Genomic DNA, 71,761 nt, shown 5'->3' on the forward strand with positions numbered 1-71,761 from the left:
ATCCACAAGGCAAGTCAAAAAGAAATCCAAATTCAAAAACTGAAAGCAAATAAGAACTGGAAATTAAAACTGAAAAACCGATTAAAATGGACTCTTTGCAGCTCCAGCAGTGTAGGAGACTAGCTTCACTTTCATCTGCAACATCTTCCTCCAACAGTAGCTTATACTCCGCAACTGCTCCACCTCCGTCCTCCAGCTCCTGGACGAGCGTCCGCTCGTGCTTCCACTCTGGACGAGCGTCCGCTCTTCTGCCTTCTGGCGAGCGTCCGCTCTCCTGGGACGAGCGTTCTTGCACTGCTGATGGCATTTCTTCGTGCTAATTTCTAGGTCCAGTTCTATCGTTTGTTGGAGAGTCTTCCAAGCTCATTTTTAGCTACAAAATAAGGGATTATTGATGAAAGTACATCAAAGTAGCCAAAAACACAAATATATAGAAAACAAGACAAAACAAGAGGATTAAGCAAGTTATAAGTTAGAAAGGAGTTGATTTTGCTACTAAAATGATGCTTAAAATATGGTAAAATTTAGCATTATCAAATACCCCCAAACTTACAACTTTGCTTGTCCTCAAGCAAAAGTACTTCTCCTAGCAAACAATTCAATCACAATGGTCTAGCAACTCAAGCATAGTTTCAATCAAATAAACAAAATCAATCATGCTTGCTCAACTTAGAAAGTACATTCGAGAGACCATATAGTCTTAGCAAGCTAAACTTCAATCATGGTGCTAACAGTTCAAAATCAAAAGATAGATGCAAATGATAGATCAACAAACATGGCAAGTTGTTTTCAATGAGTGCATGGAACCAATCCTCACCAAAGAAAGTGTTTACTCAAGCACAATGGTGTATAAGGATGTGTGTCTAACTCTCAAATATCACAATGTTACACAAATCAACTTTGCCTTTTGTTTCAACAATATCAAACACATTAACAAGCAAGTTACATCACAAGGACTTTGATTGGCTTGTATTGTGGCTGGGCTAAGAAGAAAAATTGGTTTTTCTGGACAACAAAGCACCCTGAGATAAGAGACCAAACAGTTTAATTCATGATATAGCATAGTATCTCTTTTTCTCCAAAATTGAATAAACCACTCTCAACTTATTTCCCAACTCTTTTTCATTGAATTCATGTTTTTGTTTTTCTTCTTCTTCTTTCTTCTTTTTCTTTCTTTTTAACTCAACTTATTGTTTTTCTCAATGCTCCCCTTTTTGACAAGAAGAACTCCCCCAAACTTAGACCATTCTCCTCACTCTAATATATATGATCATCTCAACTCAAGGTAAGGAGGTTAAGGATTTTTCAATAAGCTTAAGGTTTCGGGAATGAGAAAGTTTTCTTTTTAAGGTTCAAAGGTTATACATTGGCTTTTAGGTTCAAAATGTAGAAGAAGTGGAAGAATAAGATGGCCTTGATCATTTGTAACAAGCAAGCAAATAGTTCAAATAGAGAAACTTAGGCAAAATCAACTGTGATTCCAAAGTAATAACATTCATCAATAAACTCTGAGGCACAACATCTCACAGGTTTACTCAAGGTTCCAAAATTTGAAAAACATCATGCCAAGAATATTGATCACAATTAAAACCAAGCATCTATCTAAACAGATACAAGCAACCACAATCTCTGTTCAACAAGCTCAACCACATAATCTCAATCAGATTTTCAAAACAATTTTCATGGATAAAGAGCAAGCACAAGAGATTTGCATTCAATTCAAGCATAACAAATGATTCACTTAAATCACCAGACCAGTTGCACAAGAACTATCCACAAGGCAAGTCAAAAAGAAATCCAAATTCAAAAACTGAAAGCAAATAAGAACTGGAAATTAAAACTGAAAAACCGATTAAAATGGACTCTTTGCAGCTCCAGCAGTGTAGGAGACTAGCTTCACTTTCATCTGCAACATCTTCCTCCAACAGTAGCTTATACTCCGCAACTGCTCCACCTCCGTCCTCCAGCTCCTGGACGAGCGTCCGCTCGTGCTTCCACTCTGGACGAGCGTCCGCTCTTCTGCCTTCTGGCGAGCGTCCGCTCTCCTGGGACGAGCGTTCTTGCACTGCTGATGGCATTTCTTCGTGCTAATTTCTAGGTCCAGTTCTATCGTTTGTTGGAGAGTCTTCCAAGCTCATTTTTAGCTACAAAATAAGGGATTATTGATGAAAGTACATCAAAGTAGCCAAAAACACAAATATATAGAAAACAAGACAAAACAAGAGGATTAAGCAAGTTATAAGTTAGAAAGGAGTTGATTTTGCTACTAAAATGATGCTTAAAATATGGTAAAATTTAGCATTATCAAATACCCCCAAACTTACAACTTTGCTTGTCCTCAAGCAAAAGTACTTCTCCTAGCAAACAATTCAATCACAATGGTCTAGCAACTCAAGCATAGTTTCAATCAAATAAACAAAATCAATCATGCTTGCTCAACTTAGAAAGTACATTCGAGAGACCATATAGTCTTAGCAAGCTAAACTTCAATCATGGTGCTAACAGTTCAAAATCAAAAGATAGATGCAAATGATAGATCAACAAACATGGCAAGTTGTTTTCAATGAGTGCATGGAACCAATCCTCACCAAAGAAAGTGTTTACTCAAGCACAATGGTGTATAAGGATGTGTGTCTAACTCTCAAATATCACAATGTTACACAAATCAACTTTGCCTTTTGTTTCAACAATATCAAACACATTAACAAGCAAGTTACATCACAAGGACTTTGATTGGCTTGTATTGTGGCTGGGCTAAGAAGAAAAATTGGTTTTTCTGGACAACAAAGCACCCTGAGATAAGAGACCAAACAGTTTAATTCATGATATAGCATAGTATCTCTTTTTCTCCAAAATTGAATAAACCACTCTCAACTTATTTCCCAACTCTTTTTCATTGAATTCATGTTTTTGTTTTTCTTCTTCTTCTTTCTTCTTTTTCTTTCTTTTTAACTCAACTTATTGTTTTTCTCAATGCTCCCCTTTTTGACAAGAAGAACTCCCCCAAACTTAGACCATTCTCCTCACTCTAATATATATGATCATCTCAACTCAAGGTAAGGAGGTTAAGGATTTTTCAATAAGCTTAAGGTTTCGGGAATGAGAAAGTTTTCTTTTTAAGGTTCAAAGGTTATACATTGGCTTTTAGGTTCAAAATGTAGAAGAAGTGGAAGAATAAGATGGCCTTGATCATTTGTAACAAGCAAGCAAATAGTTCAAATAGAGAAACTTAGGCAAAATCAACTGTGATTCCAAAGTAATAACATTCATCAATAAACTCTGAGGCACAACATCTCACAGGTTTACTCAAGGTTCCAAAATTTGAAAAACATCATGCCAAGAATATTGATCACAATTAAAACCAAGCATCTATCTAAACAGATACAAGCAACCACAATCTCTGTTCAACAAGCTCAACCACATAATCTCAATCAGATTTTCAAAACAATTTTCATGGATAAAGAGCAAGCACAAGAGATTTGCATTCAATTCAAGCATAACAAATGATTCACTTAAATCACCAGACCAGTTGCACAAGAACTATCCACAAGGCAAGTCAAAAAGAAATCCAAATTCAAAAACTGAAAGCAAATAAGAACTGGAAATTAAAACTGAAAAACCGATTAAAATGGACTCTTTGCAGCTCCAGCAGTGTAGGAGACTAGCTTCACTTTCATCTGCAACATCTTCCTCCAACAGTAGCTTATACTCCGCAACTGCTCCACCTCCGTCCTCCAGCTCCTGGACGAGCGTCCGCTCGTGCTTCCACTCTGGACGAGCGTCCGCTCTTCTGCCTTCTGGCGAGCGTCCGCTCTCCTGGGACGAGCGTTCTTGCACTGCTGATGGCATTTCTTCGTGCTAATTTCTAGGTCCAGTTCTATCGTTTGTTGGAGAGTCTTCCAAGCTCATTTTTAGCTACAAAATAAGGGATTATTGATGAAAGTACATCAAAGTAGCCAAAAACACAAATATATAGAAAACAAGACAAAACAAGAGGATTAAGCAAGTTATAAGTTAGAAAGGAGTTGATTTTGCTACTAAAATGATGCTTAAAATATGGTAAAATTTAGCATTATCAAATACCCCCAAACTTACAACTTTGCTTGTCCTCAAGCAAAAGTACTTCTCCTAGCAAACAATTCAATCACAATGGTCTAGCAACTCAAGCATAGTTTCAATCAAATAAACAAAATCAATCATGCTTGCTCAACTTAGAAAGTACATTCGAGAGACCATATAGTCTTAGCAAGCTAAACTTCAATCATGGTGCTAACAGTTCAAAATCAAAAGATAGATGCAAATGATAGATCAACAAACATGGCAAGTTGTTTTCAATGAGTGCATGGAACCAATCCTCACCAAAGAAAGTGTTTACTCAAGCACAATGGTGTATAAGGATGTGTGTCTAACTCTCAAATATCACAATGTTACACAAATCAACTTTGCCTTTTGTTTCAACAATATCAAACACATTAACAAGCAAGTTACATCACAAGGACTTTGATTGGCTTGTATTGTGGCTGGGCTAAGAAGAAAAATTGGTTTTTCTGGACAACAAAGCACCCTGAGATAAGAGACCAAACAGTTTAATTCATGATATAGCATAGTATCTCTTTTTCTCCAAAATTGAATAAACCACTCTCAACTTATTTCCCAACTCTTTTTCATTGAATTCATGTTTTTGTTTTTCTTCTTCTTCTTTCTTCTTTTTCTTTCTTTTTAACTCAACTTATTGTTTTTCTCAATGCTCCCCTTTTTGACAAGAAGAACTCCCCCAAACTTAGACCATTCTCCTCACTCTAATATATATGATCATCTCAACTCAAGGTAAGGAGGTTAAGGATTTTTCAATAAGCTTAAGGTTTCGGGAATGAGAAAGTTTTCTTTTTAAGGTTCAAAGGTTATACATTGGCTTTTAGGTTCAAAATGTAGAAGAAGTGGAAGAATAAGATGGCCTTGATCATTTGTAACAAGCAAGCAAATAGTTCAAATAGAGAAACTTAGGCAAAATCAACTGTGATTCCAAAGTAATAACATTCATCAATAAACTCTGAGGCACAACATCTCACAGGTTTACTCAAGGTTCCAAAATTTGAAAAACATCATGCCAAGAATATTGATCACAATTAAAACCAAGCATCTATCTAAACAGATACAAGCAACCACAATCTCTGTTCAACAAGCTCAACCACATAATCTCAATCAGATTTTCAAAACAATTTTCATGGATAAAGAGCAAGCACAAGAGATTTGCATTCAATTCAAGCATAACAAATGATTCACTTAAATCACCAGACCAGTTGCACAAGAACTATCCACAAGGCAAGTCAAAAAGAAATCCAAATTCAAAAACTGAAAGCAAATAAGAACTGGAAATTAAAACTGAAAAACCGATTAAAATGGACTCTTTGCAGCTCCAGCAGTGTAGGAGACTAGCTTCACTTTCATCTGCAACATCTTCCTCCAACAGTAGCTTATACTCCGCAACTGCTCCACCTCCGTCCTCCAGCTCCTGGACGAGCGTCCGCTCGTGCTTCCACTCTGGACGAGCGTCCGCTCTTCTGCCTTCTGGCGAGCGTCCGCTCTCCTGGGACGAGCGTTCTTGCACTGCTGATGGCATTTCTTCGTGCTAATTTCTAGGTCCAGTTCTATCGTTTGTTGGAGAGTCTTCCAAGCTCATTTTTAGCTACAAAATAAGGGATTATTGATGAAAGTACATCAAAGTAGCCAAAAACACAAATATATAGAAAACAAGACAAAACAAGAGGATTAAGCAAGTTATAAGTTAGAAAGGAGTTGATTTTGCTACTAAAATGATGCTTAAAATATGGTAAAATTTAGCATTATCAATGCTCAGGCTACCTCTTCACCTTTATTGGGTTTATTCTTTCATACTTTCATTGTAATTCATCTAGGTTCACCATGAATATGGTGAACTAAACTCTGTATGTTTGTTGGGGAATCAATATAATCTCTTGAAGCTCTCATATATGGAATTTATGCTTGCATCTTAATCTAAGACTTATGCTTTCTTTCATCATTAGTTAGGGTTTTTCCTCTTTGCTCAATGCTTGCATTGTTTAACTCATTCTATTGCATGATTATTGGTTTTGTCGATACGGACACGTACGGGGAAGTCTAGATCCGGGGAATTTCTCCCAATGTTATATTGGTTGTCGTTAAGCTCCTGCACTTATGAACTAATCATTAGGAATGCTAGGAATTGTATGAACTCGTGATTAGGGAGAAGCCATCTAGAATGGTACTTTAGAGAGTGGCATTAACAATGATGATTTGAATGTTGAATTCCTAAAATGTATGAGAGTGGATGAGATGAAATTGACCCCCAACAACATATTCATTCATATATTCCATTGAAAGTGTTTATCTTTTGTCTTTGCCATTGATCAAATTTCATGCATACATGTTTATTTTCGTCTTTTGCATAATATAATCCAAATATTTCGTTTGTAAGTCTTAGTTAATCAAGAAACCACACAACTAAACTAGGCCGTGAGTCCTTTGGGAAGAACGATACTTGGTCTTACTAAGTTTATTACTTGAACGATTCGGTCATACTTGCCGATTGTGAAACAAGTTTGTGACATCATATTTTGGTGCTTACAAATTTGTCCATCACTCATTCGGATAGGAATTAGATGTACCAAACCAATTCAACAACTCAAAAGTGCTTAAACTCAATTATATCTCTTGCACACTAAATATCAGCAATCTAGCAACATAGACAAGTCTTTATGCATTAGATAACATACCCAAATACCTAAGTTCCATCCAACTATCCTACTTTCAATTTCCAACACCTAAAACCTCTAAAATGAACTAGAAACTAAACTTATGAAGCCAATATCACTTCCATGACAAATTTTACTGATTTTAATACCTAAACAAGTTCTAATAGGTATAATGATAGACTTTTAACCTTCCAAAACAGTTTATACTCACTACTCAAAACCTTCCTTTTACACCAAAAGCACTTAAAAACTTTAAATATAAACTCTCACTTTGCTACATAACAGTTTTCAACCATCTAGCCCTCCTAACAAGTTCCAATTTACCTCTTAACAACACCCAGACAATAGCTTCCTCACATCAACCCCATATTCTCAAATTCACATTTTAGGCCTAAAACCAAATAATTTCACCATTTCTCATCACAATAATTTTGAATTCAATTTCAAACAACAACACAACTTCATCGCACATATTCATAACAACATGGAACATCAATTTCACAATATTACAATAACAAACTCTTCAAAATACCAATTTTCGTTATTTACACCAAGAAAATATTATACTATTATCACAATTTCATTCAATACATCATATTATTCCTATAGATTCTATTTTAATATAAACAAACATAATCAAAGACAGATCTAGCTTCCCTTACCTCACAATAAACTGCCCAACTCAAAGAAACGTTCCACCGATTGCTTGAATAGCAAGGAATCCCTAGATGAACCTACGAGACAGCAAATTAAAAACGAACAGAGTTTTTTAGAACTCTAAATCAACCAAAAACAAGAAAGGAAGGTCAAATGATACATCCAAAACAGTTTCCATGCATGATCATGAACCGAAGCTAAAAGGTACAAATGAGTACAAACTTACTTATTCTAAGACAGAAATTGATCGCTAAGATTTGTAGTCCTTGACGTCGTGATTGTTTAGACACCTTTTAATCGTCAAACAGATGACTTAGGAGCAATAACACTAAGAGAGATGTGAGGGGCAGCAAAGAGAAAGAGTTCTAGAGAGATAGAGTGTGTTTTAAGTAATGAGACGAGTTTAGAAAATTCTATTTATATTATGGAATCATTTTAAAATAAAATACTCAGTCTCATTATTTTAATACATCTACCAACTCTAATACTTTATTTTCTAGATTCTTAAATTCTCCCCAACAACACTTTTCGACCTCGAAAATTCACTCATAGATAGCAAGAAAATATGCTCTCCTCATTCTCTATCATCACAACAACCTAACTTAACCAAGATATTATTCCCCAACAACCTTACTGACATGAAAACCTTGCCTTTGTATTAAAATGCTCTAGTGTTTAATAGTGTAGATTGGTCTAGCCACTACTCTCAACATAAATTCTCACCCTCTAAACTTCCCTCTTACGAATCTTTATTTCACATAACCAACCATATTGAGTCTACCATACTTCCAACCCCTCATTTGCCTTCCACTACCTCTGGTAAAACTCTTTTAAAAATTTCGCTAGCCTTGACTTTTGATCAACCCTTGATTGATCCCCCTTGATTTTCTATTGATCCCTTTAAGAAGCATCATACAATTGACTTGATCACTACAACTTCTGATTTACTACCAATTGTTAATCACTCTTGATTACCTTTAAACACATTCATTTTAAGGATTTCACATTGCTTTACTGATCTCCACTTTTGAGTGACATAATTTCCAACTATGATATTCCATTTCCAAGGTAGAACTCTTTCATTTGTTGTAGCAACAAAACCAAATTTGAGCACTCCATCTTCACTTTTTCCACTTGAACCATTTGCCTTTCTTGACCCACTAGCCTGGACTCACGCTTAGCTTTATCCTCTTCTCGACTTGAAATCATTAGCTTGATCTGTATTTAGTCATCTTATGATACATCTCAAACTACAATTGCCTAAACTGTCCATTTCTCAACCATTTTGAGAAACCCATTAGATATAGTACTTTAATTATACTAATGAATTCTCCTTCCCACATTCACTTCAGACCTCAGTCTTCATAACCTTCGACTAACTCTTACTCAATTCTTACAAAACCAAGAACTTGAATTTCCCATTTGTCTCATCATTCGTTAACCCTTTGTTACTTCAAGATTGACATTACCACTCAAAACCAAAATCACAGTTCCTCTTCTTCGTCTCATTGACCCACTTTCTCTGTTTAACTTCTATTAATATTCTCTCACTTCAAGGTTGACGTTATAGCTTGAAATCATAAACTCATTTTGCCTTCTTTGACTCTTACTACTTCCTTCATACATAATCTCACTTCTAACTTTTGAAGATCACCACACACTTTCAACTCAACTCAGATAACAACAAAACTACCATTTCTAAAGAAGCCCATTGCTCACAAAACAACAATTCATGGTTAAGAAAATTGTTCACACACGTTACTTACAGATAAGAACTTGCCCACTATCATCTGTTGTGCTACTCTGATTTTCATACTTCCTTATTCATCAGTTTACTGAAAAGAATGCTTTCTTCGTATAACTGTAACCCGAAACTATTACCCTTGAGAAACTTTCTTCAAAACTTCTACAATCTTGCAAAACCCTAAGAAATATTCTCTTCCGTGTTAACTTTGACATTATGTTTCCTCAATACTGTTTTTATTCTTAGAAAACATACATGTCCGAAGTCACACTTGATTGCTAATACTTATACTAGATTGTTCTAACCTGCCCTCAACTTCCTTTCTGAGATTCTTCAACCTTGTAGTTCTCCCTATGGTTACATTGAGTCCAAAACACTATTGTTCCAATCAATCCACCACTTATCTCTTGTACTCCCTAAATTAAAATTGTTATAACAACCTACACTCTTTGAAGTGTAATCTTATTTATTTCTAAAAAATGTATAAACGAACATGTACTCCAATTTCTTTCATAACATGAAGAATAACATAGTGTCCAAATAACTTAAGTATTATTTTTTGAAGTGTTGGTGCACAAGCTCCATGAACAATTCACCACTACAAATGGTGAATATGTAAGGAGACAAGAAAATATAAAATGTTCCCTTTTGTTTGAAAAGTTTTTTTCTCAAATGTTATATTTACTTGTCTTCTTATGAATACATCATTAAAGTATCTTTTAAAACATTTCTTCTTTTCACACGTGAGAAGTATTCGTTAATCTTCATTTATTCATTCATGACTATAGTATCTATAACATTGTTATGAGTTGTTTAAGTTCAAGTGTCCCTACTTATAAAGAAATAATCATTTTAGTTAATTATAGTTTATAATGAAATTTATGTGCATGTTTATTCATGCTACACTATGTACATAAAATAGGAAGATCGGATTCAAGCTTGACTAGAGTTGACTTGGGTTAAAGATCGAGTCGATATGCCCAAGCCAAAGGCTAAGCTAAGTCAATCAGGTCAAAGAATTGAGTCGAGCCAAATTGGGTAAAAGGTCGAGTCAAGTCGACCCTATTTGAAGGTCGAGCAGTGTCGCCCCGATCAAAGGTCAAGTCAAATTGGCCTAGCTAAAGGTTGAATTGAGTTTTCTTAGGTGGAAGGTTAGCCTAAGTCGATTTGGCCTAAAAATCGAGTCGAGTCAACCCAAACTGAAGGTTAAACTAAGTCGATTAAGGTAAGAGGTTGACTTAAGTCAATTTTGGTCAAAGGTCGAGTCAATTTGGCCAAGTCAAAGCATTAAGTTCAGTCTACTTAGGTCAAAAGCCAACTCAAGCCACTCAGTTCAAAGAATCAAATCAAGTCGGGTCAACCCAAAGGTCGAGGCAAGTCGATCATGTCGAAGGTCAATCTGAGTCAACCTGGGTAGAAGTTAACTTGAGTCATCTTAGGTGAAAGTTGACATGAGTCGACCCTAACTGAAGATTAACTTGAGTCAGATGAACTAAAGAATCAAGTTGAGCTAGTCTGGATTGAAGGTTGAACTAAGTTGACTCGGTTGAGCGACCCGAAATTTGAATTGAGATGGTTAATATCGAAGTTCAACTTAAATTAGTTTGATCAAAGGTGTTATGTTTGATCGAGATATTAACATTACCTTCTTCTTTTTTTATTGTTGTTATTTTAAAAATATATATTAAAAGAGTTAAATCAATTTCACTTTGTGATTACTTGATTTGAATTTAAAGTGAGAACTAAATTAGGTGATGAGGTGAGTTTTACCAATGACTTCTTTATTTGAGATAGATGTTGTGATAGACAAATTATCTTCTAATAAAAACGGCTAACAATCAGGGAAGAACTTAAGACAAAAATATTTTTATGATGAATTCAACACATTGCAATTAATGTTATTGTTCACATTAAAACTTTTGTAATAAGTCATTTATTGTTGTGTACTAGACTTAATTTATAAAGAAGTTTGCATTGAAAAAGTTTTATTTCAGAAACGCTATGGAATAATCGATTATTACAAGTGATAGTTAGTTATCCCAGTTAATTTTAGATTTGTCAAAAAGTCTATGGAATAATTGATTAATACTCTTGATAATTGATTGTCACTGAAAAAAAATATTTTTTGAAATAACTTTTGAAATAATCAATTACCACTTATAAATCGATTATTAGTGATAGTTGTGAAATGACTCTTCGATTTTCTGATCTATTTTTCAAATATTGGACCTATATATATTTTGTCTCTACAAATTTCGAACAATTTATTTTAATTCTGAGAAGTTTTGTGTTGTTGCAAACAAACTCTCTATGTGCTTTAGAAAAGTAGCTTGTAAAACCTAGTATTGGTAAAAGTGAGTGCTTTTACTCAGTGTGTCTAAGTGATTGTGTCATCTCTTGTGACTAGAAAAAGTTCTTCATCTTTTGTATGTCAAAAGAAGTGTTATTAATCTCTTTTGTCCTCAAGAGATGTATTTTCTAACTTTTACTCTTTGTTGTTGTAAGTTCTGGTTATTTTTAGTAATTAGTTAATCTCTCTTAGAAATATTAACAACTAGAAGTAGGGTCTTTTGATCCAAATCAATACAAAATTATCAATGTAACTTTTTCTTTCCCTACACTCTTTATCTTTATTGTTCTTTGTTTAAAATAATTTATTTTTGTCTTAAAATCAGTTTATAAAAAGAAAACATTTTTAAAAAATGTCATTTTTATTAACTAAATTAATTCACTCCCTCCTAACTTTGACTTCATGTGACTGCACAACTATAAGTAAAACTAGAAATAATGAGAGGAAATTTGAAAGTTGAACAAGGAAACACTTTTTACTAAAATTTATCTTTTGCTTTGAAAATTCAATACATTGTATTATATTTCTTTGTCTTTCTATCTTCAACTTTATTAATTACTTCACACAAGAGGATATCAATAGTTATTCCGGATTTATTATCTACATAAACAAAGTTTTTAGTTATTTTAATTTTATAATTGAAGTTCTGAAAATGAAAGTAAATCTTATAAGCATGAATAAGAACATCAATCTTATAAGCATATTTCAAGTACACTTATTAACATCATACATAGTGATCAATCTCAACTTTTTTGTATCTTTTATTTATTTTAAGTAGTCCTTTGTTTTTATTTGGAATTTAATGAGTTTTTATTTTAGTTTTTCCTTTTAGAATTTAGTTATTAATAGTTCACAATAATTTATCTTAAAATGCAAAACAAATCTTATTAGATATCAACACCATGAGTACCAATAACAATCTTCAAAGAAGGAATATCATTTTGTTTTTGTTGTTATTCTTAATTAATTACAATTTAAAGTGTAACTGGTATACTTATTTATAATAACACTTATAATTTCATTTAAGATGAATATGTTTTTGTTGTTCTACAAAATAATTTCATTTTTATTTTTGTTAATATGATACTATGATGCTTTGCTAGTGTGTATGGTTTTGGGTCATCAAAATTTATTATTTACATAAAAGTGATAAGGATCACACTAAATAAAAAAAAATATCATAAATTTCCTGTTATATTATTGAGAATCCCAGTGGCGAATAATTGTTGATTATAATAAAATATAATTATATTTATTATTAATTTAAAAATAAATACAACAAAAATCAGTATACTAAAACTAAGTTTATCCATGCTTAACTAGAAATAATGTGATATCATTATATTTGTTTCAATTATGATTTCTCAAAACAAAAGGACAATCTTAATAATTTCAGTATTTAAATTAAGAAAACAAATTGAACTGAATATTTGTAATAAAAGTAAGAAAAATATTTATATTTAATTCATTCAAATGTTTTATTAAAAAGATGGATTTTTTGCTAAAGACTAAAATAGTCATTCTATGTTTTATATTTTAATTATATATTTAACGAAAATGGTCTAAAAGAGAATTTTTATGAAAAAATAATTATAAAAAATTGTCTTTAATTTGTTTATAATATTTGTTATCAATTTTTAAAATTAATTTTTATATATAATCAACAAATTTATTATCTCATTTGTAATATTTATTAATTAATTAATATGAAAAAAAATAATGTTTTCAAATCATATAAAAATATTACTTTTTATAGTTTAGAAAATATTGTCATTTAATCAGTAGAGATACAGATTTTTATGTTTAAAATATTTTATTGCTATAATAGTTTTAGTTGAAATAATTTTTTATAAGCATTTTTACAGTATACACGTATATATGACAGACATTTTTTCATAAAAAATTAGTGTCAAAATTTCGCCTAACTTTATTTTATTGAAGTTTATTATATAATTAAAATTATAAATTTTTACTAATTATATAGGATGAATTATATATATATATATATATATATGAACAAATATATTTATTTAACACATAAACAATTGATTTAAAATATCTTGATATCCCATTATATATTTTTTATCACAATACTTTTAATTCTAATTTTGTTACTTATATAAATGGTTAAGTGTTATTTTAGGAATATATATGAGTAAATTTTATGAAATTATAAAGTGAAATTTAAAATATAAATTATAAAAAATGATATTACCTATGCACCTTATTTTAATAAAATCTAGTAAAATGATTATATTTAACTCACTTAAAAGAATAATCTACTAATTAAAATATATTTTAACCCATTAATATATTTTAAATTTCGTTTCAAATTAAATTGAAGTTAATATTAACACCATTATCTTCTAAAATTAGTTTGTAAAATTATTATTTTTAAAATGAATTATATATTTTTTTATTGATTATTATAAATAATTTAAGGTTTTATTTGAGAGAGACGAGTTATATATATATATATATATATATATATATATATATATATATATATATATATTAAAAATAAAATTATCTATTAAATACATTACAGCCTTAAAAAAAATACATAGAAAAATCTCTAATAATTATATAGATTTAATTTATTAAATAAAACATGTTAAATATACGAGTTTTACAAGAGGACTTACGAAATTACACTAAGACGACTTTCTATTAAAAGATTCTGTTAGAAAAAAAAAAACTTTGAATGCATACTTTATAAATTAATTATACATTAGAAATTATCTATATAAAAAATGATAATAGAAAATAATAAGAGAATTTTTTTTATATATTATAAATATATTATTTACAATATTTATTAACATTTATTAAAATTAGTTTGTAACTATGATCATATATATTAATATTTAATTTATAATATTTCTTAACTTTGAGTGTTTAGAAAAAATAATTTTTCATATAATAATTTGTGGATGAACATTTTTACTAAAACCTTTGCGTTAAATCTTCAGTAATTTGTTTTTGTATATTTCATGTTTTTAATTATATATTTGAAAAAACAGTCAAGGTAAGAAAATGCTTAGAAAAGATGTGAAAAATTATTTAAGATTAGACATAAATATAATATTTATAATATGTTTATTATATATGTAGACTGGTTTTAAAATAACAAAAAAATCATTATATCCTAAAAGAATGAAACAAATTTATAATGATAAAGTTATTTTTCTCAGTTAATGATAGAATAATTAATTTATAATTCTATAGTTAAATTTTAGAATAGATAAAAGTCACTTCATTTATTATAATATATTATTTGTTTGAACAGTACTGTTATATAAATACAAACATTTGATAAATACCTGTATTTTACCATTTAATTTTTTTATTACAATATTTATTTTAAGTTATTTATTAATAATGAATAACTGTAATTTTTAATAGGTTTAATTTTATTATTTCTTGAATTATATTTATATTTTGGTTCTGAAACTACATTATGTGAATTTTGTGCAAAATTAATTTGCTTGAAAAGAACTAAATAAGGCATAGAGGAAGATATTATTATTTAACATCTCACATTCCAAAAACGTAATATCTTCCAAAATTTATTCTATGCATCATTAATATAACTTTTTTAAAAATATTAACTGCTGGACTTAAATGTATATTTTTTAATATATTCTATAGTTTGTAATAAATGTATAAATTCAATTTTGTTATTATTTTAATAACTATATATTTTACTTTATTTCATCAATTATGAGAAAGAAAAGTGCAGTGAAACGCACGGAAACAGATACTAACTACTCTCTATAAAAGAACAGTAGTTTCTTCTCTAATTCCATCATTTCTTTCACAAACACTCTATCTTTTACAAATTCTTTCATTCTTGCTTTGGAATTTCAGTTTTCATTGAAAGTTCTCTGAGCTGACAAAGAGAGGTTAGTCCAATTAGGTGATCTTGGCATTCTTTATTCTTTCTTTCTTTCGTCTTTAATTCTTGTTTCCCATGCTTCACCCATTCTTGCTTCACTTATAGATTTAAGAAAAAATGCCGGTGCCTCCGTGGCTTTCATGTATGGTTACTTCTTGCATAAAGCCTTTTAGGCCTCATGCCATCGTGAGCAGTGATGATGATGATGATGAGCTTCTATGGTGTAAAGATATTCGGAGACATTCTCGTGGTGAATTTTCCTTTGCTGCATGTCAGGCCAATCAGGAAATTGAAGATCATAGCCAAGTTGAGATTGGCTCTAATGAGTTATTTGTTGGGGTTTATGATGGTCACGGTGGTGATGATTGTTCTCGTTTTATTAAAGCTCGTCTCTTCAACAATTTAATAAGTGAGTCTTGTTGCTTTTGTTCTTGGAATTTTTTTTGATGCTGTGTGTTGTTATTTACTATTTTACACGTTGTTATTTGAAGTGTTTCTTGGCTTATATTGGGAGGGTTTTGGTTTTATTGTTCTTGATTTTCATGGAGTGTTTTTGCTGTTGCATGAAGTTCAATTTACCTTCTGATGCTTTCTTTTTTTTACTTCTTGAAATCTAAAGAACCACTGGTGATAGTATATGCACTGATTATGCTATACTTGTGTATATTTATAATTGTGTATGGGATATGGAAACAGGGTGTACTTAAGATAATAAAAATAATTGGTAAACTGGTGTTTATACAGAGACATGTAAATTATAAATTTTGTGTGGTGTTGATACTTCATTGGTTTAAGCAATTATGGAAGTTTTATGTGGAACCTGATTACAGACGTTGCTAGGAATCAGGGAACTATAGACGAAGAAACTTTGAGGGAAGCTTTTGCTATGACAGAGGATGGTTTTATGTTACTTGTTCAGAGGGGTTATGAGTTACAGAACAATTTGGCAACTGTAGGTTCCTGTTGTCTGGTTGGTGTTATCTGGGAAGGAGTCCTATATATCTCCAATCTTGGAGACTCTCGTGCCATTGTTGGAACTTTAAGTACATGTAGAAGCATCACTACTCAACAGTTGACAACAGAACATAATTGCATCAGGGAGGAAATTAGACAAGAACTTAGGGCTAAGCATCCTAATGATCCAGATATTGTAGTCTTAGAACGTGGAGCATGGCGTGTTAAAGGCATCATCCAGGTTTTCTTTTGCTTTTACCTTCACAACGGGTTTTCAGTACATATTGATTTGTGAATTGCAAAACTAAATGTTGTATTGTATCAAATGCAGCAGATTCTGTTACAATCACTATATTTTGTTTCATATGTTTTTGTTCATGTGACGTTTGATACGGTTTTAAAACTGCTATCAGGTGTCCAGAACCATAGGAGATGCGTATCTGAAGAGTCCAACTTATATGAAGCCACCTCTCACTGTACCTGTGCTGTCTGCAGAACCAACTCTAAATACACGAGTTTTGACATCCGATGACAAATTTCTTATATTTGCATCGGATGGACTTTGGGAACACTTGACAAATCAGCAAGCAGCTGAGATTGTTCACTTGAATCCTCGAAGAGTATGTTTTATTTTTACTTGTCCTTCATTTGAATCAACATGTATAAATGAAAATGGTCTAACTTGATTCTTATGCTCCAGGGGATTGCAAGAAGACTTATTAAGGCTGCTGTACAGTCGGCAGCTAAAAGAGCGAATATGGAATATAGAGCGCTTCGGGACTTGCAGGGAGGGAGCAGACGGGTTTATCATGATGACATTACTGTGGTTGTTGTCTTCCTCGACGGTCCCTCACGTTTCAATGTGCAACAGTTGTCCCTAAAAGCGTTCGAAGACGAAGCTGGAGTATCAGAATTTCAAAGTCTACACGATTTGATGTGATACAAGGATTATTCTTTCTACAACTGTAACAAATAAAGTTGATTCTGGTTCAAAACAAAAACAAGAATCAATAACAATACACTTAGACACAGTTTTGCAGCATACTGTTGTTGTCATATCAAGGTTCTTCTACTCTTAGCCTCACTTTAAAAGTGTACTTTCTGTTTCTGAAACTCATTTGCTGGTCATAACTAAAGCTGAAATTGAATTTAGAAGGCTTTTTCTGTTTGGAGCTGCATAACTCTAATTACTAAAAGTTGTGTGGATAAGAGATTTTAGAGTCCCTTTTCTTTTATCGAAATAAACATTAGGAACACTGTTATTTGCAGTTTGGGAATCAAGCATGCTCCACTCCCTAGGTTTCATTACATTTAAACGGGATAAAAAAAAAGAAGCAAGTGATGGTTAATTATAAAAGTAATAATGCACTGTTTCATTTATTGAATTTTTTTTCTTTTTAATTCTTTTTGCTAAAAGAATTTCTTGCAATATCAACCTAAAGAAAAAGAGATCTTTTGGCTTAAATCAATTCTGTACTTTTTAATTTGGTCTCCTTTTAGTTTTTAAAACAATCCCTTTGGCGAATGATCTCTATTCATTTTTCATTTCTCACTTGATTTATTAAAAAGCACTACGGACTTTTCTAATAAGAGTTCTACTTTTATTCTATATAATTTGAGTTTTTTCTTCATTTTGAACTATTCAGAAGGCTTGAATTGAAAAAATACAAACAAAACGAATAATTTAATGAAGAAATATATTTTATGAATAGCTTCTTTGAAAACATGAAAAAAGAAGAATCAAATGAGAAAATTACATTTTATAGATTAAAATCTTGATTAAATCCTGTTATAATGGAATTATGGCCATGTAAAGTAGAAGTGTAGAAAATATTTTTTCTTGTAATAATCGTGGATAGAAAGAAAGGGATTATTCTTTGGTTCCGATAGAAAGAAATTTTTAAAGAATCACAGGAATGCATGCAATAACCACTCAGTTTTCAAATTTCAAGCACACTAAAGCTGGCTAAAGTAATAAAGTTAAAAAATTTACAAACTTTTAAGTTAAAGCAGATAATTTGAATTAGGGTTTCCAAATTTTTCTCAAATGAAGTTCAACTGGGACACACTATTGTGATAAAGCAGAAACGACTGCACTTCATTTTGATTGAAAAAAATGAAGTCCAGTCGTTTCTTACGCTAAATAGTACACCAGCATAATTCTAACAAACTGATATGGATCCATAGGGAACAAGTAAAACCAAGCTGGCAAATTGACAGACGAACCGTGAGATAAACATAAAATGTCTTGATAAAAGATGGCAGACTGAGATCAACAATGACATTTTGGTTGCAGAGAATTATAAATCAAGCAAGTACCATACCACTGCTTTAATCAGAATACTTCATAAAAAGAATTTGTCGATTCAACCAAACCAAATCGGTAACAATGCACATCTCTTCTACTACAACAAAACGGGGAAAAATTTGAATCTTACATATCTTGCCAGCCTTCATGCTCTTATCTCAACATATCAAAGAAAGGAAAACACAAAAACATGATAAAAGGAATGGTAAAGAGTAGGAAATGCAAGTCCTCAACCACTTGATGGTATTTTTGTAGTATTCGTATAAATAGTAATTTCCCTGGTCCAGCTTTCATACTCCATGATTATAACTTAGAAGCATTTCCTGTGTACGATTGATGGTCCAGATTCATCATACTCAGCCTTCGCAATCCACATCTGCACATGGGAGAGAAAACATAAAAAAGGAGTAGACTAAATTTGCTTGTTTCAATGGTTTGAGTTGGCTTCAGAAGGTACTTACTCTGTTTCCAAACAACACAAGCACAACGAAAAAGAATGTACTTTAAACTAATCTTATCCCCTTGATCTAGCTAAGTATCATGTTTGATATTTCCTCCCATTTTCTGATAATACTTATTTTATTAAACTTCCTACTTATTATTTAAATACAATTTCCCAAGTTATTTGCTGTATTGACATTCCAAATTCAACAGCTTCACCCGTGCAATTATGGTCATGCATGCAGTTTACCTGTTGGAAGGTGCTGAGGGAAGCCAAGATGGAGCCTCCAATCCAGACACTGTATTTCCTCTCTGGTGGTGCGACAACCTTAATTTTCATGCTACTTGGTGCCAATGCTGTAATCTCCTTGCTCATCCTATCAGCAATGCCTGGGAACATTGTGGAACCACCACTCAAGACAATGTTACCATATAGATCCTTCCTAATGTCGACATCACACTTCATGATAGAGTTATATGTTGTCTCGTGGATGCCAGGAGATTCCATCCCAATCATGGATGGCTGGAATAGAACTTCAGGGCACCGGAATCGCTCAGCACCAATAGTGATCACCTGCCCATCAGGAAGCTCATAGCTCTTTTCAACGGCTGAGCTAGTCTTGGCAGTTTCCAATTCCTGCTCGTAATCAAGAGCAATATAGGCCAGTTTCTCCTTCATGTCCCTCACAATTTCCCGCTCTGCAGATGTGGTGAAAGAGTAACCACGCTCAGTCAGGATTTTCATAAGGGCATCAGTGAGATCACGCCCTGCAAGGTCCAAACGCAAGATTGCATGCGGAAGGGCATAGCCTTCGTAAATAGGAACCGTGTGACTGACACCATCTCCGGAGTCCAGAACAATACCTACACAAACATCATAGAAAAACCGCATAAACTGACTTCATTCAATACCAAGTCTTGTCATTAAGTGGCTGCTAGACTTCCAAATCTCATTAAACATTCATGATACAACAATCGAAACTCTTTTAGGCTTCAAGGGTTAACTCGTATTGATTTTTATTTTAGTAGAACAACAAGGAATCCTTGTAACTTCGGTTTAGTTTAATGATAGTGTGATTCATGTAACTGATCTCTTTTCTTAGCGGCGTAATAAAAAAGTAGGGATCAATTTGGTACCATGTCATGATCCGAAAAATCCAAAGCTTAAACTAACATGCAAAGACCCACGGACCCAGTTGAGATAGGTTTGGAGCACATGCAAGCCATTTCAATTGAGAGAAACACATGATCGGTGACTTACAAGACACCAAGTTAGATGACAAAGACAGATCAACAGTTTCACATCATATCTACAAAGCTTACAACCAGGACATGCATGTTATACCAAATAAACAAGAATCAAGAAAGGTGGATGAAGATCGGTTACCAGTTGTACGGCCACTAGCATAAAGGGAAAGCACAGCTTGGATGGCGACATACATAGCAGGAGTGTTGAAGGTCTCAAACATGATCTGAGTCATTTTCTCACGATTAGCCTTAGGATTAAGCGGTGCCTCGGTAAGAAGCACAGGGTGTTCTTCAGGAGCCACACGAAGCTCATTGTAGAAAGTGTGATGCCAGATCTTCTCCATGTCGTCCCAATTACTCACAATCCCATGCTCAATAGGGTATTTCAGAGTCAAAATACCCCTCTTCGATTGAGCCTCGTCCCCAACATACGCATCCTTCTGTCCCATCCCAACCATCACCCCAGTGTGACGTGGACGCCCCACAATGCTAGGGAACACCGCCCTCGGAGCATCATCTCCGGCAAAACCAGCCTATCAGACAAATTTCAACAACATTCACGTGATTAATAAAGAAAATTGAATTTTCTAACAGATCCTCAACAACATTCCGTTGATCTAAGCGAAACTGAGTTCCGATCTCGATTTCAAGTTTTGTTATGAAGAAAATGATCGAATAAGACCACACCAAAGATGATCGGTTAGGTTTCCATTTCAATAAACCATCTATAAAAACCGGTAGAAGTTAAAGTAGCAAAAAAAAACTATGATCTCATTTACCATACCTTGACCATTCCGGTTCCATTATCGCAAACGAGAGGTTGAATATCCTCGGCATCGGCCATTGTCGTTTAAGGTGAGGATGCTTGTTGCTGCAAAAACACACAAAAATTGCGTTAATCGGCGGATGGTTGTTCTTATCGGGTGAACGCAAGAGCAAGAGAGAACGTGGCGGTACCTGCGAAAAGAAGGAATGTGTGTGCGACAACGTGTGTGTATGAGAGTGTGTCGTGTTTTTTCGAAGTTTGTGAAATTTGTGTATGTGTGTGGCTGAGGTACCCGCCCTGTGGTTTAAAAAAGGAAGGTGTGGTCAAATGAAATTCGCCTCAAATGAAGAGCAAATTGCACGTCCTCGGATCCTGACCGTCCGTTTCGAATATCGCATCCACGGGCCACATTTGCTGTTGGAAATAGCTGGCACTCTTACGCTTTTTCTTACTTTCCAGTTACACCCCTTTCGCTTCTCCAATAACCTCATCTCTCTATTATTCATTTTCATTATTTCACTTTTGTTGTTTTCATTATTCATTCCCATTTTTCTTTTCTCCTCTGTCTCTTCTTATTTCAAATTCAGTGATATCCTTTTTAGTTTATTCAACTTTTGTGGTATTAAACCATGTAAATAAAATAAATACATATAAATAATCTGTAAATGGATTCAGTATTATTTAAGAAAAATTATTAGCTTAAATTCCCAATTATAGAGAAAAAATAACATAAAAAATACTCTTGTTTACATAATAACTCTACTAAATGAACATTTAATAAGAGAATAAATCAATATTACTTTTGAGAAACACTCATCTATCCCATCACTGAGTAATTTAATTAGTCTAATACTCTGTTGTAATAATTATATGAAAATTCAGATATACCTCAGTAAATTTTAATTGAATAATGACACTTTAAACCTGCTTTAAAATCTGAATTCATTAACATTAAACACGTAAAAATATTAAACTCGTTACATTTTACGAATTCAATGAATGTAAATTAGTTTTAATTATTAATTAATAACGAATTTTAATACATGATAAAATTATTAAATTTTATAGTAACTGTTAATATGGGTGACCCATACACATACTTTAATAATGATTAAAAATAAGTTACATTTAAAGAACATTAATTTTTGTTTGTATTATTTATTTTTTTCATTTTTAGTCCTCTTTTTCCTTATTTCTAATTTAAATTAATTTTCTCTTTAAAAATTAAAAATATTTAAAATTTAAATTTTACAAAAATAGATTAAATTTTTATGTAGATATTTTGTATTAAAAAATTGTTCTAATTTGTAAATTGTAAGAAACGTTATATATGGTTACCTTATTATCGATTAAAAATGATATACTAAATTTCATTTTTTTATTAAAGACAAAATTAATATCTTTTTTATAAGTTGAATATTATATATTAAGTGATAAAAATTATAATGTACATACCAAAAATTACATATATAAACTTTTTAACTTCATCAACATCTTAAAAGTAGTCTTTGACCATGATTCCTTTTGTATTATCAACCTTGTGACGAATTTCTTATATTATCAACTCTTTTCTAATATGCTAGTGTAATTATAATTTCATCAATTATATGTTTTGTAATATTTATTTATAACATTAAAAATTTTGTTTACAATTTTTATTTCTAATATTAAATATTTGTGAAAATATATGAATTTTGACCACTTATATAACTTTGAAATAAAAAGTATAATTATGCATTACATTTTATTACATGTATAATTATTTAAAGCATTATATTGATATATATATATATATATATATATATATATATATATATATATATATATATATATATAATCAAATCCTAGTTTATTTTTAAATAATGTCAATTTAATTTTAACATATAACAAATTAAAACAAATGTTTACATTATTATTTAATTATTAAAAAATAATAAATATTTTTTTTTTGGAAATATTACATAAGAGCCTATGTTATTTTAAAAAGTATTAGTTTAAGAAATAAAAGTTTATCAAATTAAATTTTACATTTTTTTTTATTTTTAAATAGTCAATTAAACAGAAATCATAATAAAAAAATGTTAGTTAATAGATTATAGATTTAATACTTCTTTGATTTATATTTTCATCAACTTTATTCAATGTAGAACTTAGTTTTTGGATATTCATGTCAAATTTCGTAATTTATATTCAATTTAGTCAATTTTTCATGATATTACATAAATTGTTAATGACATATTGTATACATGAATAGTGTTTGAATGAGCAGATTGATTATTACTTACAGTGGTCATGTGACCCTTCTACCATCGTGAATGTAAACATTATTAGAGTCATTACCGAAACAACTTCGTTCCTAAACCATATATGCAACCATCATTATTTATGTACACATATAAAATTATATATTTTATTAGATAGTCTAATATATTATAATTTTATTATATTTAAATCAATATTTTTATATCATACTTATTATTATGTTATTAAATAAAATATATAATATATAATTTCATATAGTTATTGACTCTAATTTATTTATTAATTTTATCAATTTCTCGAAAAACAAAACTTAACATTTGATAAAGCAGTATACGTAATATAGTGTAATAAAGTTCTAAACCTGATTGAAGAAACATGAAGTATAACCTTAATATTGCATTAATTATTTTATAATATTCACATTAACGTTTTTCTATAATTAATATATATATATATATATATATATATATATATATATATATATATTAAAGGGAAATAAATAATTGATAGAATTTAAGTATAAATTTAAGTTATACATTAAAAAAAACAACATATATATTATAAAAAAAATTATAAGCTTGTTATTCATAAATTCATTATTTTAAACTTTTAAATTGAGATGTTTTATTTAATTTTGATTCAGATCTAGATAAATTTTTTACATTACAAAATTAAAAGACTATCTTATATACTTTAACAATGTGTTTAGCCAAAAAAAATTAAATATGTTTTGCCAGTCAATAATTTCAACCTCTTATATTGTTGTGTAAGTTTTCTATACAAGCAAGCAACATACTTAATTGAAACCACTTACAAAGTTTATGTTAGTCTGATTAAAATGTTTGTATATAATTGTTTAACAAATTAAAAACACTTTTAAATTTGCAAAAAATTAAGAATTAATTGTATTTTTTCTTGTATTCAAAATAAATATTTTTTCCTAAAAAGAATGTCATGTACTAGTCAAGATTTTTGTAGATATTTTGACATCATAGGTTTGTATATAATGTTTTATTCAATGTCTGACTTAAATTCATATTTTAATTTTTTGAATGTATGATTAATTTTTTTTATAGAAAGTTATATGAAATGTGTTTTGTGATTGTATTATCTTTGATAATACACATTATATAACTTTTTACAAAAGTCAGTTTTATTTATTATTATGGGTCAAACAAATGTGATTTTATACAACTAAAACTACGAAACAAAGGTCCATTGTTTTTGAAGTATTAAATTTGTTTGTTGAGCCGACATGTATGTTCCTTGTTGTACATTTTGAAAGCAGTTAAAACCGATGGTATATTCTTGAAATCCCATGGAAGTAGCCTTTTGGAAGGGATCCGAAGCCCAAACGTGTGGCATTTATTTGAGGATCCATAATCCATCCTTGTTGAGAACTTGACGATGATGATGATGAATGTGAGAAAGAAGCAACATGCATCATGCATCATGCATCATGCTCTTTAGTGCCAACTGCATAATGCCACCATCATACAGTGTGAGCTGGATATTATTATGATATGATGAAAAGAGGGGCAATTTGGGAAAAAGGAAAAGACCCCACCAGAAAAGTAAAGTAAACCAGGGCGTGTTGCTAGAAGAAGCAGCTTTTCTTGTTCTGGTGTGTGTGTAATTTTCACTCTTAACTTTTTAGACGTTGATGATCAAGTGTGGTGTGTTGTGGGAGTAATCATGCATGGGACGGTGCCAAAAGCGACATGCCACAACGTTGCCAACTCAGCATTCAGTTTGCAACTGTTCATAGATCGTGTCGGGGTCTTTTTTAACCTGCGCTCCACTCTACCTATACTCTCTGCTCCCTCCTCCTTTTCTTCACTGCTATTGCATCCTTCGTTGACTGCTTCAGATTCACTTTCCCATCTCACGGTTGAGGCTTCTTCTCGTTGCTGTTCTTGAAGACGTGCAGCGGATAACTACCAACCAAACATAGAACGTGGTTTCCCGCTTCGGACAATCCCCGTCCCCCGTTGACTGCTCTTTTAGGTTGTCTAATGCTTTTCTTGATTTGATAGGAAATTTAATCGAATTAAATTAAATATTTTTGTTTCTTTTTGAAAAAATTGTAATGAAAATTGTTTTTGTTTTAGTTGTGTACGATGAAAAAAGTAAAAAAAAAAAGTTAAACTGTTTTTTTATTCGGTTGAGCTTTTGTTACATTGGTTGGTGAAAGTGAAAGAACAAAATGGAAATATATGTAATTATATCAGGTACATTTTATATCATTGATTAAGAATTTTGGTTTAGTTTGTTGTATATATGAAAATAATTTTGTTAATCTTTCCTTTTTATATGTTTATTATTTCCTTTTTTATATGTTTATTATTATTAAAGTATATATGTTTTTTGGCAGTGACAAAAAATGTTTTTACTCGTTTTTAATCAATTTTTCCAGGAACAATACTAGTGTAATACAGTAAAAAAACAGACAATTGCTGAAATAACATTATTAGTGAAAAAATGTAATGATATATATATATATATATATATATATATATATATATATATATATATATATATATATATAATAACAAATTATACATGAAAAATTATTTAACAAAACATCTTAAAAAGTATATTTTACTTAAAAAATTTAAATAAAGGATAAAATACAATTTTAGTTTATAATTTTAATTTTCTTATTTTTTTAATCCAGTGATTTTAGTCTCTGTATTTTAAAAGATCCAAAATTTTAATATTCAATTTTATATTTTTTAAGTTTATATAAATTAAATTCTAGATTTGACATGTTTATTTAAAATACAATAAAAGAAATTATTTAATCATTTAAAATGGAAATAAAACTAATATAAACAAAATATGATTATTTAAAAATTGAATAAAAATTGCCAATTTTTTAATTATGAATATTAAAGACCGAGGAAGGAAATGGAAAAAACTAATTGAAACTGCTTATAAAAGTTAAGAAGAATACCATAATTATAATTTTAACCTAAACTAAATAAATCGTGTGAATTATTTCTATGTACAAGAAATCAAACTGAATTATCCTTTTTGTATTTTTTAAAAATTATTTTATATATTAATAAAATGAACTCAAAAAATTCAATTACTTAAAACATCTTATATACTTTTTTTACCAAGTAAAGTAATATTTTTTTTCCTTAGAACATTTTAATGGTAAGAATTATAGTTTTTTCGCCTTAATAATCTACTTTTTTTAGTAATTATGTCTATTTCATCTTCTCAATTAACTATTATGCTAACATATAAGGATGAAAATAGTGTTGAGTGGTGTAAGGTTGATTATCACTCTTATTTTAAATATAAATTCATTTTTTTTCACATATTATACATATTATAGTACAGGGTATAAAAAAATTTATCTGCATCTTTATTGAAAAATATTATATTTGTATCCTGTAGTGTCCTTTGGTTCAAATATCAATTAACTATTTTTAAAAAATTAAAGAAAACATTATTTTATCAAATATTTATTGTTAAAAAGATATAAGCTTTTTTTCAATACCAAATATAAAAAAATAAATTATAATGATGTAAAATTATCAAATTACATTTGAATAAACGATAAATAAGTGTATAAAGAAGTAAAAATAATTAAATATATATATTGAAGATAAGTTATAAAACTGACAACCACGCCTTGATATAATGATTTTAAATTGTCTAATAAATTAAAATGTTTATATAACATCTATATCTTTATATCTAATTTAAAAAATCAAATATTATATATATATATATATATAATTAATATGAAAATTTCCTATCAAAGTCCAGATGCATTTTGACAACAGACAAAGTGTAGCATTCCATTTAAAAGTTTTAATACTATTATAAGAAACATTATATATCCAATAAAATATAATAGTTAACTTAAAATAATAAAGTTATTACAATTATTCAATCTCTCTTTTATATATATATATAGAGAGATAGAGAAAGAGAACTAAAAGGAATCTTACTCTACTAAATTGCTCAAATAATCAATGACTCAGTCATTAGTTCACTCAATGTTAATCAAAGTTCAAACAACACACTCAACATACTAATTTACCATAATTTTTTAGCAAACCAGTTTAACACACTACACAAGCTTAACACAACTAAACATCAAATTATTCATAATTTAGTGATTCATGTCATCTCAATTGACGCCTTAAATATTCAGTCTCTCTCCAATTCGACATACCATCACCAATGACTATTCAAGTCTCCCAACCAAACTCAACAGGTCATATTTCATCAGTCATTCCAATTACACAAACTAATTATCATATATACATACAATCCACAATTAAAATTTGTCTATTAATTAAAATTAAGTTAATTAGCTTCCTTATGTGTTAGAAACTCAACCAATTTTATAGAACCTAAAATTGCTCCCACAAATCAAAGAACTCTATATGCTTCTACAAACCACATTATCATAATCAAGGTATGTCGTTACAACCATTGATCAACAAATAACCTAATAGAAGACTCATTTGACATATGCGACAAAGTCAAACTCACATGCATTGGTAAACGTACAACTAGAGTAAAGATTATAAACTAACTTACTCTTTTGCAAGAATTGATCGAGTAAACTTGAAAACCTCACCTTAATGATCACTTACACCCTCCTTGATCTTCAAATAGAAAACCCAGTGGTTAGAAGACTAAATGAGATCGTAGATAGCTCTTAGAGAATGAGTTTTAGAGAAATGATATTTATTTTAGGCAATGAGACTTGTTAATCAAAATTCTACTTATATTTTGAACTTTTATTATTAAAATAACAAAGTCTCGTAATTTAAAGCAAGTTATCAACTCTAATAATTTATTTTCTAGGCTCTTACATTTTGTTACCTAAATTAAAATGTTTGAAAATAAAATGAGCCAAGATACAATTTTTGTTTCCTAAACAATATTAGTGTATTGAAGTTTGTAATATTTTTTTTTAAAGTAGGTAAGCTTGTGAAGTTTGTTGTGGTTAACACATTTGCCATTTATTACTTTATGGTAATAACTTTATTTTCAAATAAACATAAAACTATTAGGAATATTGACTTTATCAATGAAATATTCGAGTGATCATGATCTATCAACAATATGTAGTTATTGAGGGATATTAGCAACATATTTTGATATTTAATTTATTGACAAAAACTTTTGTTATAAATGAGTTGGGTAATTATGGACCAATTATCCGTCAGTAATATTCGTTAATAAGGTTGTTGTGGTTGTTTAATCTTGTAATTGTCATATATTGTCTCAAATATTGTTGTATTTAAATGACTCAATGCAAATCAAATGAGTTTTACAATATATGGATGATCATTGTTCTTAAGGACTTATGTTTATTGTGCAATTATCCTAAAATATAACAAAAAAATTCTTAAATAATTTTAAAGAACTAAAAAATTATCAATAAAATTTAAAAGAATCGAGAACCCATCATACAAGAAAATAAAGAGAGGAGCGAAGATTAATGAATATGTGTTTTGGATAATAGGGGAGACACCCATGTATGGGTAGAGAGTGAAAGAATATCTACTCAAGGTATGAGACTATTTTGGAAAGAAACCAACAACTCATGGAAGATAAATAGGGGTGGCAAAACAGGTCATTCTGACCTCGTTTTGGCGGACCCACCACAACAAAATGAGTCAAAATGTGTAACTTGTCTCACTAAAGGGCAAATCGGCCTACCACCATTTTTTTTATATTTTTAATTTTTTTAAATGTATAGTGTGTTTATTTCTCTCTCTCTCTATATATATTAAAATTATATTTACTCATATAATTATTTTTAAACTTTTAATTGAATAACAATCATTACAAGTTAAATTACTCCAATTAAAATGAATTTATAGGTATTTTATGATTTAAGTTATAATATTGACAGGTCAAAATGAGTAACCGAGTTAAAAATTTCAACTCGCCTTATCTCATCTTGACGAAGTGACCAAATCGACCCATTTTGCCATACATAGATGAATTGTGTTGGTATGAAATGACTTCATTACATCACTCTTAGAAGTGAATATGAGTCGAATTGAATTGGATTGAGATTCAACTTCACCAATCAAATATACTTAAAATTTAGGCTTAAATGCTTACTTCGTCCCCATGTTAAGAGGTGAATTTCTATCCCGGTTTTAAAAATGAAGACATTAGGTCCTGTGTTATGAAAAATATATGAATAAGATCCACAAAGAAAGAACTAAGTTCAACAAATCATCAAAGAAAAATCTGAACAAGAGAGAGAAAAAGTTGGATAACAGAAGAGAGAAGATAAAAAGTACGGCCACATCAGCACGGACTTAACGCCGTTGCTGCAACTTAACGGACATGACCTTATTCATACACTTTTCATAACATAGGGACCCGATATCTTCACTTTTAAAACCGGGTACGAAGTAACTATTTAAGCTTAAAATTTAATATTTTAAAAAATATATTTAACTATTTAATTTATCATATTAATTTAATTTGTTCAGTTAACAATTTAATCATATTTTTCATATTGCATATTTATATTAAATTATTTTTATATAAAAAAATTATTTTAATTTTGAATAAATAACATAAATATAGTGAATTATTAACTTAAAAAAATGATATATATAATTATAATAATAATTATTGCAATAGACTATGATTTCATATTACTTATTATCAAAATTTAACAAAATAGTATCATATTAAAAATAAAATTTAAAATTTAAAATATATTTACAATCTTATAAATATTAAAATATAAATTCGAGTACTCATGAAATTATAACACATTATCTAAACTGACTACAATTATCTTTTTACTCAATTTTATTTATCTAATATTACTGGTTTATCCAATTCAATATAATCAAGCTCAATTTTACTTTATATTACTTTCAGATTGGTCAAATATGATAGTTTTCTTAATCCTAGTCACAAAACAAAATTTTAAACATATTAATCTAATACAACTTTTATACAACGAAGAAATTATATTTCTCTTAATATTTTTTTTTAAATTAAAGTTGTGAAAAATTGATACGTATTTTAATTTGAACTGAAGTGATAAAAAATGTCATGATTTTAATATATTTTGATTTAAATTAAAGTTGTTTAGAATTAATTTTAATGAAATTGCGTCATACAATTTCGATTCATTCATGTGCGTAATCTTTTAAAAATAAAAACTAGTAAGGTAAATTTTCCTTTATGTTAACCGGTAGTAATTGTACCACTATGAAGTGAATTTTTAATACAAACATGTTTATCACAAATTCATTCATGAATATTGAATAAGAAAAGTAAATTACACATAAATATAAATAATAAAAATTACATTTTAAAAGTTTAAAATGATTTTTAACAAATTCATCCAAAAAAAATCAAATTTAGGTATAATGAGTTCAAATAATAATTAATTATTATTTCTATGCAATCGAAAATACCTTCTAATAGTAATAAAAATAATTTATTTTTCATACGCCCTCTGAAGGTTATTTAATAAGTAGTCAAAAGTACTCTATAAGAATAAAGTGATGAATTGCTCAAATGTTTTGCCTAATGAATAAACCACCATTTCAGATAGTTTGTGGTCTTTGATGACCATTCTGATTCTGGTTAGGTCTAATTTAGGATTATTCCAATTTTCGTCTTAAACAAGTTCCATCGATAGCCCGAGGTGGGGCAAAACAAAGGACTCGAATTGCAGAGAAAATGAGCAGCGCCATCTTCAAAGCTTCAACCAGCAATAATCTTCATTCCTCTCTCAGGGCACTCTTCCATTCAACCCCTCCCCTGCAACGTAAACGGCGCAATTTTTGGGACACCGTTAGTTTCTCTCAATTCCCTATGCTTTATGTTGTCATTTCACTACTTTTCCTTTCATTCAACAATTATTGCATTGGAAACCATTGTGTCTTTTGATAGTGGGCCTCACCGCGTCAATTTTTCATTTTTCTTTCTGATTTTGTATGTTCGGAACTGTTTGTGACCCAACAATGTTATTTTTATTGAACTAATTAATGAGAGTTCAATGTCTTTTGGTTGTGTAGAAAGTGTTGTTTATATGTTTTGTTGGGCTGAGAACAGTTTAATTGCAGAGAGGCAACAATCATAACTCCAGAAGGTTTAGACGGATGCAAGCAAAACATAGAGTAATGAACAGTATCAATGATTATGCAGAAACCCTGTTTCAGGTTCACCATGCTTCTTCTCCTTTTCATGTTTTTGTATGTGTGGGCATCCGCAGTTTCTTGTAATTTTAGCATTCATTTATAGACTAATATATTATATAGTGTTGCTTGAATTAGGTAATTCTGTGGTTTCTTGGCTTGGTTTCTTTCCGATTGTTACAATATATATATATATATATTTCTCCTTAATGTCTTTTCCATGCTTCACTTGTTTATTAAGAAGTAGGGTCAGTGATGAACAGCCTCGTATTTAGCATTTAGGAACTGCTACAATCTGTTTGGATAGGTTAAATCTTTGTGTTCTGTTTAAGCAAGATGGTTCTTGACAAACTATATTGTGAATTGGTAGGATGGATTTCTATGTCTAATCTAGTGACACATGTTAAATAAGAGTGTACAATGACGATACGTATGGGCTCGCATTGACTATTTGGGTTCATAAATATACTGTGAGCTTGTGATCTCCTATACCAAGTTAGGAACAAGATATTGCAACTTCAAAATATGCTGTGAGCTTGTGACCTGCAATTTAAGGATAACATATCGAAGGTTAACATCATCAATGGCCTCTTGCCAATACATCCAGCCGGTAGGAAAGCGCTGGTCATTCTTTCTTGATGACCACTATCAGAGTAAGAACTGAGGCATCAGACCTGATGGAAGGTGATCTTCAATGTAAAGGAGAAATAAATTGTATAGAGAAATAAAACATAGAATTGAAGAGGTCAAAAATATTCTTCTCTTATTATGACATAGTCAAGAGCATCCATTATATATACAATGAAAGAAGAGAGAGAATAAGTATAACAGAAAGAGCAGAGCCTGTGCAACAAACTAACAAAATGCAAAACAGATGTAAAATCAAAACAGAAAGATATTTGCACTATATACACTAACAATCCCCCTCAAACTCAAGGTTCATGAAAATAATCAAGAGCATTGAGTTTGTTATGTAAGTGATAAAACTGGACTTGAGAGACAGGTTTAGTGAGTATGTGAGTGATTATTAATGAACGACCCAGGACTTTTTCCCGCACAAAAAGGATGTCTAGCTCCATGTGTTTGGTCGGAAAGTGTGAAACAGGGTTGTGACTTAAAACAACAGTGCTTTGATTATCACAATAGATGATAGGTGTTGCACAATTAGTGTTTAGCTCTTTAAGAAGAGACTCCAGCCATAAGATCTAAGACTATGGTATTCTGCCTCTGCACTTGACCGAGCAACCAAAGTTTGCTCTTTAGGCCACCAAGAAACCAAATTACTTCCAAAGAATATACAAGCACCAAAAGTGGATCTTCTGTCATCAATATCAGATGCCCAATCTGCATCACAATAAGCAATGAGACTGTACTTTTCAGAAGAAGGTGCAGGCTGAAGATGCAAGCCATAAGAGATAGTACCCTTGCGATAACACAATATTCTTTTGACTGCTTTCCAGTGTTCAAGCAGTGGCTGTGACATAAATTGACAAACTTTATTCACACTATAACCAATCTCAGGTCTGGTTATAGTTACATATTGCAATGCACCGACAATGGATCTATAGAGAGCAGGGTCATCCATATAATCAGAACCATATTTGGAAAGTTTTAGACCTCTTTGAACAGGAGTGGAGATGCCTTTTGCTGCTGACATTCCAGCTTTGTAAAGCAAAATACGAATGTATTTGGATTGAGAAAGAAGAGATCCATCATTGAGATGTTTGACCTCAATTCCCAAAAAATAGTCTAGAGCACCGAACTGTTTGAGATTAAAGGCAGAGTGCAAATTAAATACGACAGAGAGAGAATAGGTATAATAGAAAGAGCTGAGCCTATGCAACAAACTAACAAAATGCAAAACAGAATGTAAAATCAAAACAGAAAGATATTTGCACTATATACACTAACAAGACCCATCTATTAGACTTATCCCACTCTCCCTCAATAAACTTATTGTAAAATGCATCAATGTCACTGCCAACGATTGACATTAGACCCATTCATGTTATTACATGTTTTTTGGGATCACGTGACTTGGGAGGTGCGACATTTGGAGAAGCCATGACATTATTTTATTGCTGATATTCAAGTGGGAAGCTTTCATACATATAGCACGTACGCAAACACACATATAAAGTTAGAAGGCCTTTTTATGTGAGAGTGACAGGAACAAATACTGTCCATTAGATTTTTTCATGAATATTGAAGATTAGAACATAGAAGTGATGTTTTTATGTGGCCATGCACCTTTGAATTGCCTTTAATCTTGACTGTTCATGTACAATTGTATGATCTATATTTCTTCCCCTTTCACTGATGCTAAAATGATCCTCACAATATATACTGCAAGGTATATGGTGTTTTTGAGATTGGTAGGGATGGGTTCAGTTTTAATGTAATAAAATAAATAAAATAAAATTATTTGTTAACCACTTAATGAAGAAGTAAACTCAACCCCTTCTCTTCCGTGATTTTGTTTGTGCTAAGATGTTTTGATGCTTATGGTTGCACTTTTTTGTGCGTCGTTTAGAGCTGGAAGCAAGGTATTGATCGGGACGAGCTGCCATCAAGCCAGGACCCCTCATGGTTTCGTAAAAAGCAATATTTTGATGGGGGCTCTGGAAGGTACAGGAATGGCAAACAAGGATCAAATCATCGGTACAGAAGTAAGGATGCTTGAAATACTTGTGCTGTAACAGAATATATTACATGTATCTTGTAGTACTACCTCTCTTTACAGGTGGTTGTATCTCTAGGAGATCATCCTACATAATATTGCTGGAAACTTCTTGTTTACTCATTTAGGATTGAGAGATTTAAACTTGTGGATATCATGAATAGGATTTGATTTCAAGTTGCATCATAATCTTTATGAAATCAGTGTAATTTTTTACGGTGTTTTTATTATTTTCAACAAAACATAGAAGCTGCTAGATACTTATGACGTCTACTCTGGAGTCGAATGTATTAATGGTAAGTTGGTAACAAACCTTATTTCTTTCAGGAGATCCTTTGTTTTGTGAAGATGATTTTGATGTGGAAACCATTTTCCGTTCTGCCTTTGGTGGGAATAGATTCTTCTATTGGTCCTTCATCAATGAGGAAAATCCTCAGTGGAGGAGGGCTGAACGCTTCTCTAATTTTGGGAGATCATGGAATTGGAGGCATGAAAGCGAAAATGATTATGAATCTTCATCTGAGTCTGATAGTTCTGGTTTAGATTTAACTCCGGATAGATTAGCCCTTGGATTGAGTGCTTCTGGTCCTCTGAAACTTGAGGATGTAAAAAATGCGTGAGTTTTTGCTTCTTCTGTAATTTCGTCTTCATTAAAATGTTAGGAAGCCATAGTTCTTTACTACGATATTCTTAACATTTTTATATCATCAGGTACCGGGCCTGTGCTCTAAAATGGCATCCAGATCGTCATCAAGGCTCTTGCAAGGTGCTGCGATGCTCTAACCACCGATTATATTCCTCCTCCTTTTTGTTCTATTCGATGTTCTGGAGTCTCTATTATTAGTTTGCATAACTTCCTAATTCTTTTAATTTTTTTTTCTGTACATTGATACTTGATAGGCTATAGCAGAAGAGAAGTTCAAGCTTTGCAGTGCAGCTTATCAATCTTTATGTGATAAGCTGGCCTTGGATTGAGGATCCTTCAGGCCTATGCTAATCCTTTTCTGGAATTCTCGAGCCAGATCAAACCAGATCGTTGACCGTGCTATATTATTTAACACAGCAATCCTGCTTTCACTGTATTTTGTAGTTTTAAATAATTTTATTAGATGATCATGCAAATAACATGTATACTATTTTACGATTACAAATGTACCATTTTTTTGATAGGTCAAATGTACCATTTTTTACCATTTATTGTCTCAGCTAATTATGTTAAGAATCTCTATTGTTCAAAGTTACTATTTATTGTCTCAGCTGATAATATCCAGAAAACTCCTGTCGGAGTTGCATTTTTTTGCAACATTTGAGTTGAGTAGGTGTACTTCTAGACTAAATAAGTTTAAATGTAAATTGAAAAAGTTGAAAAACAAACAATCTAAAAGGAAAAGTGTTATTAACGAGAGTTAGTGGTGTTATTTTAAGAATTATATAATATTCCTATTTTCAAGACAAGATAAAATACATTTTTTAATTTCTTCAACTTATCACATAGTTTCCCCAAAATCTCAAATAGGTAGCTTGGGATTGGAAGAAAATGAAATAAAGTAAGTAAATGAGAAGTATACGTGTGAATCTGCCAGTTTTTCATGCATAGAGTGTATCATAATCATCTAACAATTTGTGTGGATAATGATGTTTTTCATTTATTTAATATAATAAAATGTTTTTTCGAAAACTAAAAACAGATACACTTTATTTTTGAAGTAAGAAGATTTAGGTCTTATCGTTTGAGGATTTTGGATTAAGAAAAGGGGGGAAGAGAGTGGTTCATTCTATTCATTAAATTGGGTGATTTTGAATTTGAAAACGGAAACGTGAACACCGAAAAAGGTTTGGTTGCGTATAATTGCGTGTTCCAATTCATAATTGAATAACAAAAATGATGGTGAAGGGAATCCAGATTCAGATATGTGGATTGGTAAGTCAACGATGGATTCAGAAACCCCGGGCATTCTCATCCTTATCATTTTCCCCAATTCCACACCCGAACCCTTATTCCAAACTGCTTCCCACCAAAACCATCGTTCGTAGGGTTCGATTCGCGCCATTTCACGCTTCCTCGACACCGCTTCCTTCTGCCGTGAGTTCTCTTCGCGCATTTCTAATGTTAATTTTGTGACTGCATTATATATATATATATATATATATATATATATATATATATATATATATATATATATATATATATATATATATATATGTATATATATATATATGGTATATGTCTATTGTTGTTGATGATGCAAAGCTAGAATCTTGCAATTGTGGGTTTTAACGGTTCGCTGAAATGTTGTTGATCGGGCCACTGTAGGGAAATGTTCGACACATTAAGTTCTGTCAGTGGTGTGGTGGTTCTACGAAGCATGATATTCCTGAAGGGGAAGAAAAGTTTAGAGCTATATGTACGGTTTGTGGGAAGATTGCGTATCAGAATCCGAAGATGGTGACTGTCTAGAAATATCTCTCTAGCTTCTGGTTTATTTGATTTAGTGCTTGCGAAGTAATAACTGGTATTTATGTATTTAGCGCAGCCGAATGATGTCGTGCATACGTTCAGTAGATTAGAATTCCCTTAGTTGGGAAAATATTTGTTGTTGGTAAAGTAATGGCGGGTATTCAAGTATGTTTGAAGTAAATTGTTTTTTAATGTATATGAATTGATTTACAAAGTCAGTGTTGCGGTGTTGCCGTGATACTATTTTTAAATGTAGTCTTAGCTATGTTGTGAGATTTGCAACATGACAGTAGCGTGGGTAGTGTATCACTTGTTTCTGTACCAGGAAATTGTTTTTACTTATTCTTTTATTTGTCATATGCCGAATTATCGGGGCAGTGTATTTTGTGTATCACTTAAATTTGGATTAGTACTTCATTGCTTAAAAATGATTTTTTTCTCTCTCTCTTTTGTAATATCGTTTGCTTTTATGGAAAAATAGTTGTTCCTGTTCATTAAAGTTTTCTTGGGGAGGTTGTTTGTGGCTTTAGTTGTAAGTAACTGGAGAACAGCAGAATTATGTGTGGATAACCTAAAGTTTAAACTGAGATTTTTATGGTTGGTTCATGGTATAGAATACAGTGCATATGAAATATAACTTGGAAATCGTTGTTTCTTGTTAAATTAAATGTTCTGAGTTTTGCTTGAGTTTTAAGATGCATTATGAATTGAGATTTGAGAGAACGATATTGATGTTTTCTATATTATTCACTGATCTGAGCAAACAGGTTAGTTGAAACATCTTTAGGATAAAGGTTTCCTCTTTATTAAAACAAAATGCTATGCGATGCATGAATTTGATGCTGAAATGTATATGGAGGTTAAGGTATCTGCATATAACATGATTCAAAATGGTATGGTTATAACTCTCATTCTTTAAGTATTTTTCTTTTCACAAAATAGTTAATGAAAATGTATAACAAATAAGGATTTGGAGGAGTATCATATGTTTTTATATGTTGTCTGAATGGAAGCATGGTTAATTTAAAAAGGTAGCTGTACCTGTATTGTATTTGTATTTGTATTTGTGTTGGACTCTTCAGAAACTCTGACCGCATTTTATAATTTTTTTTCACTTCTTTTAGTGTTTATGATTCCCCTATAATTTAGATGAAATGATAATATTTCTTTATGTCTACAATGACTCATGATAATTTCAAAAACACGAATTCTCTCTTTTGATTTAAGATTTACGTTTTTACATTATTTTTATATTAATTTTGTGCTGTCAATTTTTAAAACAATTATATCTCCTTGCTGTGTTTTTGAGATTCTCTAACCTTTGACTGGAAAAGAATTGTACAGTCGTTGTAGAATAAACCGTCAATTTCGTCCCTGAACTATTACCCTCTCTCTTAAGTAGTCCCTCAACTACTAAAGCTATTTAAGTAATAACCAAAGTATTAAATATCTTTCACTGTAGTTCCCAAGCTGATGTATTTTAGTCAAGTTTAGGGACCAATTTGAAGGATCTTTGCATATTTGGGGGACTACTTTGTGTCATTTCTAATATTCTTAAGACTACTTAGGTATTACACACACACACACACACACCTCTTAAGTAGTTATCACTTATTTACTGAAGTTATCACTTAAGATCTGTTGTATTTATTGTAGTTTTATCACTTAGGAGAGAGGGTAAACTTTAACATTGAAATTGATGATTTATTTTGTATGTCATAGCTCTTCTTTCAGTTCATTAGTTGATACATGGTTATTTATTTTCTTCTAAACATGACGTGATTTTGGTTGGCAAAGTAGGTAGTTGGCTGCCTCGTTGAACATGATAACAAGGTGCTCCTTTGCAAGAGGAATATTCAACCATCTCATGGCCTTTGGTAGGAATGGATTTTATGTTATACTTCCTATTTTGGTTGCTTCTGTCTATGTGCGTGTTACTTTCCTGTTCCCAAAATCATTTTTAAAACAGTGATGCTGTTGCTACTAGTTTTTTTATATTATAAATACTGCATATCTTTTCCTCAATGAGGTATGTTAATTTCATATTTTGGTTCAACAAGGACACTTCCTGCTGGTTATTTGGAAATAGGAGAGTCGGCTGTGGATGGTGCCATAAGAGAAACAAGGGAGGAAGCAAATGCAGATGTGGAAGTAATTTCACCATTTGCCCAACTGGATATTCCTTTAATTGGCCAAGTGAGAAATTGCTTATTATTCTATTTATTTTTTGTTTATTTCCTTGACTAGTTAGAGAATTTTGATCATGATTATAGAATGTTTGAGGCAGATTTATTTGATATTCTTGGCGAAGCTGAAGAAGCCGCATTTTTCACCTGGTCCAGAATCATCAGCATGCCAACTTTTTCCACTTGACGATATACCTTTTAATTCTCTATCCTTTTCATCGATGGTGGTTACCTTAAGTTTGGTATGATTCAGAATCAGACGTTTCAACTTGATGGCTTTAGGTTTTATTATGTCGCCTACTCATTCTATAACTTGTATTATTTCTCGTGGTCACAGTATGTTGAGGATATTAAGACCGGAAAACTCAAATTCCATTATGGAACCATTAACAAAAGGTATTTTCTTCCCAACTCCAGATTATTCTTCCTAAATCTATTGTATTGTCTGGTTTTTGAGGGCAGGACACTATTTTACATGTGAAATTAATTGTACTTTGGGTTTAGACAGAAATCTGTTAACTGGTTTAATTACATTCATCTCATTTAGTTTGCTTGGTTTGGTTACTAGTTTAATGGCTGTTCAGGTCCAGTGTGTCCCGGGATAGTTGTTAGCAAAATGCATGTAGATAAGTTAAATATCTTGCTAACTATTGTTTACTAGGACTGGTTAATAATTCAATAAGTAGAAGTTTTTATTGGAAATTATGCTTAGATGAATATAAATCACGATGAGATTGCATTAGTAATACTTTTTTTTATAAAAAGTTCATATTGTTGATTTAATTAGCCGCCTACGATTTTGCATAAATTTGATTAGGACAAGAAAGGGCAACACTTTGTGAGTTTGCACCTTCAGTTATGTTTTTGTGCAAACGCAAACTGATGAAAACAACGGGTGTTTCGTAATATTTCTGATGCTTGGCTTCTTAGATCTTTCATGCCGTATAATATTATTTTGATGGTTGTTGTTAGGCCGGGTACAAGTCCTTCTGATATTCGGGCCTATACGCTGGATCATCATATGCAGTCATGAGTAACGATAAGGAGGTGAGCCTCATATATAATATCCGAGGTCAGAAAAATAAATGACGAACATAATGAACTAGGTATCATCATCACATGCGTTTAATTTTCAATTATCCGCTCGTAAAGACACCCCAGCATTGCATCAAAATTCTAAAATAAAAGTAACATTGATCCATACATACATACATATATATGTTATATTTTGGAAGATATTAAGCATTCTTTTTTGTGTATTTAATTTTAAGAGGATTATTAAGAGAAAGTTGTAGGAAGATACAGCTGCACTCATTCCATCATTCTTATTTATTTTCCATACCGAGTTGTCAAATATCTATGATCATGGTTTTCTTAACATTTCACTTGTTACAGTGGTGTATCAGAAGATTGTAAGTAAAAGGGAAAAAAAAAATCTCTAGTGAGAAATTGCACGTCTTCTGCAAGAACTTCCGAGTGTTGACTTGTTGAATTCACCATTGTCACAAGCTTCTTAAACTCAACATTGTAACGAGGTAGACTACCACCGTTTCCGTTCCAGTTGACATGTTACACCAATGTGCATCATTTGCCTGCGAATCCCAACTACTTTTTGGACCTACCATATCAAATTGGTACGCAGTTGCCATTGCAGAAGAAAGAATGACATCTGTTTTGCTATCTGCTTTGGTATTGTAAACATAACATTCATCGAGATTAATTAAATTCTTTTTGAAAATGTACCCCTTTTCTAAATCAAGCCCTCTAGACGGCACTTTGGTTAATATGCACGATGCAGTATGGTAACATGACCCAGACAATGGAACCATCATAAAACTCTAGAAAGAAAAACATACTTTTTCTTTATATAATTGTATAAAAAGTACGAGAAAAATATAACTCGGGGTTAAAGTATATAAATATTCGTAATTACTTATTATTTTTATTATTATTTATGAATTAGATCTAGTATTTGTTGGTCACCTTCGTAGGGAAATTGATGTCACCTGCAACAACATTGCAATCTTGAGCCTAAGAGTAGGATTTGATAATGAATGATAATATCATATGGTTAGGCTTCAAACTGGATTGAAAACTTAGTCATAATTATTTGTAATTGTTAATAACTACTCATTTAAGGACTTACAATATTTGATTTGAAGCTTTATTAATTTGGTTTTATCCCAAGAAGCTAATAAAGAAAGTCAAAATAAGGATAATTTGACACTATCTCAAATCCAATAAGAAGTTTACTATTCTATTTTCCGTAAAATTGTAGATTCCAAAACTGTAAAAAATGTGAGACACTTCAAAGTTACCATACAAAAGAATAGAGAAAGTGTAGGAATCTAAGTTGCAATATTATGAAAGATATTATGACGAAGGTGAGATGTTCAATTCATAAATTGTTGAATATTTTACTCTTACTATCGACCTCAATAAACTGTGAATGTTATGGAGAAGAAATTTCTGGCAACAAGGTGAAGAGAAATTTTTTTGGTACTTTTCCACAACATAAACACTGTTAGTAGCAAATTACATGGAAACATTGAAATTCACGTAAGAAAAATATTAGAGAAATAGTTGAAGAGTCAAGTCAATTTTAACAACACAACAAAGTCTAGTTAAAGTGTTGAATGCAGAGGTCATAATTTCAGTAATAGAGGAAGAAGTAACTTTAGAAGAAGTGGTCATGGTAATTTTAGAGAAAGAGAACATGTTAATTTTAATCAATGGAGAGGCAATAATTTCATATCATCTATTCAATGAAAAACAAATCAATATTCCTATCTTGTTAATAGATAAAAAAGTAGAAACACTTTCTACCAAGATAGTAATTTTAACAACTTTGATTGTGAAAAGTATCATTACAAAGCGACAAATTATATTTTCTAACATCAAGTTAACATTATTTAAAATTAGATCTAAGATGGTGATAGTAATTCAAACAACACACAAAGAAATGGTGACAAGTGGATTATGAATCACGTTGACCCACTAATACATTAAAATTTGTGGATTGATTGAAGTTTTCAACTTGTCAGTTTGCTTTGTCTGGTCTCACTTAACCTACCAAAATTGATATGTCAAAAGTGGGATAGATTGGTCTATTTTTTATTTGGAAATTAAAAAAAAATCTATTTTATGTTACTTTATAGATAAATTAAATTTTAATTATTAGTTATAGTAAAATAATTTAACATGTAAACGTAAGATTATTTTAATTTATTTGATTAGAGCCACCAATTAAGTAATTAAAAGCTTAGAAGATATTCATATTTAAAAAGAAAAGTTGATGGATTGACTTGCCAATCCACTAAGTTTGAGGTTTGACGAGGGAGTTGAGATTTTGAATCTTTTTTATACAATAGGACAACTTACTTGTCACATTTTGTGTGTCAATGGTATAATAAGTCAAAATAAAAGTTTGATCCATTTTACAATCGAAATTCTCACAATTGCAAAATCTAATTGGTGAATCATCATCATAATCAACCATAAAAACACTAAAAATCACGAAACCTTCACACTACCACCTGCAAACATAAGTTATAAATCGCGAACCAGAAAACCCTAATCGCGAAATCCACTTTTGCGTTGCCAAAGGAAACCAAATCACTAACTCAAAAACCCTAATTGCATCATTACCATGAAAAACCACCTCAGACAAAAAAAAAATACACCAGCCATTCATTGATTGCTCAAACCAAAATAGGCATCAAACCTTACATTATTATTCTATACATATTTTTATATATAAAAAATATTTAATTATGTTTTAAGTATTTTATAAATTTTGAATATTTTTAATTGATTTTTTAAATTTTTTTTATTTAATGTTTGCAATTTTTATATTTTTTTAATTAAACTCTTATTATTAATAAAGATTAAGTGATTATTTAATTTTGAAATTTCGAACATAACACAAGAAACTTGAATAATAAAAATAAAATTGAAATTTTAAAATCCTAACTATCTTAATAACAAATATTGTTTCATTTTATAAATTAAATATTAAAAAAAAAACAAAGGAATCATACTGAGATGGTTATTTTAATGAACCATATCAAATTTTATATATTAACAGAAATTCAACTAAAAATACTTAAATTTATAAAAATATTTGAAATATAACTCAACTGTTAATATATTTTTTATGTGTAAATAAATAAGTAATTCCTATGTACCACTCTAAATAATGAGAAAAAAAAAAATCAAACAATGAATATTTAATTTGAAAATTTTGAAAACTTAATAAAATAGTTTTTTTATAAAACTTAATTACACTATTTTTTTTTATATAAAGTTACTTTACTACTTAAGTTGTTGTATCTGATATTAGAATATGTGACAGGGGCACCTTAGTTGAATTCTCGAAGTAAATAAATAACATTTACTTATGTTAGGTAGATAACTATGTTTTTCCATAATATTAAATAAAAGTAGGGAGTTTACTTTGACTTCAATCGCAGCACTCTCTGGAACAGGGGAAGTTTCAATTTGAGTGAAAGAACAAAAAATCTGGTTGTTTTTGGTTCGCAGCTATTTTACAATCCTTCTTCAAACCTAAACCTCAAAGCCGCAATCAAATTCCATTGTTTTCTTTCTCCCCCGTCGATCTTTTCCGGTTTCCTAGATGGAGGAAGCCAGAGAGTCTCTCACTTCCATCAACGGCGATTTCGGCTTCGGTGGCGCCACCGATCGCCGATTCGCCTTTTCGCGCCAATCTTCCTTCCAACAACCTCACACGCCGATAGACATTCCCGCACACGGCCTACACCACCACCTCTACTGGTCCGCGAGTGACGATAAGCGCTCCGCCTCGCTCCATAAATCGTCCTTCTCCTCATTTGTTTTCTCCGTCTTCCGCAACGTTAGGTCTGGAAACAGGTTTATGAAGAGGCTCTTCCTGATGATCTCGCTCAATGTCGCGTACTCCACTGCCGAATTGCTCATTGGCCTCTTCACAGGCCGCATAGGTCAGATTCAATCAGCGTTGATTTTTCATTAAATTTTCAAATTCAAATCCTCGTTACTTTTTATTACTTATATTCGTGATTTCGAGTGATTTCGCGAGTTTGTACACGTGATGCATGGAAATTAATTTTACTTTTCAAAGCCGTTCTCTGGTTTTGGTGTAACGATTAATGTCAACTGAATTTGAATAGAATCTCTGCTGACGTTTTGATCTACCCCGTTTGCCTTTTCAGGTTTAGTGTCTGATGCGGTTCACTTGACTTTTGGATGTGGTCTTCTTACATTTTCGTTATTTGTTATGGCTGCGTCTAGGAAGAAAGCCGATCGAGAGTATACTTATGGGTGAGATTTGTTCATTTATTGTCATGTACTTGTCAACAGTGCTCCATCAGTTTTTTGTACTTAATTACGTGACGCAGTTTATTGTATAACTGAATTTTGATTCCTAAAGTGGTTCTTTAAACAGTTCTTCTGGAAATACCCTATAATTGCCTCTTTTCCCCTATAATTGCTTTTGTTACTATTATGATTACTAGTATTGGAAATTTTCATGTACAGTTGTGCCATTTGTGAAATTGCAGAATTCGTAAGGGATGAGTGAATATATATGGCAAAATTGTACATTGACTACATTCTATACAAAACATGATTGTTTTCTCCCATGTGCTAAAGGGAACTTGTTAGTTCTTTACTACCTGATGTTCCTTAGTTTTGAGAGCTGAAGAATCTACCTTTGGCTTCTATGTTTCTCTTGAGTTCTTGTCCGGAGAGCTAGTTCTCAATTCCCATGAAAGATTAAGGGATTGAGTTATGAATTTTTCTGAAACAGGAACAAGATGAATTTATTGAATGAGGATGTAGGTAAACTGGCAACTGTAGGAAGTATGTGTGACTTAGTTGGTTCACTATTGTTATACTTGCACTTAGCTTGAATCTAATACACATATTCATGTGTCCATATCTATCTGCATGCATCTTATTTACTAAAAGATAACATTTTTCCATTCGTCTGTGTCATCGTTTATATTTTGTATTCAAGGTTCAAGAATATGAATGTGCCCCAACAATTACTTAATCATAGACTATGAAGCATGGACATGACTCTTGAATGGTGTATCTCTGTGTTGGATACATGTTTGACTCCGACACACATATGACACGTGTGTGACACAATAGTGACACATGCATGACATGTGTCAGGCACCCCATTGAAGTGTTGAATTTTAAAAGTGTATTTTTAGCTGTTCCAACATGGTCAGACAAGACTTTGACACAACATTAATGAGTAGACATGTTTTTTTAGAACTTGGAAAGTCAGAAACCTATTGTGTAAGTTTCTGTTATAACCATAGCAATAAGGAGCACATGTATATAATTAGAAATATCTAGATTATATATATAATTAGGAATATTTTTATTTATTCTCCTATCATATCTTTAATATTAGAGGATATCAAATCTCCTCTATTTATTGTATTAATTTCTTTTTCTCAATATAAATGAAGTATCTGTGCTGTCTCAAATACAGTTTCAGCTCAATGTCTCTCACTTTCCCTTAGTTGCCCAATTATTATTTCTCCTTTAAACAAACAAACAGACCATCCATTTTGCACTTACATTTTCTTTTTACTGCAAATTTTTACTTTCCCCTTCTCTACTTAAAAATAATCCTTCCATGCATTCTCAACTTGATCTTGTGGCCTATCCCTGTTCTCCAATCAGCACTTACATAAATCTTGTTTGTCAATTTAAACAATTATAATGATGTTCAACATGCACACATACATACATTATACACATGCAAACATGTCTAATTATTGTTCCTTGTGTGTGCACATGCACATGTGTAATAACTATAGGTATTATTTTGAACTACTATTACCTTTTTATTAAGCATTTCAACCCTGTCTATAATTTTTGAACTAATATGATTTAATTTCAGGTATAAAAGGCTAGAAGTCTTGTCTGCATTTACAAATGCCGTAAGTATTCCTTATTTCATTCACTGCAGCTGTTGTTACTGTCTATCTAGTGAATTGATTGGTTGTTGTTGTTACTAAAATGATGCTTCTATAATAAAATTAGTAACCATGTAAAAGTAAGTTGGGGAGATTATGGTGCTGATCTCTAATCAGGTTTGGTTCCTTTCTGGTTTTTGATAAGGTGGTAGCATGTAATTTTTGTCCCTAATGTAAAAACAGAACAAATTTTTTGTATCTGTGGAAATTGGTATTTTTCTCAAAATCTTGCAAAATGCTGAATGCTATTGCACAATAAATGGTAAAATACATTTTTAGATTGGAACGTTTAACTGAATTGAGTTGCTGAAAGCTATCTTTTTGACTAAGGATGTGTTTGGATCAACTTCTCCGTTAACACTTCAAGAAGAAAATTAAATAAACTTTTCAATTAGCTAAAATTAGCTTATGTATAGGCTAATTTGTTGAAACTCTCTCATATTAACTTTTTCAAAAGCTAATTTAATTTGTCTATAAGTTAATTTTACTTGTGCAAAAATTTATATCATTTCTTTATTGTTTTCTTCTTTTATGAGTGCTTATAGAAATGTTTATTCAAACAGACCCTAAGCAAATGCATAGAGTGGATAATACATGACATTCTGGTTTGGATTTTGCATTGTTGAGTTGAGTATTTAAATGATCACTTGTATAAGGGGCAAAAAAATTTGTGTGACTGTTTTAAATTAACTGTTGCAGACATATTTCATTTTTTCTCTTCTATTCAGTACATTTACATCATATGCGCTAACATATTGAATTTTCTTCTTCTGCTGCTTGTGTAGACAGCTGTTTCTTTTGTTTATGTCATTCTCCCTAGCGGTTGAGGCCCTTCATGCCTTCATACAAGATGAATCAGAGCACAAGTAAGTTTGTACAGTTTCAGTGTTTTATTTCTTACGATTAAGTATCGTACATATCCAGCAGCAGAAAGATTGACTAAATGGTTTTCAAAGTTAGAAATGAAAATTTTGTTGTTGAGCTGGGTTCCATTTGATGCTAACAAAGGATTGCTATTGGTGTCATAATTGGTATGTTCTATCCATATTGTGATGAAGAAAAGCACTAAGTGCAGGATTTAAGAGAGCAAAATCAGGGTTTGTTGAGAAACCCAAGGTTATAACATAGGGATTGTAAAGAGCTTTTGCTTATTACATGGGCTAAAGTGTTTATCGATGGCTTTGATGGGGTTGTAAACAGTATCTGTCCGTTGATATTAGGATTTAGGATTTGTTGGAATAGTTAAGAAGTTGACCAGGTGGAGGTTTTATGCTTCCTCTGAAAGGGATCAAATATTTGTTTAACCTAGACTGATAGGCACTAGTAATAAAAAGGGTATTAATAGGTTTAAATAGTAAGTTTGAGGGGGAGAAATAGCTAGATGGAATGGGATCCTATTAGTAAAACAGCACAGCTCTGAGTAGTTAGGCAGCAAACTGAACAAGAAGTTAGTTGAGGAGAGACTCTGGGTTATCTAGATTCTTGGGGTATCTCTAGCCTCTTGCATTCATATGTGTTTCTCTTTTTCATCTAATACCAGTTGAGTTGATCATAGGCGTGAAGGTTCTTTTTCATTGTACCCAAGAGAAAGCAATGAATTGCTTCCTTATCACGTCACTTTTGCTGAAGTAGTCAAACTTTATCAAAATAGTAGGATAAAATAAGTAACCCTATTCTAATAAACATAAATAGAATTTAAATAACAACATAAATTTTGGAAATATCCACCAAAAAAAGGCCCATGAAAGGAAACGAAATTAATACGTTTCTTAAGGATGCCTATTGTAAATGGCTAAAAATTACAATTAACTTTTAGACGTGATCTTCAAAAATATGTATTCTAGATTTTGCTGCTGCCTTCATCACATTTTTTGATTGTGTTCCTTTTAGAATGAGAAGGGATTGTTTGTTTGTGACCTTTTTCATTTTAACAGTTGTTTTTTTTATTTGTTTTCCTTCTAATTTTTATTTATGCCGACTACGTTCTTCTTGTAGGCATTACTTGATTGTTTCTGCAGTGACCAATTTATTTGTGAATCTCGTTGGTGTATGGTTCTTCAGAAACTATGCTCGGATTAATCTTGGTTGGTATTTATTAGATGTTCTTAAATTGACTTGATCTAACCTTTTCCTACTTTTGAGCCTTGACCTATAATAATTAATCATTAAATGTTTCTTCTGGAATATGTTTTGCAGCTTACAGAAATGCAGAAGATATGAATCACCACTCTGTTTTCCTGCATGTTCTTGCAGATTCCATTCGCAGGTAGATATTCTTTGATTTATGTTGTTTGCCATGTGTATGATAGTAACACCCCATGAATGCTAGCGCATTTTCTTAACCATGTACAAATAATATTGAGCTTACATACTTCAATGGTTTCTCAGTGCAGGTCTGATATTGGCATCCTGGTTATTGTCAATCAGGTAAATATAATTTCATTTTCTAATAATCTAGAGTGATATAATGAAAACTTGAAAATAAAAAATTGACAGCTTCCTACCATTATTACTTTAGATATTGTAATTTGACTTATTTCTGTTTCCTTCATTATAGGGTTCAGAATGCAGAAGTCTTGTGTTTAGGACTTGTTTCTGTTGCTGTTTTTATTCTTGTTCTGCCTCTCTTTAGGGCAACTGGTGGTATCTTGCTCCAAATGGCGCCTCCTAGCATCCCAACTACTGCTTTGAATAAATGCTTGAGACAGGTTGTTACTTTTTCTTGAGCAAATTGTGTTTTGCTCCACTTGTTAAATGATATTTAAGTTTCTATTTATTTTTTGGGAACTGGTTTTTTTAACTTTCTATCCCAGATCGAATCTTGGGGCTGTGGTGATAGATACACTTTGCTTGCTTTAGTCTGTTATTTAAGTTTTGCGTTTTTAATTTGATACATCAATGTGTCACTTCTACATTTTGTATATTCCGTTCAGATTTATGCTCGGGAAGATGTAGTGGAAGTCTCCCAGGTTCGTTTTTGGGAATTAGTACCAGGTCATGTGGTTGGTTCACTTGTAGTGAAGGTAATTTATTATTTGATCTCCAATCCTTTGTCAATACAGGTATTTGACTAGTGGTAGCAAAAAACTGAAACTTTTACACCATTAGAATATAATAAGTAGTATATGTCTAGATTTACATCCCTCTAACGCGTAGTAGTCTTGTTCAAGCCGGTACCCAAGTGAATCGCTGTTTATCTGTTGTACAACCTGAGTTTTATTTTAAAAATTTGGTCATGTTAGTGTGCCATGTTTTCTTTTCTCTTTATTAAGTTGATTTAATGTAAATGTTGACTATTTAGTGGGTCATGCTGACAGGTAAATCAAGGGACAAACGATCGGCCAATACTAGAATTTGTGCATGGCCTATGCCATGATTTGGGTGTACAGGACCTTACGGTGCAGACTGATGATGCGTGAGACTCTCCTTACAATTTTATGCTAATATTTATTACTAAGGATTGTATACGCATTATTCTCATTGTTTATTACCGGTGGAAAGAATAGTAACGTGATTTCTAATTTAAAGCGATTATTGATTTTTAACAGGCATGGTTTTTCCTGTCAAAGTTAACGACTTTAGTTATATATATATATATATATATATATATATATATATATATATATATATATATATATATATATATATATATATATATATATATATATATATATATATATATATATATATATATATATATATATATATATATATATATATATATACTCCTTTAAACGAATAAAGCTTCTGACATAAAAAAAATGTATGCATATGAAAATTTCGTGGATATTTTGGACAATTTTGAGGAATGTTTCAAACGTATGAAAGTCTTTTTATCTGCCCCTCCCTTCTTATTTTAAGTGCGAACCACCTAATTGGTTTGGAATGTATTTTAGTTTCCTAACATTCTTTACTTGCTTTTATTTTTTGGAAATTGTTTTTTTTTTATCTTGGTAGAACTATGGTTGACCAAATCATTACGCATCCTTTGCTTGGTAAATAAATTTCGTAAAAGGTAACCCAGGGTTGTATTAAGGATGTCTTCCAAATTTGTATATGTTGTGCTCCCATTAAATATAGCTCTTTTAATTTTTCTTATTCAAAATAACAGTTTAATGATAGCTCGTTTAACTTTTTAAAATCATTCTTTTTAAACTAAATATAATCTCCACACGAGAACTAAATTGACTTTTGTATACTTTGGTTGATATATACAATAATACAAATGCAAATCACATATTTTTTCTCCCAAGTTTTTGGTGGGCTTGTACATTGTTGGATATGTAAAAGCATTTGGGATTGAAAGTTCCCTCTTTAAGACGAATAATAAAAGTAAATGAAAAACAATAATTTATCTCTTTTCCACTGAAAAGACATTTGCATGTTTGTAACCGCAAACCAAACACAGTATCTACATCAAGTCTCAGAAGATACACAAGATAAAATAGTACTTGCACAAACGTTTTCAATAGGTAGTCCATGTACTGACATTACTTGTGAGAAACAACTTGTCTTACATTTGAACAAGGAATGTCTTGCATAAACATAAATATGAGAAACGCGGACACTAACATTAAATCAATAAATTTAATTGCACATATAACATGAGGAACATTGGTTTTCTTAATTAAGAGAAGGACAGTGAGGCAGTGGTTTATCTTCAGGCTCTCGCTTTGTGGTTGGTTATATATTGGGCGTGGAGGTTAACACGTTTGCTGCATACCTGTGTCTCGTAATTCCTGACAACTCCAAATACTTGGCGCTCTTCTTAAATTGTTTCCAAAAACACTGTCCTTCACGGTGAAAGTAGATTTTGCATTGCCCACATTCAAGTGTCCAGCCATTGCAGCATTCACCACATGCTTCACATTTAGTGTTTTGATCAATTTCTTCAACCAAAGCAAGAGGGTGTGAGTGAACATCATATTGGAAACTGCCTCCGAACTTGACAAGCCTAGACTTGCCTTCAACACAATAAGGATGAGCACCATAATCACAGTCATCGCAGTAATAAAACCATTGCTTCGGACAAGTTTTTTCATTGCAAATACCACATTCATATTCCCTCAAACCTTCAGCAAAATAGTTTAGACTTAGAGGATGCTTGTCGTACATACACCATGCTCCACGCGGTAGAGTAGCACATCCACAATCAATGGCAAAATCCTCACAAACTTCACACACAAACACATGCTTCGACCAACGATGACAACCTTTGCATTGCCTAGCAACGGTCGTCTTCTTGAGGAGCAAGGGATGCACGTGACTTTCATGTTCAATTCTCTCTTGAAGAGAACCACAACATACATCAAGGTCGAATTGACACACATCACAACGATACACAAAACCATTGCTCAATCTTTTGCATCCATCGCACCTATAAATGCCATCATAGTTTGGTGCCTTGGGGAGAAGAGTTAGAGGGTGTGCATGAAATGGGTGCAGCGTTGTTCTTGGTAATTCAACACAACTTTGGTGCAAAATGAAGCCACAATTTTCTTCTTCACAAGAAAATAAAGGTGGCATGATGGGTTGGCTACACCCATCGCAGAGTTTACCAGAATATCGCAGATCACTCTCTTCATCCTTCAACTTCAACAAATGTTCATGACCAAAGAAACTATAAGTAAAATCAATATCCAAGGATTCATCAGTTTCATAGTACGTGGATGATTTCTCATCCTCTGCTGCGGCCTCCCACTCATCTCTTAAATCTTCTTGTAGACACTTCAAATGCACGGGAAATCTGCACGTTGAACAAAAGTAACCCGCAAAAGCTGCACTCATTGCTCCATTACAAACACCGCAAGTTATGCTACCCCAGAAACCATAAATGTGATGAAGGTCATAAGTGAGCTTCAAAGGGTGGTCATGGCTTTTTATTCTAACAGCAAGAGGCAATTCAGCACAGCTAGAATGAACCCAAATCTGACAAATGGTGCATAGGCAAGCGAGACCCTCGTTTCCTTGCAAGCCACAAGCATAACAAACAAACGATTTTGGATTTGTCACTGACATGAACTCGTGCTTATGGCCATCATCCGGGTTGCACTGAGAAGCACATGAGACGTCAAGGTCATAGCTGCAGATATAACAATGGTACACGAAGTTTCGGAAGAGGCCTCTACAGGAATCACATATGTAACGTCCCTCGTAAGGGGAAGTGGAAAGGAGAACAAGGGGGTGTTGAGGGTGAAATGGGTGTTTGACATGGCGTGCCATTTCTGCGCATGTTTTGTGAAGTATATAGTTGCATTTGTCGCAGCTGAAGACAGGACCTGAAATTGGGTTTTCACAACCTGAGCAAAGGACTAGGTTGTTGTTATCTATCTTTTCTTGCTTTAACAGAAGAGGGTGGATATGGCTGAAATGTTCCATCTTCTCCATGTTTTGAAATTCTGGGTGATTTTCTGCTTTTGTTTTTGAATATTTAAAAATGATTCTTTGGGGTTTGGTTATAGTTTGTGAGGGAGAAAGTCTCCTGTAAGCTTTGCTTCATTGGTAAGACATGAAAGATAGCTTATGCTTATTCTTGTTTTAACCCACTGAAGAACACAAGGAATTTCGCACGAGAGGAAGGAAATACTTCTGGTTTCACGTCCAAGTAAGACATTGATGTCAATTAAACTTCTTTCTTTTATAATAGGATATTTTCTGAAAGTTTTTCATCTCGTCTTTTTCTTATAACAATTAATTTACTAATATATATATATATATATAGGCTCTTTGAGAATTTAACTTTAGCGTATATATAGTATTTTCGGAATATTATTTTGTTTTTTTATTTGCCTGATCAATAAGTTAAATAATAATATATTATTCAAGATGTTAAAAAAAGTAAAATTAATAAAATATTAGAAATAACGAAAGACTTTCGTATTGATATTAGATAATTTTGGAAGTAAGAAAAAAATAAATTTGATATTACTGTCTTATATAGTATATTCATTTGACACACCTAATAAGAATAAAATAGTTTTAAAATAATTAACTTTTGTAATTTAAAAAAAAAAGAAAAGAAAAAATAAAAAAATTAAGTGTATCAAAATATCATTTTCCTATATCGTATAAAGAATAAGAATTGTTACCATTACAATATGAAAAACTTTTTGATGTTATAATATAGAGAATAAACTCTTATTAATCGAGAGAATCAAAGATATTGGTTAACTATTTTGATTCAATTGCCATTCTCATAAATCACAGGATATACAGTATTTATCATCAAAGGAAATGATTGATTGCACATGAAGATTACCAATTGTATCATTATTCTTCTCAATAAAAGTGTTGAAAAATGAGAAAGTAGAGCACTATATAAAGATGAAAGATCCATTATTCAAGTAGTAGAGCATTATATAAAGATGAAAAAGATCCATTAACTCATTAAACCATTGTCTTAAGGTTTTGGGTAGAGAGTGATGTCTCCTTTATATGGTTGGACTTAGATCTTATTGATATTATGTCTTTCCCGTGAACCTCCTCCTTAATACACTCAATGAAGGGAGTCTTAGAAAGATATTAAAATTGAAAAATAATATTTTAATATACATAAATTTTTTATGTTGATTTGATATTATTATTTTTTATTTTCTACTTTTTTTTTTGAAAAAATACAAAAAATTATTTTTTGTGATTATTTTATCTTTATATTATGTGTTAAATAAATGTAAAAGTGTGTCATTCTATCATTATTTATTAAATTCATACTTGCAAATATTTGTGAACTAATAATAAAAGGCTATAACACATTGGAAAAATATCTCTTGTGTTTCATTTGACGATCACAATCATAAGGGTTGTATCTATTTGCTTTTTGAAAAATCATATAAGTTTTCAAGACTTATAAGAAACTAGTGAAAAATGAAGTAGAGACATCTATGAAGTGTTTGTGGACGGACAAAGAAGGAAAATTTAACTAAATCCTTTTGGGATGAAGTTATAAATTGGGCATTCTATTTGTTGAATTAATGTTCAACACTTGTTGTAAAGGTAGAGCGAAACCTTGAATAGAACACCTTCAAAAGTTTGGGGTTGCATAACACATGATAGGCAAAAAGAGGTAAACTTGATAAGCGTTTTCCTTGTACCATGTTGGGTGATGAGTGAAAGGGTTAGTTCGTTTTTTATCCCAAGACAAAGAGGATTGTAGTTTGTAAGGATGTAATATTTGAGGAAGAAAAGAGCAAATTTATAAAGAAGACATAGAAGCATAATTGGTTTGGGTGATGATGCTTTCAATAATGATGAGAGAGTGATGTTAGTAATGAAAATAATAGAAGAAAGGAGGACACAAGCTTTAATGGAAAGATTTGTGAGTGGTGAGGGATTGAGTGAAGACAAAGCAGTGACCTATATATGATACAAGACATTATGAGTCATCATCCAACTTTATTTCTTTAAGCTTTGAAGCATCAGTGATAATAGATGTTATCAAATTAATTCTATTTTTTCAGTGCAATTACAGTGTTCTTAGAGTAGTTAAGATAAAACTAACCTATATCTCCTAATGACTATTGAATTGATTTAAACTACAATAAGTTGTTATAAAACCTACATTACATATAAGGATTGGAAATATAAAACAAAAATAAAAAAATAAATTGGAGTAAATAAAATAGTGTTAGAATGCTATGCACAAATTAAATATAAATAAATAAAACTAAATGATAAACTACTTAAATGTCTACAATGATAATTCTAATAAAGAAAAAAAAAACTTTATAGGCATTTCGAAAGCAAAATAAGGGAGATTACTTTGCAATTTAATAAGAACAATTAAAAAATGAAAAATAAATTAAAAGATTTAATTCAATTATGCAAAATTAGGTTGATTTTCTTGTCTTTTCAAAACTTTATTTTAAAAGTTAAAGAACTTAAATTAATTAAAGTAACTACTCAGTTGATCTTTTAGAACATTATATATTTCACCATATATTATTAAGATTCAATTTATATTTTATTTTATATGATTAAAATATCTTTTTTTATTTATCTTTTTATTAAGTAAAAACTTATTAAATATTTAATTGATTAGATTATAATAATGAATTCATTTTAATTTTTCTCACTTATTCCATCCTAAATAAAAAGAACTAATAACACTTTTATACATATATAATATTACTATTTAACTCAGGTTCACTGATTGAAAATTAATACTGAGTTATTATTAATTATTATGCATGTAAGGTTCTAGAAAACTGTATTGGGTCTTATTTTCTGAGGCAGCCAGGCCCAAAGGACCAAAGGCACCATGACCTTAGAAGGGGTTCCTTCATTCTCCAACTCTGAACTCATTTTTCAGTTACTCTTTCTCTCTCTAAACTCAGTTCCATTATCCTCTTCTTGCTCTGACTTCTCTCTACTTTTTCACCACTTTCCACCGTTGAAATTTCAAATAGGTGGTGTGCTCTCGTTCACGGAGTTGAGAGTTTCCCTTTCATCCGATTGAAATTCTGATTTGGACGGGTAAGTCAATTCCTCCACTTTTCTTGAACCTAGGGCATGCAACTCTACTGGTTGTATGCAACTGGTGGTGCTCCATTTCGATTTTCTGTCCATTCTAGTTCTAAGAGCTGTTTTCATCACCATTTAGGTAGTTGTAGGGCACTCTTGGATTCTCACTGTGAGGGGCACGGTTAGGACACTCTAGTTGAATATACTATTTGACTTTCAGGTAAGGGGAGCTAACTATGTTTCAGTATATTATTTGTATGACGTGTATGATGGATAAATTTTTGAAGTAAGTATGTCCTTATGCTTGAGTTGGATTCCTGTAACTTAAATTGAATGTGTTTGGATACTGAGTTGGATGAACTATAATGTGATGTGTTGTATGTTCTGTTGGGTGTATTGATTGACTGAAATAATTCACTCTTTGAAGTAGTTACACGTGTGGAGACTGTTAGACCAAATTTTAGTGAGAAAATATATACTTGGGTTGTGTTTAGTGGAAGTATTAACCTTAGGGGTAAAAGGGAGAAAATGTATTTTATGATAGAAGTGGTTAGTGTTTTATGTGGATAAAGAGATGCAGTAGAGAGTAGGAAGTTCTGTGAAAATGGATTAAGAAAGAGAGAGTAGGGAGGGTCTCGGGTTAGAGAATATAGAAAGAAAAATGGGTTTCCTTTCTCCTACGTAGAGGTTACGTACATTTAGGTGGGAAGATTGGGTGGTACAATTGTAGGGTGAAGTTGAACTAGAGGAAGAAAAATGGGTTACTGTGTTGCAGTAGAAGAAAAGGAGGATGAAGTCTTGAGGGGTTTAAGGGGTAGAATGGTGTTATTAGTAGAGAAAGGGAAAGGTGTGGGGTAGGAGTTACTAGTTAAGCATTGGTGGTGAAGGGAAGAGCTTCAGATGAGCCTAAGAGGAAAAAGAAAAAGAAAAAAAAAAGGAGGTAGTGAAAGGTCTATATTACGTGACCTTTCATGAGGAGAAAGTGATAGATTGTGGTTACTGTAAAGAGAAATAAAGAAAGCTTGAGTAGTTGGGTCTGTGAGCAATGAGGATGAAAGGAACGGGAGGTTGGGTATGCATGGGTTGCTTATCCAGGGGATGGAATTTTGCATAGAATTTACGTGGGAAGGAAGATATAAGGTTTTATAAAATGAAAGGAGAAGAGGGAGTTAGAAGAAAAAAAAAAGAGCTACGGTAGGTATGGGTATTAATATAATATAGGAATATTAATATAATATAGTTTTATATATAATTAGTAAGTACGTATGATATATATTATGTTAATATAATATAAATATATATATATATATATATATATATATATATATATATATATAAAATAAAGTAAGGATAGTTGTTTCTTATATTAAAAACGTGAGTGTTAATAATAATTATATTACTTGTTGGTATGTATAAATTGATGCATTTTATGAGCTGTTATGGGTTAGTTGGAGTTGTTTGGTTCTTGGTATTGATTAACTTAGATTCAATTGTGGAGATGTTATTTTTATAATTTGTGAGTGGTGAGTAATGTATATTGTTGAGAGAGTGTATAGGTTGATTGTGACAGAAAATATATGATTACAAAGTGAAGAAAGTATGATCCAAGTTGTAAATCAAGTTCCATTTGTGTAGGATCTCTTGGTGAGATCCTTAGTATAGAATGATTGCATGGTAACTCAGTCTTGGGGGTTAACCTTACCAATTCATGGATCTTTGCAACATGCATAGATGATACATTCTTGAGTGGGATGCAAATTTCGTTTCCTTCAAGGAGAAATAAGTGAGATTGTAAAATGAGCAACCCAAAAAATAGGTAAAGAATGGGAAAGAACACAAGGTATGCAAACTATATATAGTTTTATACAACCTAAAGTAAGCACCAAGAGCATTGTTCAATCATATATTTGAAGGAAGAGTTTAAAAAATGTCCAAACGAGAAAACTTTGTTCACAAAAATAAATATTAATTGAGATAACATATTAATTATTATCATTTATGTTCATGATTTGATTTATATTAGTGATGATGAAGGCATGATGATTGAGTTTAAGAAGTCTATTATGCAAGCTTTTGATATGACTAATTAGGAAAGATGAGATTTTTTCTTGAAATTGAAGTTTTGCAAAAACGAGAAGGATTCATGTCTAAAATTAATTATCACTGTAGTTGCATTTACAAGTTACAAAAGAATATTAAGCTACTTAAAGGAAATTATTGGTTTTGGAATTCTTTTACGAAGAAGACTTGCTTCCTTTCACAAATTCTAATAATGCAAATGAGAAAGATTCTAAATCTACATATAGTTATGTTTTCTTTTTTAGCTCGTGAGTGTTATGTGTATCTAAATAAGAAACAATTGTTGCTCTTTCAACTAGTAGAGTTTTTCCTAACGCTACTGCTTACGTATGTCAATCTATGTGAAAGAGAAAAGTTTTGATAAACCTAAATCGTGTTTCAAAAGGTAGCATGATATTCATGTATAATAATAACTCAACTATTAAACTTTTTAAATAAAAAAAATTCAATCATATGAAAGAAACAAATATATTAAAATGTGTTTTCAATTTTTAAGAGATCTTAAAAAAGAAAAGAAAAATCCACATTGGTGTATTGTGAAACATTACAAATTTAATGACTAAAATTTAGAAACTTCAAATCTTTCACAAACTTAGAATGATAACAATATTTAGTTACAATTATTTAATAGAGAGAAAATGAAAATGACTTTGCTATAGAAAAAATTATTAGATTGAATTTAGAGAAAACAAATTTGGGTTTAATTGCTGAAATAGTTTCCACTCTCATAAAAGTGTGTTTACTTTCTTTTCCTTTTTAAAAAAAATGTCAAACTCGTCCATAATTGCCTTAATGTGTATTAATCAAGTTTAATATTCTAGAAACAGTGTTAATTATGTAGTGATGTGGCAAAACACATTTACAACACAATAACATCAAATTTGAATCATCATCTTCTTTATCTCTGCATGCACTTACTCTGCATTGGTTCTTCCTTTTCAAACCATCATCTTCTTTATCTCTGCATGCACTTACTCTGCATTTGTTTTTCCCTTCCGCTCATACATTTTATCAATTCCTTCTCTCCACATTTTCTCCACGAAAGAAAAAATATATCTTAATAACAATAATAATGAGCAAAGCTACATTTTACATTGAAATGCAATCAATATGGTATTGTACACATGGATACCTTTTCATTCAAGATAATCAAAACCTCCCCTTGTTGTGCCAATGAAAAATCCAAGAACTCCCTTACTTCATGTGCATCAAGAAAAGATTGAGGGGCGTCAAAGTCACTGTCCAAGTTAAACCAAACCCCGTTAATCTTCATCAATGTAATCTAGTGCCTACTTCTCCAAATCTCATCAAACCTAGACGCAATCGTTCCGACATAATTTGAAATTGGGGTTAGGGGTTTCACCGTCTTAGCCCAAAAAAGAAAGGGAAAGAAGGAAGAAAAACACAAACATTGCGATATTAAAGAAGGTGTCTCAGATTGTCTTCTTCATTATCATAGTATTAATCTTGGTGCGTAACCCTCTGCAGCGTTCCATGGTAGCAAAAACAACATCATGAAGGTCTACCCTATTTTGCAGAAATGCAACATCTCAATCCAGTTCGACGTAGATGGGAAACCCCATAGCAAAGACACATGCGCTGTTGGGGATCACCGGTGAGAAGCTCCGAAGACTCCCACACATGTTCAACTGTGTCTTAGAGCTCCAATTCCACTCCAACGCTGACGTGATGATGGAGAAGGCCCTTGACTACTTTCTCTTGGAACTCGATAATCTTTTTTCCTAAACCATAATTGCAAATTTTCACATAAGAAAACTTTTATGGATTACACATTAGAAAACAAATGTCTTGACACCAGAAAATTCTAATCATAACATGCCCAATAAATTAAAGGTTAAGTCAAAGTTAGTATTTAAATGCAATAAACTTAACTAATGCACATCAAGATATTAAATGATAAAATTGACATTTTATTTTAAGAAAAGACAAGTTGCCCTAACAATTAAACCACATAAATTACTATTACCAAGAGGACACATTTGTAATTACATATTTTGAAATCTTTGTTCAATCAAATTATCAATAAACTTTACAAGTTTCATGTATCTATTTTTTTTGTTATATACAAGATTGGTAAATATTTACAATGTAAAAAAATTAATTATATCATGCAACTTTTGATAATTTTGTTTCAAAATTATATATATATATATATATATATATATATATATAAAATTAAGGTCTATAAAATTTTATAAGTCATTACATTCCTCCTTGTTAAAAATATAAAAATATTAAGTTAATTTACAGAGTTTCCTACTAATAAAATTGGAAAACTCTCACAAAAAGTGAAGGTATGTTTGTTTCACATATTAACTACACGCTATTCTTTAGTAAAAGGCGAAAGAATAGTTAGCAATGTACTCATTACACAACTCCATGTATCAAATAATTGAAATGAATTTTTTTTATAACAAATAGTTCTTCCTAGTCTGTAAATTAAGCAATGTGGGATTTAATAAGAAGCACACTATCTCTTCCCTTCCTTGGTGTTCTGTTCCTGTTATGTATATCATCTATGATCTCCACTTGTCACTTTCTTCCCCTTTTCATTGCTAAGAATTCTTCATGTTTCATCTCACTTTAAATCTTTGGCATCACTTCTCCAACATTGTGAAACAAAGGAGGAAGAGAAAAAAAATCAGCCTTAAAGCTCTGCTTTGAAAGAGAGCAACACACATAGATTTCACCCTTCTTCATCGAAGTAACATTTGCATTGGCCACATTCAAGTCTGAATATTGCAACCTTCACCACTGGTTTCACAATCTCTGTTCTCTTTAGTTTCTTCTTCCACCAAAGCATAAAAGGGTGCCTGTAAACATCATATTGGAAATTGGTCCCCAAACTTTACACACCTTAGACATTTTCTAACATCAAATGCCACATTCATATTAGCAAGATCCTCACAAACACATCTTTCCACCAAAGAAAACAACCGATTGCAAGCCTACGAAAACCTGTCTTAAGGAAGAGGAAACACAACAAACATAAAGGTTGAATTTCCACCAATCGCAACAATAAGCATAAAAAGTTTATTCAATAGAGCAAATAATCCAAAACATACTCCAACAATTGACATATGATAACAACAAGAGGACTCAAGTACCAAATAATAATAAATAGTCCTAGTTTGCTTCACCTCAGTTCTCAGTTTCAGTGTTCGTTTTTGAAGTTATTCATTTTCTCATTCAAGCCCTCATTCCACAAACATAACACAATAATTAAAGTGAAAATAAATAACAAACCAAAGCATATACGAAAACATAAAGCAAGAATGATGTATGAGAAAGAAGTATAAAGTGTGGTTAAAGACTGATGACAGAAAGATAAGATGGAGCGAGGACGAAAAAAGAGAAATTAGGACAACTGTAGCCTAGGTGAGAGCGACCCGTATCGAAGAATTGGTGTGAAGAGGCAATAGATATGCATATCTCTCACCCAAATCAAATTTCGCCATAGACAAACTCAACCAACTTTTCTTGCTTCTGCTTATCTCTTTCTCTATCTTTGTAATAATCCATACCCACTGTTAAAATATATATATATATATATATAATATATATATATATATATATATATATATATATTTTTTCATGGACATAGCTTATGCATTATCCTAAATATATAAAACTATTATTGGATTAGTACCTATACATGTGAAATTGATTGGTAATTCTATTTGTTTTCTAATATTATTAACGCTTTCACTCTACACGAAAATTTGTTCAGACGAATTGGGTGTTTACTTTCATTAATTTGAAAGCGAGTAATTGCGGGATATTGATTTTTCGCATCCACTTTAATATGCCGCGATTTGGAGGGAATGAAAAACAAATCCTTCTTTTTACCTGACAGGTGCCTAATTATATAATCTCACCTATGTAGTGAATATATGCATGTAATTTTACACCAACCCATGACTTGATAAGACGTTATCAGTTCACAAATGTTGCCACGTAAATTCACGAAGGTAGAACTTTTATTTTATTATAATTAGATGATTGTATTAAATAAATGTAATTATATTATATCAATTTTAATTATATTTTATTATATAAAACTTGTTATTTACTTTTAACTAATTTTTTAAACATAATTATTTCATTTTACTTAAATAATATTTATTTTATTTTAAAAGATAATTTTTATTTTTTTCATCTTTATAAACTTTTTTAAAATTAAATATAACATTAACAATTATCATTTTATATTACATTAATAAGTAGGAGTATTTTGATAATATTTAATTTCTACCAATTAAACAAATTTTATTTATTTGTAAACATCAATCAAATCATACACTAATCCTGATAAACTTTACTTCCAAATCCACTTTTATATACATCCAAATCCACTCAAATTATTAAGCTGAAGCCCAAAATGGTGTGCACAGTACACCGGCCCAATAACAAGCAGCCCATGATGTGAGAAAAGCCATCACGGGTGAGACACTCATTCAGACGTGTCCAGGGCCTTTACACGAGAGAGGAGAGAGAACGGAGGATTCCAGAGAGTTCTTCCCACGGAGCTTGGGCAGCGGATAGAGACGCGGTGGTCCGGCGGCCTTAGAGGCTTCAGACGACAGTGGCGCAGAAGAAGAAAATGAAGATCGCAAGGAGTAGAGTAAGTAAAACCAAACCTTTCTTTATTCTCATTTACTGCAAACAGTTGTTTGTTATTGTGTTTTCCTTAACTGTAAAACGTAAAGGGGAGCTCTATTTATAGAGCTCCGATAAACAGAAAACCACACAAAATAATAACAGAAAACTAAAGCCTAAAACAAAACGAACTTCGGTTCAATTTACAGTAGGGAATCTATATGATTCTCAACAGCCTCCCCTCAAACTGGATGGTGTATGGTCACCAATCCAAGTTTGGGAACAATACATTTGAACTTCACGCGATGAGGGAATTTGGTGAAGATGTCGGCAAGCTGTTCATCGGATCGCACGGGAAGAAGGGTGAGGAGATGTTCCTGAAGCTTTTCACGAACAACATGGCAATCGAGCTCGATATGCTTGGTGCGTTCGTGGAAACTCTGATTGTGAGCTATGTGTCTCGCAGACTTGTTATCACAGTATAAAGCAGGAGTCCCCGACTCCTCAATCTGGAAGTCGTGTAATAGATAGCATAGCCACTGCATCTCACATATAGTGGCAGCGAGTGCTCTGTACTCAGCTTCTGTGGAAGAACGGGAAACAATCTTCTGCTTCTTAGACTTCCAGGAAATGAGAGATGATCCGAGGAAGACACAGAATCCTGTTGTGGATCTTCTAGTATTGGGGCAAGTGGCCCAGTCAGAGTCACTAAAGGCCTTCAACTGCATAGGAGAGTCAGCAGAGAAAAATAGCCCTTCAGAGGGCTTGGACTTAAGATACCTAAGAATGTGCTGAATGGCACGGTAGTGATAGTCAGTGGGTGATTGCATGAATTGACTAAGTAAATTAACAGAGAAACATAAATCAGGTCTTGTATTTGTAAGATAGAGTAACTTTCCTATAAGCCTTCTGTAGGGACCTGGGTCATCCAGGTAACTGTCCTCCTTATATAATGAGGTTGTATCACTGAGGAAAGGAGTAGAGGAAGGTTTGCATCCCAACATCCCTGTCTCCTCCATTATGTCCAAAGCATACTTCCTTTGGCATAAATGAATGCCTTTCTTTGACCTGGCTACTTCCAATCCTAGGAAATACTTGAGTTCACCCAGATTCTTTATTCTAAACTTCTTGTGTAGGAGTTCCTTCATGCAGTTGATCTCTATCATAGAGTTCCCTGTCAAAACAATGTCATCCACATATACAAGTAGAGCAGTGAAACTGGTAGGGGTGGTTCTAATGAATAGAGAATGGTCATACTTAGATTGAACATAGTTAACAGAGGTTAAGAAAGTAGATAATTTTTCAAATCACTGCCTACTGGCCTGCTTTAAACCATACCGGGATTTTCTCAATCTGCAAACCTGCCCCTTATTGTGGTCTGTCAAACCTGGAGGTGGCTCCATGTACACCTCCTCATTGAGGTCCCCATGTAGGAAAGCATTGTCTACATCTAGTTGATGTAGAAACCAATTATTTGAAGCAGCTAGGGCAATGAGTAGTCTGACTGTAGTCAGTTTAGCAACAGGGGAAAAGGTGTCAAGGTAGTTTATTCCCTCCTGCTGTGTGTAACCTTTTGCCACTAGGCGAGCCTTGAACCTCTCAATGCTACCATCAGCCTTGTATTTCGTCTTATACACCCACTTGCATCCTATAGCAGCCTTTCCTGGAGGTAGCTGAGTTAGAATCCATGTGTCATTGTCCTGCAGAGCTTTGATCTCTCGGCCTCCACCCATTCATTCATGCCTTTTGCCTCACTGTAAGATCTAGGCTCCTTGCTTACAGTACCAGCCATGGTGTATTTCAGATGATTTTCTGAAAGATTATCACAACATAACAGATTGGATATGGGGTAAGGAGTTTTAAGACTATTTTTCAAAGATAGGGATTGATTGACCTGATGAACATAATCTTTAAGGTAGTCAGGAGTTTTTCTGGATTTTCTAGACCTTCTCTGATATTGCACCTCCTGACTGTCTCCTGTACTGTCACTGCTGTCTTCAGCTACAGTGAGTTGTTGTGCCTCTTCCTGATTAGCAGGATCAGATTGAGCATGCATCCCATCATTAGTGTAACAATGATCTTTTAGAAGATCGTTGAGAGAGTCAGTTCTCTCCTTTCCACCAGCAGAATTTGCAGTGCTGTCTTGTAAATTTTTGTAGGGGAAAACGTCTTCATGAAAGACAACATTCCTGCTGATAAGAAGTTCCTTGGTGTTGATGTCAAGGACAAGATAGCCCTTGACACCAGATTTGTAGCCCAGAAAAATAGCTTTTCTAGCTCTTGGGTCAAGCTTACTTCTGTTATGCTCGAGAGTAGAGACAAAACATAAACATCCAAAAATTTTGAGGTTTAAATAGGAAGGGGGGAAGTTATAAAGCAGATCATGAGGGGTTTTGTTATTAAGAATGGGGTAGGCAGCCTATTTATGAGGTAGACAACATGACTAACAGCATAGGACCAATAAGCATTAGGCACATTAGCTTGGAAAAGAAGGCCACGAGTAACGTTTAGGATGTGTTGATGTTTTCTCTCAACAACAGAGTTTTGTTCAGGAGTTTCAACACAACTCCTTTGATGATTGATGCCATGCAATTTGTAGAAATCCACACACTTAAATTCAGGACCATTATCTGACCTAATAGTCTTAATTCCCTTGTTGAACTGATTTTTAATTTTAATCACAAAACTCTGCAGCAAATCCCTAGTTTGGCCTTTATTATTCATTAAAAAAATCCATGTGTGTCTACTATAATCATCAACAATGGTTAGAAAATACTTATGACCATGAACAGAGATAGTACCAAAAGGACCCCATATATCACAATGCACAATATCAAAACATTCAGCAGTAGTAGAAGTACTCTTCAGAAAAGAAAGTTTTCGTTGTTTAGCATAATGGCAGGTATCACATACAATATTAGTACCTAATTTGACATAGGGAAAATCATCACATATTTGTTTTATAACTCTGTCCCCTGGATGACCTAATCTATAGTGCCATAGATTTACATCAACATTCTTAAAAGAAAAAGCAGTCTTGGTAATGTGTCTTTGGTCAGATTTAGGAAAAATCTGCAGATAATAGAGTCCTCCCCAACAACTAGCATATCCAATCATCTTCAATGTATGGTTCTCCTTTATCTGGCAAGTCTTAGAGGAAAAAGTCAGATTACAATTCAAGTCTTTGATAAGACTTTGAACTGAGATCAAATTGAAATAAAATTCAGGAACATACAGAACATTAAAAATGACAAAGTTATCAGAGAACTACACAGTGCCAGCATGTTTAGCAGTTAGGGTAGTGTTATTGGGTAATCTTATAGATATAGGTTTAATTTGGTAAAATGTGATAAAATTGATTTTATCATGTGTCACATGATCTGTGGCACCAATATCTATTATCCAGGAAGAGTTACCTTGCTTGTTTTCACTGTCAGTCCTTTGAATTTGGTTAATTTTGTGGATTGCCTCATCATCTTTGTCTATCATTCGGAGTAGCTTCTGCATCTGTTCTGCAGATAGAGAGTTAAAAATATTGTTGTTATTAGTAGGCTGTGTTCTCTGGTTCCCATCTGATTCAGTGGTATTTTGGCAAGCATTGGCTGAGCCCCATTCATTCTTTCTGTCTTGACTGCCCTCTGTTTTCTTGTACCAAGGTGGATACCCATGCTTAGAGTAGCATTCATCAACAGTGTGGTTCATCTTGTTGCAATAGGAACATTATTTGCCATAGTTAGGGTTTCTACCTCTTCCTCTTCCTTGACCACGTGATCCAGAGCCCCGTCCTTGGCCTTTCCACTGATTGTTTCTGTTAGTAGCATTGACCAGAATTTTAGTATCAGCTGACCCATGTTTCTCTTGCCTCTCTTGTTGCATGATAAGAGAGAAAACCCGATTGATGTTGGGAAGGGGATCCATTAGGAGAATCTGTGTTCTAACAGTGTTGTAAGACTCATTCAATCCTTTTAGAAAGCATATTACATGCTCCATTTCTCTATACTTCAAGAAAACTCTTGAGAGATCACAACTACATGGTATCTTGCATGTGCAAGTGGGTATGGGTCTCAAGAACTCCAATTCCTCCCATAGAATCTTTAAATCAGTGAAGAATTGACTGACCCCTCTTTCCCCCTGTCTAATGGAGTGTATGTCCTGGAGGAGGTCCGAAATCTTGAAATGGTCACCTTTGGAAAATCTTTCTTTCAACTCATCCCATAATTCTTTTGCTTCTTCCACGTATATAACACTCTCAGCAATTTGTGGGGAGAGAGTCTTGGTTATCCAAGATAGTATCATCATGTTGCATCTTTCCCATGCATCATACAGGATGTCATCTTTCTGGGGTTTCTTTATGGACCCATCAATGAATTTTACTTTGTTCTTGGAGAGCAGAGCTCTTCTCATGCTTCTGCTCCAAGAGGAGTAGTTATTCTCGCTCAAAGTTTGTGTAATGAGTGTGAGACCGGGGTTCTCACCCGGGTGTAGATAGTAGGGGCTGGATGGGTTGTTGGACTCAGCCTGTTGCAAGTAGTAGGTGCTGGGTGATTGACCCACCTGTTCCATGAGGGCTAAAGATGTAAGAACCAGCCCAAGAACTTATCAAGAATATCAGCAGAGGCAGCGGAAGCAGAGCAGGTACTATACCTGCTCTGATACCATATTAAGCTGAAGCCCAAAATGGTGTGCACAGTACACCGACCCAATAACAAGCAGCCCATGATGTGAGAAAAGCCATCACGGGTGAGACACTCATTCAGACGTGTCCAGGGCCTTTACACGAGAGAGGAGAGAGAACAGAGGATTCCAGAGAGTTCTTCCCACGGAGCTTGGGAAGCGGATGGAGACGCGGTGGTCCGGCGGCCTTAGAGGCTTCAGACGGCAGTGGCGCAGAAGAAGAAAATGAAGATCGCAAGGAGTAGAGTAAGTAAAACCAAACCTTTCTTTATTCTCATTTACTGCAAACAGTTGTTTGTTATTGTGTTTTCCTTAACTGTAAAACGTAAAGGGGAGCTCTATTTATAGAGCTCCGATAAACAGAAAACCACACAAAATAATAACAGAAAACTAAAGCCTAAAACAAAACGAACTTCGGTTCAATTTACAGTAGGAAATCTACATGATTCTCAACACAAATAAATAACAATTAATTTAGTTTCAAATTCCTTCAAATCTATCCATTTACTCTTCCTCAATTTAAGAAAGCATAAATGATTATTTGACATCATCACTGTGACATTGGATTTTTTTAAATCTATTTAACTTGTAAGTTAGCAATGTGACAGTCATTTGTATGAAAAAACTTTTGCTTTCTCTATGTAATAAAGTTTAATATTTTGTCTGGTATTTTAGTATATACTATGCTTATTTGTATACATATTTCTTTTGTCCTATTAGATACTTATGAAATTATATATTTAATAAATTATTTCACATATCTTATTTAGAATTATATGTTTTACTATGAAATTCCAATTGCAATAAAAATATTGATAGTTATTTTATTGCGATTAGGTTATCATTTTCATTAATATTTACCGGCTTCCTAATGCGAAGTTATGCCTACAGCAAAAAATTTCTAGAAGTTTATTTTCCGTGAACATTAAAGTCAAATGACGATTAATCTCCTCACGTTTTGTTAGTTGTTTTTTTTTTTCAATTTGCTCTCAGTTTCCACCACATTTTCTGTTTTCTTTACTCTTTTTTTTTGTATTTGTTGTTTTATTTTTCATGTTTTTTTTTTGCATTGTAATACAAGGAAATCAAATTAAAAAAAATAAACCATTCTTATATTTTAGTTTAGATGGCCGAGATTTTGAAATATGAAGTGAAGGGGTTAATCTTGCAAATAATGATAACATAAAGAGAATGTTACTAAATACTAAAAATGTAACATCCCAAAAATACAGTAAAACCATATAATAGAATTAATTACATTAAATGATAAACCACTTCAGTTTTACATCAAACAAGCGAACGTTCTTGGCCGAACGGCCTTACATAGAGTTTCCAAAGAGTGAACAGTACAAGATTTAAGTGAAACATGACCGAACGGCTTACAGGAGCTAAATTACCGAACGGTCAAATAACAAAAAGGGAAAGGAAGTGACCGAACGGTCACTTCATGCAAAATACTAACTACAACCGAACGACCTACTGTTCGACCTTCACTTCCACATCTACGAGGTTCGCGTCCTCCAAAACTTCTTCTTCCAGCGCCTCTTCAAGTAGCGCGCTTCCATCTGCTCACATCCACATGGATGATCATTGCAAAACAAGACGGACGTACAACAGAACAACACAAGGAAACACAGGGTAAGCTTATTTGATTTAATTCAAGTAATAACATGCATTTCTCACATTCAAATATAACAAATACATTTCAATCAAACCCTGATACTAGACTGACTGTCCGGACTATATGAATCTGTGTAGCTACAGGCGTTCTTGCACCCGGGTGATGTAGTAACTGGGATACACTCAACAGCTGTCACCCGAGGTTAGCCCTATCCAAAGTACCCCTAAGGAATAGGACCTCCTGCCGTTCCCACACATGACCTACCCTCCTCTACGTGAGGACGAGTACTCACGGAACATCAGGATGAACTGCCAGCATTAGCATGCCCACAGTCATACTTTACAAAAATCCAATATTCATACGAGAGTCGTTCCTCCCTGGAACGCTCGTTCATAATTCCAACACATTTCATTCACATCATCTTCTTATTTCATACATAATCATTCTCAATTCCATCTTTCATTATCACTTTTCTCAAATTCTTCTTTTATAATCTTTCACTTCATTATCATTTTCATTTTCAGTTCCAAGGACATAAAAATACCGAACGTTCAGCCCTCGTCATAACGAGGACGAATGTGAGGAACGAGTTCGAGAATTCTCCCGTTCCAGAATAGAATAAAACCGACTACCATAACCCACCATATATGACGAACGTTATTTGCCACTTGAATCAGTTGAATGAACTGACTCTCGTAAGTTCAGATCAATACTCAAAGAGAAATTTAAGTACAGAGGTTCTAGGCGGATCAAATGGATATAGACACCTCAAGACGATTAGAGAACCATACTTAGAATAATTCAATTTCAGAAACCTAATGCCAGTCAATGACCGAACACAGTAAAAGGAATTTTACTGAATTTGGACGAACGCTATTTCAACAAGTTTGATAATTAAAGACGAGTACGAGCGTTCGGTATAAGACCGAGTGCCACTCATCACGAACGCTTTGGGTCGAGACCCATCACTGATTTAAACTCGTGATAGAAATAAATATACTATGAGATGGTGAAGATAGGGGATAAGAATGACTAAGTATTCAGATATATATTTACAAGATTCTCAATTCCTCACATAACACTCAAGACATCTACGCTTGGCCGAACGCTCAAACGTAGCACTATTACAATAGGGCGTTCGTCCTCAACTAGAATTCTTCCCAAATGAAAGAATTCAATTTCAAAGAAGTTTACTATCAACACCGAACGGTCAAGGACCGTTCAATGACGAACGTACATTATCATAGAGAGATTTATATTCAGAATTCATTTACATTTAACTCATTTCTCAGCATATAGTTTCATATTTCCATATACTCATATCATAGTACATTTTCATATTTCTCATACATCAACTCATAATCATTATCATATACCAAAAATCAAATATCACAAAGTCATGCTTCATACAACTCACAGAACGTCCATACAGCACAATACAAACAATACGAATTAAATTGAATAAGCTTCCCTTACCTCTTAAAGTGAACGAACGTACTAAAACACTCTTCGTCTGACTGAGTTCCCTTCTACCCTTACGTTCCACTCCTCTTTAAACTAATTTCAAGCATCCAATAAACCAACAGAGACTCAGACAGGATAACAACATGCAACCGAAGCTGGGTTCGCATGTATCAGAAAAACGGACGGATAGGCATAAGGAAACTTACCAGTTTCAGAACTCAGATCTGTTCGGTTCAAAGTGAAGCTTGAGACGCCGGGAATGCTTCCACGGTGCCTGAACGGTGATCGGAGTAGAGAAAGGTAAGTTACAGTAGAGAGAAGGAAGGGTTTTCTAGAGAGAAGAAGGAGGAAAATGAAAGATCAGATTTTGGAAGGAGGGTGCATGCAGAGGAGAGTGGGCAGGGTTTTCAGAAAAACATTTCCAAACGGACGTGTGCTCTCCTGTAGACACCTGTCCTCCACTACTGATTTTCGAATCTTCCATTCTTGACACCTGGCGTCAGTTTACAGAGTTTTAGGTGCGTTTTAAATGCATCTAAGCAAGATTTTTGGATACATTTAATGAGATTAAACATGTGGGTTTTCGGAGGTCTGACAAAAACATAACAAAATTAATTAAAGGACAAAAGAATAGTTTCCTCTATGAATTAAAACATATTTAAATCAAAATAAAACATTACAAAACAAAGTGTGCGCGGTTCTCTTTTGACACTGCTCATTTTCAACAAAAATTCTTTAGTAACTTTGCACACTCCCATTGCATCAATTCAATACACGCTAATCGATGTCGGGGTACAGTAAGAAACACTATTTATGTTGTGACTTCTTGTTGTAAATAAAAATTTAATTTTCTTTTATTATCTAATGTGGGCTTGGTCGACGTTAACCTTTTATAAATAAAATTACCTTTTGTAAGATTAAATATATTTTAATCTATAAATTTTGCAAAATTGAAATTCGTTCAAATTTTAAACTTTACAAATAAATATATATAATTTTTCAAATCCATTGTATAAAAAAAAAATTGTATTAATCGATATTTTGAACTGATATTTGAACTATTTTTATCATTTGTTAAAAATAAATTTAATATCACTAGGTTAACCTAGTTATATTAATTTATTTTTAAAATTTAAAATTAAAATATTTTAAAATTTTGAACATGAATATATTCTAATTTTGCGTATAAGTTTAAATACTAAAAGCATATTTAATTATTTTATTTATTAACGAGTGTGGACTTGATCAACATTATATATATATATAAATAAAAACTGAATATTTTTTTGTTACTCAGTGTGAGTCTGGTTGACGCTAGTCCTTTATAAAAAAAAATTAAATTTCTTTTATTGCTCAATGTGGACTTGACCAATGCTACAACTATATAAATAAGAAAAATCATATTCTTTTGTTGATTAGATACTAGTCCTTTATAAATAAAATATAATTTTTTTGTTACTGAGCGTGGATGTTATCAACGCTTTTATAAATAAAAAGTAAAGTTGCTTTTATTATTGAGATCAATCCAACACGTAAAAAGGTTAGTGTCCAGCTCAAGACCAATATTACATTATGGAAGTCAATTTCATGTATTCTTGTAATTATTATTAAGATATTAGTTGAAAATAAATAAATAAATTAAATATTCAAACTACTTAAATATTATTGAATAACTTAATATTTAAAAAAAATCAAATTATTAACATGTATAATTAAAAGTAATAAATAATTATACTAGACTAAAGAAAAAATAACTAAAAGATTGGTAAACGACATGTCATCCACACCAACTTGGTTTGAATCAGGTTCAGTTTAATATTATTTAAAAAAGTTAAACTTTTTGCAACTTCACCTTATTAAGCTCACAACAAAAAGTTTTTAAACAACTAATTTTAAAAACAAAAAATAATTAATCACTATAATAATTAATTACTTTTTATCTCTAAAATTAGTTAATTAGTTATTATATAAAGTAGCCGAATTAGA

The 71,761-nt window shown here is 32.0% G+C and overlaps 6 protein-coding genes and 1 non-coding gene across 11 annotated transcripts; 4 read left to right on the plus strand and 3 right to left on the minus strand.

The window, feature by feature from the left end:
• Positions 1-15,331: 15,331 nt before the first annotated feature.
• On the plus strand, positions 15,332-17,612 carry LOC108328477 (probable protein phosphatase 2C 43). 3 transcript variants are annotated; one of them, XM_017562346.2, is made up of 5 exons: positions 15,332-15,408; positions 15,507-15,810; positions 16,232-16,596; positions 16,769-16,975; positions 17,056-17,612. In XM_017562346.2, exons 2-5 carry the CDS (start codon positions 15,519-15,521, stop codon positions 17,293-17,295), a joined length of 1,104 nt encoding a protein of 367 aa, XP_017417835.1. In that variant the 5' UTR covers positions 15,332-15,408; positions 15,507-15,518; the 3' UTR covers positions 17,296-17,612. The 3 variants fall into 3 exon arrangements, with proteins under 3 accessions (XP_017417835.1, XP_052728167.1, XP_017417837.1); XM_052872207.1 differs by having other exon boundaries at positions 16,769-17,069; XM_017562348.2 differs by lacking the exon at positions 15,332-15,408 and having other exon boundaries at positions 15,419-15,810.
• Positions 17,613-18,682: 1,070 nt separating this feature from the next.
• Positions 18,683-21,475, minus strand: LOC108328964 (actin-3). 2 transcript variants are annotated; one of them, XM_017562897.2, is made up of 5 exons: positions 21,310-21,475; positions 21,137-21,223; positions 20,492-20,885; positions 19,355-19,968; positions 18,683-19,039 (listed from the first exon to the last, which is right to left on the minus strand). In XM_017562897.2, the coding sequence occupies exons 2-5, from the start codon at positions 21,194-21,196 to the stop codon at positions 18,974-18,976; spliced, it is 1,134 nt and encodes a 377-aa protein (XP_017418386.1). In that variant the 5' UTR covers positions 21,197-21,223; positions 21,310-21,475; the 3' UTR covers positions 18,683-18,973. The 2 variants fall into 2 exon arrangements, with proteins under 2 accessions (XP_017418386.1, XP_052728166.1); XM_052872206.1 differs by having other exon boundaries at positions 18,683-19,968; positions 21,310-21,448.
• A 9,433-nt stretch (positions 21,476-30,908) lies between these two features.
• Positions 30,909-35,412, plus strand: LOC108327111 (uncharacterized). Its single transcript, XM_017560839.2, has 6 exons — positions 30,909-31,195; positions 31,468-31,563; positions 34,073-34,208; positions 34,547-34,835; positions 34,931-34,985; positions 35,120-35,412. The coding sequence occupies exons 1-6, from the start codon at positions 31,082-31,084 to the stop codon at positions 35,192-35,194; spliced, it is 765 nt and encodes a 254-aa protein (XP_017416328.1). The 5' UTR covers positions 30,909-31,081; the 3' UTR covers positions 35,195-35,412.
• Positions 35,413-35,815: 403 nt separating this feature from the next.
• On the plus strand, positions 35,816-40,601 carry LOC108327071 (nudix hydrolase 23, chloroplastic). Of its 2 annotated transcripts, none has more exons than XM_052872210.1 (8): positions 35,816-36,302; positions 36,534-36,665; positions 38,478-38,554; positions 38,738-38,873; positions 38,965-39,105; positions 39,201-39,259; positions 39,836-39,935; positions 40,259-40,601. In XM_052872210.1, the coding sequence occupies exons 1-7, from the start codon at positions 36,102-36,104 to the stop codon at positions 39,894-39,896; spliced, it is 807 nt and encodes a 268-aa protein (XP_052728170.1). In that variant the 5' UTR covers positions 35,816-36,101; the 3' UTR covers positions 39,897-39,935; positions 40,259-40,601. The 2 variants fall into 2 exon arrangements, with proteins under 2 accessions (XP_052728170.1, XP_052728169.1); XM_052872209.1 differs by having other exon boundaries at positions 35,819-36,302; positions 39,836-39,910.
• A 2,707-nt stretch (positions 40,602-43,308) lies between these two features.
• LOC108327898 (metal tolerance protein C2) lies at positions 43,309-49,403 on the plus strand. Its single transcript, XM_017561629.2, has 10 exons — positions 43,309-43,842; positions 44,074-44,182; positions 45,783-45,822; positions 46,648-46,724; positions 47,854-47,942; positions 48,055-48,124; positions 48,247-48,285; positions 48,416-48,566; positions 48,792-48,881; positions 49,176-49,403. The coding sequence occupies exons 1-10, from the start codon at positions 43,500-43,502 to the stop codon at positions 49,275-49,277; spliced, it is 1,110 nt and encodes a 369-aa protein (XP_017417118.1). The 5' UTR covers positions 43,309-43,499; the 3' UTR covers positions 49,278-49,403.
• A 713-nt stretch (positions 49,404-50,116) lies between these two features.
• LOC108327984 (uncharacterized) lies at positions 50,117-52,443 on the minus strand. Its single transcript, XM_017561740.2, has one exon. It carries the CDS (start codon positions 52,243-52,245, stop codon positions 50,542-50,544), a length of 1,704 nt encoding a protein of 567 aa, XP_017417229.1. The 5' UTR covers positions 52,246-52,443; the 3' UTR covers positions 50,117-50,541.
• A 7,237-nt stretch (positions 52,444-59,680) lies between these two features.
• On the minus strand, positions 59,681-59,794 carry LOC128195666 (U5 spliceosomal RNA). The gene has a single exon (XR_008247463.1). It is a non-coding gene; the product is annotated as a U5 spliceosomal RNA (small nuclear RNA).
• Between the last annotated feature and the right edge of the window lie 11,967 nt (positions 59,795-71,761).

The sequence above is a fragment of the Vigna angularis genome, chromosome 2 (genome assembly GCF_016808095.1).
Source record: "Vigna angularis cultivar LongXiaoDou No.4 chromosome 2, ASM1680809v1, whole genome shotgun sequence".
Lineage (NCBI taxonomy): Eukaryota > Viridiplantae > Streptophyta > Magnoliopsida > Fabales > Fabaceae > Vigna > Vigna angularis.

What these genes read in the sequence shown, in the direction of transcription:
- LOC108327898 (XM_017561629.2), top strand. Translation starts at nt 43,500, where the DNA reads ATGGAGGAAGCCAGAGAGTCTCTCACTTCCATCAACGGCGATTTCGGC. An exon ending in CCTCTTCACAGGCCGCATAG is followed by an intron (nt 43,843 to 44,073) that starts GTCAGATTCAAT and finishes TTGCCTTTTCAG; the next exon opens with GTTTAGTGTCTGATGCGGTT. An exon ending in CTATGCTCGGATTAATCTTG is followed by an intron (nt 47,943 to 48,054) that starts GTTGGTATTTAT and finishes TATGTTTTGCAG; the next exon opens with CTTACAGAAATGCAGAAGAT.
- LOC108327071 (XM_052872210.1), top strand. Translation starts at nt 36,102, where the DNA reads ATGATGGTGAAGGGAATCCAGATTCAGATATGTGGATTGGTAAGTCAA. An exon ending in CGACACCGCTTCCTTCTGCC is followed by an intron (nt 36,303 to 36,533) that starts GTGAGTTCTCTT and finishes GGGCCACTGTAG; the next exon opens with GGAAATGTTCGACACATTAA. An exon ending in TGGTGGTTACCTTAAGTTTG is followed by an intron (nt 39,106 to 39,200) that starts GTATGATTCAGA and finishes TCGTGGTCACAG; the next exon opens with TATGTTGAGGATATTAAGAC.
- LOC108327111 (XM_017560839.2), top strand. Translation starts at nt 31,082, where the DNA reads ATGAGCAGCGCCATCTTCAAAGCTTCAACCAGCAATAATCTTCATTCC. An exon ending in GGCGCAATTTTTGGGACACC is followed by an intron (nt 31,196 to 31,467) that starts GTTAGTTTCTCT and finishes GTTTAATTGCAG; the next exon opens with AGAGGCAACAATCATAACTC. An exon ending in ATGCAGAAACCCTGTTTCAG is followed by an intron (nt 31,564 to 34,072) that starts GTTCACCATGCT and finishes TGCGTCGTTTAG; the next exon opens with AGCTGGAAGCAAGGTATTGA.
- LOC108328477 (XM_017562346.2), top strand. Translation starts at nt 15,519, where the DNA reads ATGCCGGTGCCTCCGTGGCTTTCATGTATGGTTACTTCTTGCATAAAG. An exon ending in TCTCTTCAACAATTTAATAA is followed by an intron (nt 15,811 to 16,231) that starts GTGAGTCTTGTT and finishes ACCTGATTACAG; the next exon opens with ACGTTGCTAGGAATCAGGGA. An exon ending in TTCACTTGAATCCTCGAAGA is followed by an intron (nt 16,976 to 17,055) that starts GTATGTTTTATT and finishes CTTATGCTCCAG; the next exon opens with GGGATTGCAAGAAGACTTAT.
- LOC108327984 (XM_017561740.2), bottom strand. Translation starts at nt 52,245, where the DNA reads ATGGAGAAGATGGAACATTTCAGCCATATCCACCCTCTTCTGTTAAAG.
- LOC108328964 (XM_052872206.1), bottom strand. Translation starts at nt 21,196, where the DNA reads ATGGCCGATGCCGAGGATATTCAACCTCTCGTTTGCGATAATGGAACC. An exon ending in ATGGAACCGGAATGGTCAAG is followed by an intron (nt 20,886 to 21,136) that starts GTATGGTAAATG and finishes TTTGTCTGATAG; the next exon opens with GCTGGTTTTGCCGGAGATGA. An exon ending in TGCTAGTGGCCGTACAACTG is followed by an intron (nt 19,969 to 20,491) that starts GTAACCGATCTT and finishes ATGTTTGTGTAG; the next exon opens with GTATTGTTCTGGACTCCGGA.